Genomic DNA, 55742 nt, shown 5'->3' on the forward strand with positions numbered 1-55742 from the left:
AACTTTTTTTTGTTGTTGTATTAACAACAAAAACGAAATGAACAAGACATTGATAACTAGAAAGCAATTAAAAATAGAATTAAGTGAGAAGATTAAAAATAAAGTAAAGAGACGAATAATAATATCATGAGTCGGTATCACAGCATATTATTTGACATCAATTTATTTCAGTTGTTGAAAATTGAAATGTGATAATGATATAAGTCATTTTAAAATTTCTCTATGATTAAACGTCACAAATTTAAGAATTTTACTTAAGTATTTGCCTAATCAATAAAAAACGTATATTAGCCGACTATTCTGTTGAAGGATTTTGAGATTGAGTATTTTAGAGTAGCCGACTTTTGCCGTACAAATATAATTCACTATCAAGAAATTTTGTTTAATGAAAAGAAAAGAGTCTTGCAACGTGAAAATAATAAATAAATAAAATAATTAGTGAGCATGAAATTGAAATGAGGAGACATTGGTTGTTGTGCATCAGTAGAAATACTTCACCCTTACATAGAAATTTTAGGTTCGAACTGTCGGTATAGAGAAAATTCTATTGAGAGCGTTACTTTCAAATTGGCTCGCAGTATTCGATTCAAATTTCATCTGAGTTCCAACGTAAACTTCGAATATCAAATAAGAAATAATGAGTAAATAATAGTGAGCATGAAATTGATTGGAGGAAAATGAAGCAATTTAAGCTTGATGAAATTTAACAGAGACAAATTAGTTTAATCAAGCTCCAAGGATTTATTGAACATTATATTATTTTGGTGGCTCAATTAGTAGAGGTAATCCTGACCCTTGCAAGCAAGAAATATGTAATGTTTTTTGGAAAAACAGGTCTTGGGCCTTCAATACATCAGTAAGGGTGAATCAGCTTTTGGCGCTATTTACAAAGTTATTCAAATTATAATAATTTTGAATTTTTTAGAATTTGGAGATATAATATATTTTTATTCAAATACATAACAAACGATAAATGAGTTATACTATATAGCCTACATAACTATAGACCATATTCATATTGATTGGGGTTATATATCAATAATAATATTTTCACAAGATATATTGTACACAAACTAAGTTATAATGTATTTGATAAAAGTGTTGTAATGTAATTGTAAATTCAAAAAAAGAAAGAAGGAAAAAGAAGATATTTTTATAATTAATTCAAAGTATAATTTTTTTATTCTTAAATCGTATAATTACGTAATTTTCCTTAAAATTTGCCTTGGACCCTGATACTAGGGTCATAAGATGAATTGTGTTTAAAACAAGTAAAATACTCATTTGTCAAATACTCAACATTAGTTTCCTTTTTTCTTGGTTATCTAAACTTGAAAGTTTCCACATAAAGTCAATAGACATACTCAATCTATCGGTGTACACTAGTTGTAGACGGCTAGACTTTGAAGTTCAATTTCCATAATATTTCTTTTGTATATTGAATTATAAATATTTTGAAATCTCTATATCAACTACTTGAAATAACATAGTTTTTTGATAAAATAATGTTTTTATACTGCCCAAACTAACTATTCGGCATTACAAAGAATACTAAGATACAAAAACTTAATTATTCAATGAATTAATTAAAGATTTCAATTTCAGTTTATTTCAAATTATCATACGCCTCTTCAAATAAAAGTGATGTATCATACAATTATGATAAACACAATGAGTACATTACTTCTTTAATAGACGTTTTAAGATATTATATAGAGAAGAATAATTCAAAATGTGAAATCTTGATTTGCAAAATGTTACGAGGTCCACGAGGTACCCTCCTTCGTTGATTGCATAGCCCAACTCGCGATTGCAGTATCTCCAGCCATTTGATCTTCACGATCATGGACCACGAAGCCTCACCTTTTCGGCAGTGCCTGCTCACGACTATAGTTTGCTATAATTCACACATAACCACTTAAAAATAATTAATTACTCTCCATAGCTATAGTTTGATAATTACGATTTGTAGCTACATGTTATATGGAGGAGAGAGGAAAGCGAGATTGGGAGAGAGGGAGAGGCGAGAGAGAGGGAGAAAAGAGTGGGAGAAAGGTGAATTGTATATATTGGTTAGATAATTGTATATTATACATATGTATTTGTATATATGGCAAGAGAGATTGAAAAAGGGAGGAGAGAGGTGAGCGAGACTAGGAGAGGAAGGAGAGAGGCAAGAGAGATCGAGAGAGGGAAGGAGAGACGCGAGCAAGAGAGGGAAGAGAGTTGGAGAGAGGTGAATTGTATATGTATATAACTGTATAATATACATATACATTTGTATATAGGACAAACGAGATTGGGAGAGGGAGGAGAGAGGCGAGCGATAGAGGACAGAGAGTGGGAGAGAGGTGAATTATATGTGTATATAGGTTAAATAATTGTATATTATATGTATGTATTTGTATATTCTGGCGAATTATACATATACAAACATGATTAATTATACAACTTCGATGTCAGTCCACGTAATTAATGTATAATATTAGTCGCGAGTGGTAATTATAGCAAACTATAACTATGATGAGTAATTACATAGTATAAGTTTGCTTTGTTGCGTAATTTTACATATACAAAATTAATTTCGAACTCAATAAAATAATTAGACTAGAATTGAGTAAAACTAAAAAAACAAAAGGTTAAAAATCTCATCTCATTAGTATAAAACCACATAAATCATGTAAAATCAAATACATAAAAATTTGAACTTTACCACTCTAGATATGAGCAATGGTTCAATATCTATAGCACTTGAATCATCTTCTTCCCTTTTCACCAAAATACTCCATTACACTCAGTGCAAAAACCTTCCAAAAGGTCAATCTCTTCATTCTCATCTCATTAAAACTGGTTCTTCATCTTCTTGCATTTACATAGCCAACAGCATTGTCAACTTGTACGCCAAGTGCCACCGTTTATCGGACGCCCATCTCGCTTTCCAAGAAATACAGACCAAAGACGTTGTTTCATGGAACTCTCTCATCAATGGCTATTCTCAATTGGGTCGTCGAGATTCTTCTCTTTCTGCTCTCAATCTCTTCAAGTTAATGAGACAAGAAAACACCCTCCCAAATCCTCACACCTTTGCTGGCGTTTTTACCTCTCTTTCGACTTTGGGGGATTCCTTTACTGGGAAGCAAGCACATTGTCTTGCGTTTAAACTCGGTTATCTTTCCGATGTATTTGTGGGTAGTTCTTTGTTGAATGTGTATTGTAAGGCTGGTCATCATCTTGGTGATGCCCGCAAGATGTTTGATGAAATGCCTGAGAGAAATTCTGTTTCTTGTACTACGATGATATCTGGGTATGCGTTGCAGAGGATGGTTAAGGAGGCTGTGGGAGTGTTTAGTGTGATGCTATTGGAGAGAGGGGATGATGTGAATGAGTTTGTATTTACTAGTGTTCTTAGTGCTATTGCATTGCCTGAGTTTGTTTATGTAGGAAAGCAAATTCATTGTCTTTCTCTGAAGAATGGATTTTTATCGGCTGTTTCTGTTGCTAATGCTACTGTGACTATGTATGCCAAGTGTGGGAGTTTACATGATGCGTGTAGGGCGTTTGAGCTCTCTTCTGAAAAGAATTCTATAACGTGGTCTGCGTTAATTACTGGTTACGCACAGAATGGGGATTGTGAGAAGGCGTTGAAGTTGTTCTCTGAGATGCATTACCGTGGGATGATTCCCAGTGAGTACACTCTGGTTGGGGTGCTTAATGCTTGTAGTGATTTTGATGCGCTTAGAGAAGGAAAACAGGTTCATGGATATCTAGTGAAGTTAGGATTTGAGCCTCAAATGTATATTCTGACTGCATTAGTGGACATGTATGCTAAATGTGGTAATATAAGTGATGCAAGAAGAGGTTTTGATTATTTGAAAGAACCCGATATAGTCTTATGGACTTCCATGATTGCGGGATATGTAAAGAATGGGGATAATGAAAGTGCTAAGGGTATGTATTGTAGAATGCTGATGGAGGGTGTTATGCCCAATGAGTTGACAATGGCGAGCGTGTTAAAAGCCTGTTCTAGTCTTGCTGCATTGGAACAGGGGAAGCAGATTCATGCTCATATAGTCAAGCATGGTTTTAGTCTTGAAGTTCCAATTGGAAGTGCTCTATCAACTATGTACGCAAAATCCGGAAGCCTCCATGACGGTAATCTAGTCTTTAGGCGAATGCCTGCTAGAGACTTAGTGTCATGGAACTCAATGATGTCAGGTCTTTCTCAGAACGGCTGCGGGACTGAAGCCCTTGAACTTTTTCAGGAAATGCTTCATGAGGGAACAAGACCAGATTATGTTACTTTTGTAAACATTCTTTCAGCTTGTAGTCACATGGGTTTGGTAAAGAGAGGATGGAGTATTTTCAAAACGATGTCTGATGAGTTCGGGATAGAGCCAAGGCTAGAGCATTTCGCGTGTATGGTAGATATGCTCGGTCGTGCTGGAGAACTCTACGAAGCAAAAGAATTTATCGAGTCAGCAGCAAGTCATGTTGACCATGGTCTGTGTTTGTGGCGTATCTTGCTAAGTGCTTGCAGGAACTATAGAAACTATGAACTAGGCGCATACGCTGGAGAGAAGTTAATGGAATTAGGTTCGCAAGAGTCATCTGCTTATGTGCTACTCTCTAATATTTATTCATCTCTAGGAAGATTGAAGGACGTTGAACGCGTGAGAAGGTTGATGAATCTCCGCGGGGTAAGCAAGGAGCCTGGATGTAGCTGGATTGAGCTGAAGAGTCAGTTTCATGTATTTGTTGTTGGAGATCAGTTGCATCCACAAATCATACATATACGCGACGAGTTGTGGAAGTTAACTAAGCTCATGAAAGATGACGGATACAAACCAGATTTTGATCCTTGCTTAGAGTTAGAGGGAGTCATGGACTGACTCCATATGCTTTTATGGAAATTATGAAATTGGAGATTTGACTTTTATTAACCACATTTTACTTGTAGTCAAAATTTGACTCATTTCAGAATTTTTTGTCAACTTCTCCTCATAGATATATAGGATTTTTTTTAAAAATAAAATAAAATATATACATAGTAACTTTTCTCTTATTTATATAGAATGAGTATCATAAAAGGTTGATTTGCGTATTCTTCCAATCAGTAATTAAATAGGATTTATATTTTATAATTAGGTCTCATTTATTTGTAACTATATATATGACCAGATTCGAAAAAGAATTTTAATATCATTCAGACTCTTTTTGAAATCCTAATTTATTTTTTCTCTGTAAACCCTCACTCGTCTCTCTCTTTCTCCAAGTATCAGGCGGCTATCCTATTTTTTCATCTCGAATTGGTAAGATTTCAGAACTTTTTACAAGTACGTTAGTTAATTAAATTGTATATTCGCGATTTCAGGACTTTTTACAAGTACGTTGTTTATTAAATTGTATATTCGCGATATTCTTGCTATTACTATTCTTTGATTTATTTGAGACCTTACATCCAGTACTCAGTTTATAGTCCTAAGTTGATTAGTTTTGATAGTCAAAGCAATAAACTCGTTTTTATTTAGGTTTTGAATAGAAAAAAACGTGTATATATATAATATGGCTTTTTCTAACCTAAAAAAAGTAATAATTAGTTTTTTGAACAAATACTTATCCATCAAAATACCGTAAAAGTTTGACTGTTAATTTGATTTAGAATCACAGTAGAAGTCCACAGAATTGGAGTATGAACTGCTGACAGCCACAACATGAGTTTGTTCTGCCATGCTTCGAGAGGTATTTTTCAAATTTTATTCCAACACATTTGGTCATGATTATACGTGACAAATTTTATTCCAACACATCTTTATTCGTGAAAGTTATATGTTTTTTTGAATGCTTTTATTGTACATATATATATTAATATAATAATTGGCATCATGAATTATACATACGTAGAGCCGTTCATAGTATACTGAAGCCATCTAATTCCAAATAAATCATTGCAAAATATGGTATTTTGATATAAAGGTATTTGTTTGTAGTCTTGAACAAACTGCAATATCTTTAGGGTATATGTATTACATGTGAGTTCGGAGCGTAAAGGGTATAAAATATTAATAAAATTTTTAAAACGGTATATAAAATTTTATATTAACCAAAACGATAGCAATTTCTTCCGCCGGAAAAAGCGATTTTGCAAGATGTGATTTTTTTTTTTCATGAATTTTACTTTTTTTATTTTTTTCAAAGAAAATCGCGATTTTCATTTTTAAAAAAAATTCATGAAAATCGACGGCGCACATCTTTATTTGAATTTTTCTTTTAAAAAAATGAAAATCGCTGCTTAGAAATTATTTTTTTAAAAAAAAATCACATTACTGTAGTGATTTTGCTTTTTTCGGCGGAGGAAATTGCTATTGTTCCAATAATTTTGCCATTTTGAGTAATATAAAATTTTATATATCATTTTAGAATTTTTATTAATATTTTATACCTTTTAGACTCTGGACTCTATTACATTTACTATATGTCTCCTCTGTTAATGAGCAATAACAACAGATCAATAGCAACTCTTCATGAGCAACAAAAATAATGTTATATCTTATTTTTTTTAAAGCATTACTCAATTTTAAATCATTGTTGTACAAATACATAATCATCACACATAGTATTTAATTATCATATTACTATTTATTTATAAATCAATTAAAATTTATTCTATTAAATAATTAATTTTTTTATAAGCTGCATACCAATTTAGATACAAATTGCATGCCAATTTGTACAATAATTTGCTTTGCTAAAATGCATACCAATTTAGTTCCACTTTTAATTTCCGGTTCGATATCAACTAGACATAAGGTAAAATAAAAATTTTAACTTACAAAAAACCTGATAGTTTAGCATATGACTCAGCTGGATCTCCACTCATAAATTTTATTGCTTTTTTCTTTAGCTCCTACATGTATGTCAACAAAACACATGAAATTTCAACATATCATCGACTATACCTTTAGGAGTGTATACAATTGATGAATCTAACAAATTTATCTAATATCATAACATCTATAACGTCAGTAAGTCCTTGACTCTTTGCATAAACTCTAACTCTAACCGTAACATAACAAGCGTGATCCCCACAATATTTTCGAATTTTGAAAAGCCCCGACTGATTCAAACTTGATGAATTCATTAACCATGAACAATTTTATATACCAAATTGATATAAAAAAAACTACAAATACAAATTCACATTTATTAGTGGTCTACTAACATCACAATCTCTTCTATCAACAATAACTCCAAATTCTGGATTATACATAGCCATATTCTTGAAAGTTATGCACAACAATTATTTTATAAAGAAATCAACATTAACCTACTTTCAAAAAAAAAAAAAAACTTGCACACCCATATTATGATCGATACAAATCGATGACATCAATCACTAACAATATATTTAATCTCAATATCATTAATAGCAATATCTATTCTAAGTTGCGATGTTATCACATTTACTAGCCCACTATATAGACCGGAGGATTCATAAATAATTCCCTCTATATGAAAATCAACATATTTTTTTGTTTCATTAAAAAAAATCACGATCAATCTTACATAATACAAAAGAAAAATAAGTGTGTTATATTTATATTTAAATTTCATACCAACCTAATATTGAACTATTACTCATATCATAGGTTGTTTTCGTTAGAGGTAAAATTCAATTTTTTTTATATATTATATTTGAGTTTGCATGATTTATGTGATTTGACTCATCTATTAGACTCTAAGATTACGATGAGATTTTTTTTAGTTTTATTTAATCGCAGTCTATTTAATTTATTGAGTTCAAAATAAGTTATTTATATGTATTTAATTAATAGATTTTCACCACAAAAAATTTAAAGAAAAGTTGTTGGCTTTGGATATATTGTAACTTGTAAGTATTGTCTTACAAAAGATTTATTTGGTAAAATGAAGACATCATTTATTTTAGAAGACTATTTGTAATATCGAGATGGATAATGCGAATTAAATATTCACATTTTTTAAATGTTAGGTACATTTTTAACTGTTATACTCATTTGAAGGTGAAGGTTTTGTTTAAGTGGGGGAAGAAAAAAAAAGGTAGAGACTTTGAGGGGGAAAAAAAGCTAACCATAATAATATTTTGTATCAACCTCAACTAATTTTGTTTCATATTATTCTTGGAGTTGAACACCATATGAATAGAGAATTAATATTCATTGTAAATTATATTACCTAATTCAATTTGCATACCAAATACATACCATAATTAATTAACAAATTACTCAATATATATACTTGAAAAACAATGAATTACTGTCACAATCAAAACAAAACAATGAGTCTAAAAGAAAAAATAAAATAACAAATTATTTTGTCACAAACAAATAAAATATGATTTTTTTGACGCAATGTAATTTGAACATGTCATCCTCTTGTTGCCCGCTCGACGATATATACTCCAAGTAACTTTAGACCTTTTAAATTTAACATCATCAAAAATTCCTTTCAGCGTGAATTTTATTGCAATATTCTCAAGTTATAGCATTAGAGTTTGTCTTTTAGTATATAACATTTAATGTATCAAGTTATAACATATTATTATAAATTAAAAGTTGATTTTAAATAATTTAAAACATTTTTTTTAAAAAAAAATAAAGAAAAATAATGGATCAGTTTTTAAATGGAAAAAAAATATCATGTTTCATTATTTAAAATAATTACATTTAATAAATATAATAACTAATTAGAGCCTATTTAGGAATTTTAAAAAAAAATAACATTAATTAGTTACCTTAAAAAATTCAATTTAGTTGAAACCAAATTAAATTGTGATTTGATTCCTTAAAACACTCTAATAAAACGAAATTACATTAAAATATGTTATTTTTTTTCTAGATATCGTGTTTCTCTCTTGTTTGCATATTGCATTTTCGTTTTTTTAGTGATTGAAGATATTTTGTTGTTGAAAAAATGTGTTTTGTTGTGATGGACAACATTGTATCTATATTAATTAAACGTTTAACAGAATATATATTTTCATAGAAACATCATTCATACACTGCCATATGAATGGACAAACAAAGCAATTCATACAGAAAGCATAAAATGAAATTCTAAGGTAATTTCATACACAAATCATACAACAGTAATACATCAATTTATATATCAATTCAAACATCATTCAAGCACTGTCAAAAATGAGCAACCAAATCAATTCATACACAAAACATGAAATGAAATACTAAGGTACTTTCATACACAAATCATATAACAGTAATACATCAATATATATATCAATTCATACAACATTTATACACAAGTCATACAAAGTAATACATCAATCCACACATAATTCATACAATATTAATGCATATTACAATTGTTAAAAAACGTATCTATGACTTTCAAATTATAAAATAATACTCATACAGGACTAATACATCAATTCATACATCAAAATCATACATATATTATACAATGATAATACATATTATAATTGTAAAAATTCTTCAATGTGACTATGAAACTCATAAAGTGTTAACATACAAAACAAAAAAATCAATTCATACATAATTTATCCATAACTCATACAAAATTCATACAAAATATAATTGTCAAACAAGATAAAAAATTAAACTCATATACATCTGTTGACTTTTTTTATTTTTTATTTTTTATTTCATCAACAAAGTCAGAATCAGATTATGAAGATGTTTGAATAGCTTTTCCCTTCCTCTTCTTCCCTTTCTTTGGAGATCCTCTTTCCTTTGCCTCGTTCTTTTTGTTTTTCTGAAGCTTCAATTTAACAGAAAAACCCGTCTCTTTTTCAGTAGATTCGTGCGGTGGAGTTTTATTCAAAATATTAAACGAAGGAACGTGAAAATCATCAGATGATGACTCCTCAACCAATCTTTGACTTTTACGGGGTGTTCCACTGTCAAAATACTGAACGAAGGAACATGAAAATCATTAGATGATGACTCCTCAATCAATCTTCGACTTTTACGAGGTGTTGCACTAATTTTCTTCGACATTATATATGAACATAGCAGAAAATATTTCATGAAGGTTCTAAAAGCGTACAATATTGTTGAATCGTGTTGTGGAAGAGTAATTGTGGATCTTCGAGTTTTTGTATTTGGGAAAAAAAGTGATCTGTGAGGCGTGATGGATGATGAGTGAGGCATGTTGGTTAACAATTGTAATATGCATTAATATTGTATAAATTCTGTGTGGATTGATGTATTACTTTGTATGACTTGTGTATAAATGCCTTAACCCAATACTTTAATTTATTTCTGTCATTGCCATTCAAACATTTTAATAGCTACTTCACAAAAATTACTGGAGTACACATACTTAGTTATCATATTCTCAATATTTTCATACATTTTCAAAAAAATACAAAATTTTCTGCAAATTCATTTCAGTTATCACATTCTTCCCAATTTGATTATGAATATTTAAACTGAACAGAAAATAGGTCTAAAAGATTGCAAGATCCTCTAACAATAACAAATCAAAGTTCAAAAAAGACAAAAAGCTAAAAAGGAGAACATGCATCATCTAAAGCAAAACTTGGTGATTTTTTTTAATTTTTAACGGATAAATGCACAAGTACTTCATAAACCTATGTTCGAAATCACAAAGACACACTTATATTATATTAAAGTCCTATTACCCCTAAATTTATTTTCCATCTCTTTTCGTCCTACGTGGCACTATCTTGTGAGCCCAGCGTGTGTTGACATTTTTTTCAAACTAGTGTCACGTAGGCCTAAAAGGGATGAAAAATTATTTATAAAATAAATTTAGAAAATAATAGGAATTCAATAAAATATGTATATGGTTGAATGTAGAGAAAAGTCGTTTGAAATTAAAATTGGGAAGAATGTGATAATTGAAATGAATATGCGGAGTAGTTGGAGGAGTGCATTTTGAAGTGGAAAATGTGGATTGGGGGTTCTTGAACAATAATATATTTTGGTGTTTTGATTTTGTTGGAAAATTAGGAATTTTTGTATTTTTTATTAGAAATATTGAGAATATGGTAGCTAAGTGTGTATAATTAATGTGATCACAATTTTGTCTACACTACAATTTAATATTATCTAATATGATTTACACAATCTTTTGCACCACAGAATAATCAAACAATACTAATTAACAAGCTAACCAAAATAATACCAAATCATTTGTGTAAGATACCTAGTTACATAATGTTCATGTGTTGATTTAACAAGATCGTTCTAATATATATATATTATTTAAACTATTATATGCACCTTGTAATAACCATTAATTTATTATCAATACTTTTCATGCTTTAATCAAAATATTTTATAAAATTCGTTCTATATTTGTTGTTACTTTTTTTTTTTGTTATATGAACAATACCATCATATAAAGATTATACAACAATTAAACAAATAACACTACTACAGATGAACATACATGTTAAGATTCAAAATCAATTTTTAGATACAATATTTTTCAATATTGACGATATTGATTTACTTAAAAATTCAACAATTTTTTTAAAAATATTATTTTCAGACATCAAAACGATTCTTTTTATATAGGACTATATTTTTGTTGTTTCAATGATTGTAACTACATAATTTTTTTTTTTATAAAATTAATCCAAAAAAATTGGAACTCATATAAAAAATTAATACATACCAATTACATTCCATCTTTCGTGAATTGAAACGAGTTTAACAGGAGATAAATAAGTTGTTTTTGGTTACATTCTTTTAAGGTTACGGGAGATAAACATTAACTAGTGGTTATGATATTTGTGCAAGATAAATAAAATTTAAGAAATTAAATCTAATTAAATAACTAAATTGTGATTTATCAATTTTCCTTTTCCTTTTTATAAATTTTATTCCGTTTTGTAAAAATTTCCTTGCTATGTTGGTGAAAGATTAAATTAATATTATATAGGAGTAATTTGGGTGCTTAAATTGTATAGTGGAGAAATTTAAGAAATTAAATCTAATAAAAATAACTAAATTGTGATTTATCAATTTTTCTTTTCCTTTTTATAAATTTTATTTTTTTTTGCAAAAAATTCAGTGCTGTATTGGTGAAAGATTAAATTAATGTTATATAGGAGTATTTCGGGTGCTTAAATTATATGTTTAGGTAAAAAAAGTTTTAACTATACAATTTAGGCACCAAAATTACTCCTATATAATAGTGGTCTTAACATTTCACCAACATAGAAGTAGAATTTTTATAAAACTGAAAAAAAGAAAAAAAGAGAGAGAGAGAAAATTGATAAATATAAAATAAAATATAATGCATGATTGATTGTTGAATTGTATTTTAATTGCTTAATTTTCTCTCTTCTTCTATTTTATCTTTCAGAATCATTTCATTATTAGTTAATGTAACCTCAAAAACGTATTGTAATTTTAAAAAAAAAAAACAGGCTCCCTGAATTTAGTTAAATTTGTTTTAGTGCTTGAAAGTAACAAAGTGTTCGATTTTAATTGATGAATGATGGGAAGTGACAAGTATATATGCAGTTTTATTATTAGGATCAAATTTTTAATTTGTAGATTAATTTTACAAATTCTTGTATAGTTTTAGGCATGAAGAGACGAATATATAGTTTGATTAAAAAAAAATATCATTTGAATGTTTTTAAGTATTATTTAAAAGATTTTTGTTGAATTTTTATGTCAATCGTGTATTGTATAATTATTTTAAATCTAACTCGTATATTAATTAGGAAATTTTTTTTTAATAAGCATCAAAATACAACAAAAACATATTTAGTATTGTCTTATAAACTGAGTCGAAAGAGAGTATTATATACACACAACTTATAAGAACTAGAATTTGCGCATTTTACAGCAGGCCTGAAACATTTTGTACATTGGTCTTATAGTATATAAAATTATTATTGCAAAATTAAAACAGCAAGTCGTTGTAGTATAGTGGTAAGTATTCCCGCCTGTCACGCGGGTGACCCGGGTTCGATCCCCGGCAACGGCGTTTACATTTTTTTTAAAAAGCTTTTTTTATCACTCCGAGCTATCTAGTTTACAAAATATGTATTTAGTATTAAATTTACATATATTATACGTATTAAGTAACCTTTTCTTTCAAATGTGCTACTTGCACCATGCATTGTACTTCTCGCTATCCTACTAATGTAATTTCTTATATATTGGGAAAAATTGTATATAATAGCAAACTAATAACCTAAAATAAATGATGTAGCTACGGTTTGATTTAATTGTGCTCCATAGCAAACGTTTGCAAAAAATTGTCAGGCGCCTCTCTCCCAAATATCTCGCTCGCCACTCTCCTGCAATCTCTCGCTCGCTTCCTCACTTTTTATACAAACACAAGTGTATAAAAATTGTTTCTAATTATATAAAGCAGAGAAAATTGTATAAATACATATATTTTTGTTCCCCTCTCTCTCCTATTCCAGATCTCGCTCGCCAATCTCCCAAATCTCGCTCGCCACCCTCGCCTTTCTCACTTATACAAATAGAAGTGAAATGTATAAATTCCGTTTCTGTTTGTATAAAACGTGAGAAAATTGTATATACACATGCAAGTACATATATTTTCGTCCTATACACTTATAATTATACAATAAAAATACTCCCCTGCCCAGTTTCTTTTGCCTTTTTCTCTTTCTCGTTTTATACAATTTTCAAATTGTATCTAATTTCTCTCTTTCTCGTTTTATACAATTCGATTCAATTGTATATTCCTTGTCAAGTCTCTTTTGTCTTTCTTTCTTTCTCATTTTATACAAATTCAAATTGTATATAATCGTTTTATACACTTATAATAATACAATTCGTTTTGTACACTTCGTTTTTATACAGTTCTCTGCCCAAGTTTCTTTCTCTTTCTTGTTTTATATACTTCGTTTTATACAATTTGCTTCAACTGTATATGTATAGCGAATTATACAGTTTCTATGTTTGCTATGGAGCGCAATTATGCAAACTTTTCTATAGCATACAAATATGAATTTTTTATTTGCTATATGTGAAAGTTGCCCTACTTTAATTCTATCGTTTTCTATTGTTTCTTCTAGTTTAATTATCATTTTATCTTGTTAACATTATTATTCAATGTATTTTTACTTCCCTCACATTTTTTATTAGCGTCCACGAAAATAACTCTATCTCTCTGAAATAGGGATATAATCTGTGTACACTATACACTTTCCGACCCCCATTTGAATGCAAAAACGTGCTATCATCTCCAATATCTGACATTTACAATGACGAATCATGGGAGTCCTCTCTCTTGTCAGGGACCTCCACTAGGATTTGTGTTTTTGTTATCTATTTTTCCATATATACGTGTGTTTCTTGTCTATTACAACCCTTTTTTTTAGTCAAAGCCATAAAATTCTCAGAAATCTAACCTAAATTTACCTTTGCCAATTGGCATTTACTCCTTGTTCTCTGTTTTAATTACAAATAAATAAATATAGCCCTGAATTTTTATGGACCACCTAGAGTCAAGCCCTTAACTTTTCTTCACAAGCCCACTTTTAGTAGCCCGGTCCAAGTGTACTACGAAAACAACGATTTATTCAATGCATATATAAACTTTTATCTTCAAACTTGGTTATTTGATAATTTCGACCCCATAAAAAATAGCATGGGAAAATATCATCTTGTTAATTGTCACATAGTTATACAACATGATATACTTGTTTCGAAATAAAGTAGTATTATTTTTCGAGCAAATATATGAGAAACTTTGTTGGAACACTATTTTTTTTCCCCTTAAATAAATATATGTTTTGTTTTTTTATTTATTTTTAATGTGCGTGTTCTTTTTGTGTAGAATTTGTAGTCAAAGGCCGCCAATTATTGTCAGAATTCTACCCAAATTTGCCTTGGCAGCTAGTTAATGTTGGTCCTTAAAAATATAAAATACAAACTAGCCGTGAATGTTTATGGACCACTTAAAATATAAAAAATAATTAATTGAGACGAAGACCCAATTCTTTACTTTATAGTATTCTGTTAATTTCTAGGAGAATAAATATACAAATATTATAAAATGAAATTGCGAGTATTTGATAAGCTTAATAGTCCATTAATTAAGTGAGCCAACTTAGAACCCTAATTTTGGGAAACTCTTGTTACTCTTTGGATGTTTGTGGATCGGGTAAATAATATCTCTTGTGTGATATTTCTCTGTTTCAATTTCCGTATAGTATGGTTAGAGTTTTGATATTTAAGCTTCTGAATTTTAGTGATGAGTTCATTGAGTCTTTAGATTTTTGTTGAAATAGTATTTATAGTAAATTGTATTATAAATTACAATAATTAACAATTCAAAATACTTAAAACTTGTAATGAAATTTCAGCCAAAGAAAAATATGGTTGACAACTCTGGTTTTCTTAAATTAGGACAGAAAGAATAACAAATTACAAACCGCATAAGAGATGTAAATCACATTAAGCAAACTCTGTCAAACGAGCTCGACTGGAAAGGTATTTCCTGGTGAAATCGATCTCTGATCTCCCTTATGGATACCACATGTTTCACTAACAAACAGTAAAACACCCTTATAGACATGGGTAGATTTAGAGGCAGCCGAGAGCGTTCACCTCAATATAAGGTAATTATTCTTTTATGCATATATATATATAGAGAAAGAATTTTAATTTCCTAAACACAACATTAGAGATTGACCTAGGTATTCAGGAGTTTGAAAATTTATATTGATGTTCTAAGTTCCCTTCTTAAAAATACTATATTTTTATTTTTCGTACTCCATAATAAAAATCTTGTATTCGCCACTATTGTTGAGTTTATAAATGTGTACGCCTCTAACTAAAAGTTCACACTTTAAAATTATTGTGTCAGCCGTTTGAATTTATTTATTCTTGTTATTTCTACCTTAAAACTTGATCCTCACTCCTGGTTTGGTTAATGATGTTTGATTTGATTGGAGACATAACAAATCCCAAATTGATACTCATAGCTATATGATTAAGTGAACTTGGATAGTGTAATTACAAGTCCTAATATCACCATTATAAGTAATCATACTCAAATTCACTGGATTGTACATTTCCAATGCAAGCTGTCCATGATTAATAACAATTAATACAAAGATTTGTTTTTGTTGTTGCTTCATAATCTCATTTTGATTACTCCTAGGAAGATATGTATAACACATTATAATTAGGACTAAGGAGGAAGTTTCATGGGTCATAATATAAGAAAACAAATATGTCTTAATAATAGAAGATGGGTACCATGTCTGTCACGAGAACATCACGTGCCAACATGTCCTCTTTTATACAGTACAACTATGTCTTTTTATATAATATTATATATCTAAACACCTTCAAAATAATTAAACATATGAGTGTTATTTAATTTTCATTGTCTCCTCTTTCTCTAGGTTCTTTTTCTTCAGCCATATTATGTCAATGTGTTATGCTCCGTACTTTAAAATTATTACTACAAAATTGACCCCACACACACATAAAAAAAAAAAGGACCCCTCTAACCACTTACCCACCCACCCACTCAAACGTCAGGTTAAATTATATGTGTATATATTGATAATGTAAAAATCGTAAATTTACATTATTGAGAAGCGTGCGCGATAGAGATAAAATATTAAAGGGTACGTAAAACGATTGTCGTGTTCTCGCTAAACATGTTGTTAAATTAAGTTAAACTTTGTTGAATTAAATAGTAATTTAGGGACTATCTTGTCTACTGTTTGTCTCGTAATCTCAGTTTATCTTAATATTGGATTCTTAATTAATGATTGACAAGCTAATGTGAATAATTTTGACTCGTGACATATTGTTAGCTAACTAATAATAGATGGAGGGGAAAATTAAGCCATAATAGAGGGGGGGACTTGTCAGGTTAATATATATAGCATTTTATGAATTTAAGCCTAACATTCTATGTGTGTAATAATACAAAGTTAACGTACATCTATTTGTGCATTTAAAATGAGCAAAAACAAATTGAAACTTCAAGGAAATATCCTACTAAGCTTCTAGAAAAAGAAATTAAATTCCAGCAATTATTAAATTATATATAACTCAAAGCTTTTCCAAGAAAATAGTACTAATATATATGACTATATTATTGAAAGCCTGCTTACATGGCCGACCAAGTCATCACTTATCCCGGTGAATGATGCCCACAAAAAGACTCCTACCAATACCTTAAGCTTTTAGATGAGATAGTCGTTTACTTTAACATGGTATTAAAATAAGTAGAGATTGTGAGATCGAATCCGACTATCATTCATATCAAAATGAATTTTTATATGTTTGGCTCATGAAAAAGGAATCAAATTTGAGGGAGTTTTGAGAATATAATAAAAAAGTGATTGTCTCTCTAACGGCTTAAGCTTTTAGATGAGATGATCACGCTCAAACAAGTTGACAAGGTGGATGAAAATCATATAAGGAAAAATTATCGATGAATATTGAAACGGAATCTCATATTGGATTACAAGATTTCTATTCTCGTTATAAGACTTGATCATTCCTTCCTCTTTTGTATTAGCTTTTGAGATATAAGTTAGGCTGAACCTCTCTATCTACCAAAAGGTTAACTATGTTATCATTCAATTTTTTTTCCCACTAATTTGTGTTAAACTTTGCCAAATAGAAACACTTGCTACTTATACATGGAGAGATGACCAAAATTTATCTTTCTAAACTTTAAACAAAGTTATTGAATTTGGTCGAATCTAACCTAACAAAAACTACTTCAAACACTTTAGTCAGTACTATTGATATGAAATAAAAAAAATCATAAAAAAGGAGTGACGTGGCAGGTGATTGGGAAGGTAGAGACTAGAGATGGGCAGAGGTTAGATTCCAAGTGTATTGGGGTGTGTGGGGGGTGGGGTTGGGGGTAATTGGGGGGGACCTTGTTTCTTGGTAATGTCCTTTCTTTTTGTTAAATATTGCATGCTTTGGACCACACACACATTACTCATCCATCCTCTATATAAGAAAATACCTTCTCCTTTTCCCACTTCAAATCCAACTTCATCAATTCTTCTACTACTACTTTGCTCAGTCTCACACACACACAAAAAAAAAAAAAAACTTTCATCTTGATTTGAAAGAATTAAATTGGCAATAGAAATGAAGATGAACAATGTTGGTGGTTCAACTCATGATGAGAACTCAAAGAAGAAAATGTCAAGTAGAAGACTTGGAAAATTTCTTAAGGAGCAAAGAGGGAGGCTTTACATAATGAGAAGATGTGTAGTCATGCTTCTTTGTTGGCATGATTGATCATCCCAAGTGTAAGTTATTGAGCCACAATGATGAAAAATCTAGCAAAAGGCCCAGGCCCAGACTCCAATTCAATCCAATATTAAACAGAATGACAAAGAGTTCCAACAACAACTCGTGGCGTCTGGGAGGGTAGAAGGTATGCAAAACTCACCACTACTCTCTCGAGAAGATAGAGAAGATGTTTCCTAAATACCCTTGGCTCAAGTGCAATAAATCCAAGTACGAGACAATGAAGAAAATATAACAGATAACAAGGAAACATTGTGAGGTCTATCGGAAGCAAGACAAAGAGTTCTATCGATTCCAAATTCTATAGACCTTCAAGGCTGTTTAAACTTTATTTTTCCCAATTGTAAATAGAAAAGAGAAATATTTAATTACCTTAAATGTTATAATTAGTTCCAATATTTTCATATGGAGTTAATCATCTACGTACTACAATCGTTTTTCTTTGAATTGGTCTTACCACAACAAAATTCATGAGTGTGTTCATTCAATTTTGCTAAAGGGAAAATAGTTATTAATTGTCTTTTGCTTTCCCTTATCATCTTCTTTCGAATACATCAAAAATTAATTAATGAAAATAGTTTAATTACCGCAAAATACATTTTTAGAGACAATTAGTACTTTCTGTAAATGTCTCTAAAAATTATAGCGATATTGAATGAAATGACAATTAAAACTGTTGATAAAAGTTTTAATACTTTTTGTTAATGTGTATATTTATTACCTCTTAGAACTGTTTTATTATTGTTAGATATGTCCGGGAGAGACAAATTCTCAATCTAGAGTCAAACATGATAATCTTACAATTAGAATAATATTATTATATTAGAATAATTCAAACGATAACTAGCCATACTCTTTTGAGCTAACACTACAAGAAAACTATGAATTACATGGAGATTTTCCTGAGGATTCGTATGAAAATCCGCATGAAACTTATTTTCCTGCAAATTTTCATACTAATTCAAAGAAAATCTCTATATAATTCACATTTTTCTGATAGTGTAAACACTAATGATTTATAGAGAAAGTTACTATGTAAAATATTACAAATAGAGGCATATATATGGATCTTTTGTTGATGGTTTTAAGAATGAAAAGAAGTATAAAGAAAGAGGGGAGATAATAAGTTGTAATATATTATTGAATATTAGGTAATGATGGATATATTTTTGGTAGCTACAAATTATATTCTACACGGTATGGTTGGACTTGTGTGTGAAAAAAGGATAAGAATTATTGGAGGATGCATGTGCGTTTGTTCCCAAGTGAAATGACACCAAAATGTCCTGGCTAGCTACTATATATTTTTTGTCTTTCTTATTGGACTTCATATTTCCATTAAAATCAATTATCAAACTATGCTTATGGCAAAATACCTTCATGCTTGTCTAAGTTAAAAAAATATTATTGCCATTCCATCTAATTCTTTAACAAATAATATATAACATAGATTGCCTTAGGCTCCAACATATCTTATCTCATATCTATTTAATTAGTTTCTTGGTTTCTCAAATATATTAAGTACTAGTTAAATATAACACCAAGAGTGCTAATTAACTTTTATCCTATCAAGAGAATACTCAGTAATTAGTGTTCTCGTTAAGGTGTGGGAGTGGCCTAACTTCATGTGAAGAAGGCGACGTTGAAATGTGAAGAGAAAATGTATAGATATTTTAATGAAGAGGTTGACTACAGTGGTTATAAAAAACAATGTACGTAGATTGAAAAGACCTGAGGGAGAGGAGATTAGATAGACATAGCACAATATATTCATGCAACTTATCGAGAACATGCATGAGTTTAGATGGGAAGATATAAGATTCGATTCCTCTTCATTACACTTTCCCTCCATTTTCTCAAGTACATATATAGATGAGTGACACTTGTCTAATATAATTTTTAAATTCAAGATTAGATTAATTTAACAAGCATCCTAACTATGATTAAAATATTAAATTGATAATATGCAATATCAATCTCCACGCATATTTTGATACTCATTAATTACAATTTGTAAATTTTGGCATTGATAAAACAAATTCAAATTTTGTTAATATGTTCAAGAAATCTAATTATTAAATTGCATCAAATTTATATTACTACTATCACGGTACGTTTCCCCATTTTTATCTTAGCTAAATTAAATTAAATGGAAGAGAATGAATGTAAATACTATCAGAGATAATTTCAATACTCGAGTTTACTTTTGATATGTCAATTGAAAATTAGAACTATTATTTCACTCCCAAGTGTTACTTCCCTCATATGTTATTTAATTCAATTTTCAGACTAATTTTAAAATCAATTTGTTAAATTTATGATTACAAAAAGTTTTTCTTATTTATACGCATTTAGGGAATGATTTAGGGAAGGGAAAGGGGTACGGACGTTTACCAATGAAATTTATATAAATTGAAATAAGTGAGTATCAAAATATGTGAGAAGATTGCTATTGCATACTATAATTAAAAAATGGTTTCCAAATTTAATGTTTTAATTATAGTTAAGATGCTTGTTAATTTAATCTTGATTTTTAAAAATTATATTAGACAAATATCATTCATTTTAATGTGTATTTAAGAAAATAGAGAGAAAATATAATAGAGATAAGCCAAATTCGAAGATATGTATATCAAAAATATTAGTAGATAGTTCAGCATGATCTAACTTTCTTAATTTCTATAGTTGGTTTTGTGTTGTTTGTATAAATAAAATATTTAATTTTTTATGTTTTTTTTTTTTACTTTTTTGGTTAGTAATTTTTTGGTGTTTTGTTTGTATAAAAAATATTTCGTATTATATTAGTAAGGAGATTAATTTAAATAAAGTTCATTAAAAAAAATATCGAAGAAATTATAATATGTTTTTTGTTTTAGTTTTTAGAAAAAAATATAATAATATACATGAATTGTGTTTTAATTGTATTTTTTTTTAAAAAAAAAATATGTTTTACATTATTTTATTTATTTTTCCATTTTAAAAGTTGATATCGGTTATGAAAAATCCTGCCACTTATTTTAGCATTACTCATTATTTTCATTGTTGCCGTTACCATATTATTTGTTGATTACGTTGCTACTTGTTGTGTTTTCTGATTGTTTCAGGACATGGATTCTTTCCTATCATATTTACTTTACATATTTTGCTATTATAGATTTTACTTAAATCGAGAGTGTGTTAAAAATATTCTTTCTATTTTTATAAAATAGATATAAATAAACATATACACCACACTCTTCGAATTTTACAGGAAATTAAACCAAGTGTTCTGATGTTGTTATTCTTGAAGCAGTCTCCATAAACCTAAAAATCAAGTTGTTGATTCTGTGCTTAATTACTGAAAATATTACCGATTAAAACAACTTAAAACAAGTTGATTCTGTTCTTAGTTTACCGCACATTATTGCAAAAATAACTTTTAGCAGCAATAAGTATACTGCTAAAGTCTTCAATGACATCAGTTATTAGTCATTAAATCCAATGTCGCTTTGGAACATTTACAAATAGTGTTAATGATCGCTAAAAATGCATAGTATTATTCTACGACAATCAATATATATATATAAATGAGGATCTTCAATCAGCCTATGTGGCATGCCTCAATGGTGAGAAAAATATATATTTTTATTTTTAAAAAAAGGTCTTTTTAGATTATTTCTTTTTACACAATAATATTATGTGTATATATATATATATTGCTATTAATAAATTAGTTAATGAGCATTACACCTCCTAACTCCTAACCTTTCATATTCATAACCTTCAAAATATTTAATATAAAAATTATAACTCCTAAATATTACACCTATAAAAACCCACTTTGAGATATTCCATGATCGTTATTTTATTTTTATTTTCCTTATTCTTCATTTTTTATACCTTTGATTTGTTAATTTTTTTTTTGTCTTCTTTGATCTGATTTTTGCAGGAGAGGGATGTATAATGAAAAATGTTATATATTTTGCATATTTTGATTTTGTGAGGTAAAATGATTTAATATGTCTAATTATTATTATCACTTTGTTCTGTTGTAATTACATATATATTTGATATTATTAGGTTGAGTTGTTGATGATACAAATCATGATTCTTTTATAGAAAAAATAATTTGTTTTTTTTTTTTTTTTGCTTCTCTTTGTAGTTTTTTGAGATTTTTTTTCTTAATCTTGTAGTTTCTACCGACACTGATTGTCTTTATTCACTTTGTAAATTTGAAGAATCGTATATTTTAAATATTTTTGCTTGATTAGTTAATTAATTTTATGTATGTTTGTTGGTATTATTGTATGGATTGTTTATAGTTCTCCGGTTAAACCACTGATGTAACAAGAGTTAATTGGTTCCTTATCAGATTAATTAGTTAATTGAAAAAAACGCCAAGATATCTTATTTCTGATTTCGTCTAACAACATCATCCTCCTCACTAGCTATAAAAATGTTATACAAATATATAATAAATATAAGTAATAAAAAAAGTAATATATCATATCTCAATATAAAGTAAATAAAATACTAAATATTAAATTCAAATATTATATAGCTAAGAATCAAATAAATCGATTCCTGTTATAGTTTCGTATCTCACAATCACATAACAATGATATGGTAAAAATACATAATTTTAACGTTGCATTATTTTTTATATTATTCATATATAATTATTATTTATAGGCCAAAAATTTCACAATTTTGAGAATTTAATCAGCAAAAAATTAAATATTTTTTAATTTTATTTTAAAACATTCGTACGATTACTTTTTTTTTTTTGATAATTTCAAAAAATTTCTATTCCTTTTGACTAACCTTTTAATTCTGTGTCCCTTTTTAAATTTATTTTTAATTAATTTTTCTCTTAATAGATATCTCTCCTATAATATAAAATAAGAGAAAAAGTATATATTGTTCAAAATAATAGTAATTACTAAAAATAATGTTTATTATTAGAAGCATATTTGGATACTTTTAATAATTTGAAATTTCTAAAATGAGGTAAAAAGAAAATATGTCATATAATAAAATAAATCATAAAAATGGTGGAGGATTTACTTAAACATATTTTTGTTTACTAAAAAAATATATCTCATTTTCTTTTACCTTTTTCTCTTATTTTTATATATTTATTTTTAATTTAATTTATATCATAAACTCACACCTCTTCATCTTTCAAAACCTCTAGACTTAATTAATACTTATTAGTAATACCTATAACTTCCAACTTTATACCTTCATAACCCCAAATTACTTAATGTTTAAATTTGTGACATCTTAAAATCACATCAAAAAATATTTCTAACCAAATATATCTATGTTTAGCTTAATTGTCCTCTACTTTAATCTTGTAATGCAAAATCTATCGACAAAGACTTCTTTGTATAATTATTTTTACTTCTAATAAGAATGATACAAAATAAGATATATAAAAGAGAATAATTGATTATTTTTTTGCATGAAATTATAAGAGCAAGATCATTACTAAAAGTAAGACAAAAACAATTCTTGAAAACATTAAAATGTATTTGTAGATACGCTTAGCGGCGGGAGATAATCAAAATTATTATGAAATTATTTTTAAATTTTAAATATAATATGAATCATGAAAAATATAATAAAAATTAATTAAGAGAATTCATTTAAACATTTTGCTTAAATTAATAAAAAGCTTAAGACAAGCTAACTTGATTATGTTAAGATTTGATGCTAATTGTTACTGTTTTACAAAAATATATATAAATTAGTAAAAATACTAAAGACGAGCAAACTTCATTCTCTTAATTACGATGCTAATTGTTTGTGTTTTCTTAATAGAATTAAATAAGCAAAGACTAAAAAATAAAAAAATAAAAGAAAAAAGGGAGACTAAAAATAGCGTTGAAATAAATTTAAAATAAAACTTAGAATTATAGAAGAAAATTTATCAAGGAAAAAATTAATACAGATAATCATTTTAAATATACTTATTACTTAACCATTCATCCTCCATTATAATGATTCTAAAAATTTACTTAACTTTTTATCCTACACTTTAATTATAAGAAAATATTATTTATCGTTAATAATTATAAATATTCATATTATTTGTGAACAGTTTTTTTATGTTTACTTTATTCAGAAAAAATTCAAGAGTCTAATTATAAGTTTTTAGTAGATATATAAGTTTTTTTTAATCTTAACATAAAACCTTTTATCATTCATCTATAATTGTTCATTTATTACTTATTTTATTATGCATTTTAACAATAATATATTATTTTTATGTTAACTTTATATCACTAAAAATTATTTTACCGAACTAAAATCATGTATCACCCATTTTCTTTCAAAGAATCAATATACAGAGAACTTTATATCTTAATATATAATTATTGAATTACTTTTTTTAAGTCTTCAAATTATAGGTAGCTTATCTATTACGAATAATTTTTCATATTTCTAAGTCTGTTTTTGAATTTATTACTATTTTAATTCTTTTGATATTTTTAAAAAAATTTAAAAGACTAAAAATCTCACTTTAAATTTTTAACAAAACATCAAAGTTAACCATATTTAATTTTGAGAACTCATTCAAATGGATAATGAAGTCATAAATTCTTAATTATATATTATAACTAACATAAAATAATAGGTACTATTCAACCAAAAAAATACAGATATTTGACCGTACATGTATTTATTTTTTGATAAAATTAATTCATGTATTAATGAAATGATAAAATTTATTAACTAATCTATTTGAATTTAAAAATTAAATAAAAATGAAAACTTTTAGACACCGCGCATAGCGCGGCTAAGTTTACTAGTTAAACTATAAACGTAAATTAATTACCAGTTAAAATCATTTTTGACATAGTAATAGAGAAATAACACCATTCATACTCGTGTTAAAACTTATATTGAATGTATATTAATGTCCCTATATATCCTTTTTAAATTGTTGTATAGTACTTGTTCTTTTGTCCAAACCTACTCAATTTAAGCTGTAGAGGTGAGTAAATTAAATTTAATTTGTTATCAATTTTCACTTTATACTATCAAGAAATACATGCTTGAGAAAGATTAAATGCACACCAAAAGCATCTAGATTAATTTTTCTGTAGTAGACTAGTAGCCCTAGATATCCCTATGATTGTAAAATATGTTTTTCAAATGTAAAATTTGAAATTAATAAAATAATATCATATAAATTAAAATGAACTGTCGATAGCGTTGAATTAAGTCTGGTAAGTGGTAACTTAGAGTGGTACATAGTGCAGTAAAGGTATTTTGTATAGAGTGGATCATATATATATATAGTTAATACCTTAGATGGTCACTCAACTCTATGCACTCTTCTCTTAGAAAGTCACTCAACTTTCAATTTTTACTCAAAAGTCACTTAACTATGCACTTCTTTCTCAGAAAGTCACTCAACTTTGAATTTTAACTCAAAAATCACTCAAGTATCCACTCTTTCCTCAGAAAGTCACTCAATCTATTAAATTATTTTTTTAATTAAAATTTGTTGATATTAATTATTTATATAACAAACCAAAATTTTTAAAAAATAAAAATACTATTTAAACCATTTAGTGATCCACCCACATAACCCGACCCATTAAAAAAATACGATATGACCCATTTTATTTTGTCTTTAATCCTAATTCAAGTTTTAAAGAGAGGGAATAATTTAGGATTAAAGACAAAATAAAATGGGTCATATCATATTATTTAATGGGTCGGGTTAGGTGGGTGGATCACTAAATGGTTTAATTTATTTTTAAAAATTTTTGGTTTGTTATATAAATAATTAATATCAACAAATTTTAATTAAAAAATAGTTTAATAGATTGAGTGACTTTCTGAGGAAAGAATGGATAGTTGAGTGACTTTTGAGTTAAAATTCAAAGTTGAGTGACTTTTTGAGATAGAAGTGCACAATTGAGTGACTTTTGAGTAAAAATTGAAAAAATTAAGTAACTTTCTGAGAGAAGAGTGCATAGTTAAGTGACCATCTGAGGTATTAACTCTCTCTCTCTCTCTCTCTCTCTCTCTATATATATATATATATATATATATATATACACACACATATACACACACTGTATATGTCTGTGGTCATGGAATCTAAAGTGGGCTTTTGCACGTGTAATTTGTACTCTATTTTATCAGAGATTGGTCAAAATCAATGTGTCCTTATATGTCTTGGTCCCAAAAAGAAAAAAAGAAGAAAGAGAATACTAACTTGCTATAATTGTATAACTTGTAACAACAGAATTTAGTCACTTGTTGTTTAGAATTCTTTAACAGTAGTGAAAATCACTGATACATTAGTACAAGTGGCGGTGAATTGACGGAGTGGATTAAATTTGAAAAGTTTAAAAATGAGTTAAATAAAAAATAATTAAAATTTTATTCAATTATATTTCATGCGTTAAAAGTTAAGTTATTTTTGATAATTTTAAGATAAGATTCTTCAAAAATATGTTGTAAAGATTGAGATAGAAGTAATTTTTTCATGTTATTGTATTCATCGATATTTCTCTGTCCCAATACCATATTGTTCATAAACACGCGAATTTTTCGATCTTTTTTTTTCTAAAATTATTGATGAAATAAATATTATTTTGAAATGACTTTTTAATTATCTTGTGATAAAAATAACGTCTTTTCGGATTGAAAATACGTTTGATGCGCTCGATTGATTATTAACAATCTAACACAAATGCAATTTCAGTAAACTATTATTTATTGATCTCATCTTTTATCGAATTGATCATTCTCACTCGTTTTCGAGTTAATATCATGAAATGCTTAAAATGTATCATCACTTCAATGTCCTAATAATAATTTATCAATTACATTCATCGCTAAACGCGTTAACAATAAATAAAGCTTTGTCATTTCCAAATGTATCTATCTACACAATAATTTAGCCGTCCAGAAAGAACATCATCTTTCTCAGTCTTATTTTATGTAGCAACGTTTTTACTTAGACTGTTTAAAAAAAAGAATTTTATTTTAATATAATTAGAAATAATTTAAATAATAAAAAACTCTTTTATGTTTAATGAGTTGATTTACAGCCACTCATAAATCTAAGATTGTTTTAAATCACGAATTTTAAAAAACTTATTTTTTAAATATCAATATCAAGTCAAACGGTGCTACTTAAAATAAACGGTGAAGCATTAATCAACCATATAGTCATATTCCTTTCGAACTCTCTTTTCATAAAATTAATAATTTCATTCTTTACGTTTTCCTTTTGCGTGGGTCAATTTACTACTGTCGCCACTTACAAACAAAAAATTAAATTAAAGCATCTATATAAAAAGACCATTGTCAAGTCCTTGTCTTCCTTCTTTTCATTTTATTTAAGATGAACACTAGATTTAATTCTTTTCTTATATTCAAGAATTAGAATTTAATTCGAAATTTTATACGGTAATATAAGAGGTGAAGTCAATAAAAAATACATATAAAAACTAACTTAAAAAGTGAAAATTGTCCGTGTAAAAAGATAAATAATCACCTAATATTGAAATGTGTTGTAAGGGTGTACAAAATTGAACTGAAATCGAATTAAATTATAAATTAAGTCAAATCGGAAAAAAAATTTGACTATATTTTGGTTGGTTTGACTTGGTGTGGTATTGAAAAAAAAATCGACTATAATTGGGTTGGTTTGAAATTTCACTAAAATAGTCAACTTGAGACCAAAACAACCCAACATTATGTATATAATTTTTAAAGTTTATTTTATATATAAAAGTATTTACTTTGATGTAATTTCTAAACCTTACTTATATGTTTTCAAAATTTTTATTTTTTAATAAATCTTTTCAAGTTTTTTTGAGATTTAAAATTTTGAATAGTCCAATAAAGGTTATAGTCTATAAATATTAGTAATTATAATAAATCTCAAGTCAAAATCAAATATATACATATGCTAACAAAATAAATTGATTCAACACTAAGAATGACAGTAATATTGGATAATTGTTATTTAGTTTTACATTGATATAGACATTTAAAATACATAGCCTATTTAAATTTTTCTTTGATGTTTAATCATATAATTAATATTTATTCGACTTATTTGGCATGATTTGGTACTTCTAAATTATGATCACTTTCTTATGACTTATCAATTTGCAATATTTATTTTGTATGACTTCATTATTATTTTCTATTTGAATATTATAGTGTCATCACTCATCTCATATTTGTATATTTTTCTTAAGAAACAACTTAGATAGTTATATTTTGGTTGGACTAAAAAAATACTTGGAGCACAAATTAATTACAATGTTTGTATGTCGGGAAAATTAAAAAATTCGAGAAGTAGTTTGGTTTGATTGAAAAATTCAAAAATTTGACACAAATAATTTGATTTGGTATTTGAAAAATTCGAACTAATCAGAAAAAATCTGAATTTTATTAGCTTGACTTTATTTATAAATTTAAAAAATTCACAAAATTAATTGAATTTGATAGTTGAGAAATCCAAACCAATCAAGTCATGTATATCCGACCATATGCGAGACAACTAGTTATAAAAGTCAAACATTTCAATTTTCAAAAATTTAAGAGTTTTTTTTTTCTTCTAAAGATATATAATTGATTATGAGAGATATAAAAGGAAAAATTTGAAAGTTAGAAAAGTTTGTTCCATTTTGAGTATGAAAAATAGAAAACATATGATAGAAGATAATATCATAAATAACTGAAATTAGCAACCAAAAAGAGATTATTGAATTGCTTTTCTTTATTGTGAATAGTGAAATTGAATGGCAATTTGACTCAAAAACTTAGATCAAACTGCCACACATGCATGCAAGTGAGAATTTTGACAAAAAAATGTCGCACATGTGTGGTGTTTGGCGTGAAATGGTAGGGATCGACGCAAATTTAAAATAATCAAAATTTAATTTGAATATTAAATAATGAATAAGAAATAAATAAATTAAAAAAGTGAATCAATCCTAAGTTTTGAGTATACCTCTTGAAAAAGTTTCAATTCTTTGAATTTGTCATAATTCAGCATTATTTAATCACAATTAAATATTTAATAAACTCAACTTGTTGAATTTAATGAGAATGGGGACAAAATGAAATGCAATAGAAACTCACACTTACACTATATTTGTATCATTATTATCCATTGTATTGTATTGTATTATTACTACGCCTACAATGTTTATTTTGATTGTTACTTAAAATGTATTATACTGTATTATTAAATTTCGTTGTTATGTAACAATGAAAACCCATATATTATGGAACAACCAATTTGGTGTGTTCCCATTGAAACTTAATTTCTTTTTTCAATTATATATTTACATAATATTTCAAAATACTATTTTACCCTTTATCATAATTATATAAATCTAGTCAAACCTCCCAACACTAGAATAGTTAAGGATATTTAAGTAAATTTGTAAATTACAATACAGTGTGATACAATCTAACCAAACAATTAAAATGTTATTAAGCAACAACAAACAATACAATCTAACCAAACATTGTATCTCCATACAATAGAGTACAATACAATATAATACATTATGAAACAATGCGTAATAATGATCCAAACAAAGTGTTAGAGGTGCAATATTTGATGATATTTTCTTTTATATACAATGCAATTATAGAATTATAGAATTTATCTCTAGTTTCTACTATTTCTAGTCTATTTTTAGTGTGTGAAGCAAATTTTGATTGAAATTATTTTCCACATATTGCGCCAAGTTTTATAAGCAGAGTTTGTTAAATATATGATTAAAATCAGACAAATTTAAAGAATTAAGATTATTTAAGAATAACTTAAGGGGCTATTTTGACTCAATCTTTAACATACATGATCGTTTTTGTTATACTCCAAAAAATGTATGTGTGAGAAAATGACAAATATTGTTAAAAGATCTTGACTATCATGTATTATCAAATAGAAACACTTATGTTGATCGCCAAGATTTCGATTAAAACTTTTTATGAATGCCATAAGTTATCCATATATTTTTAGGAGCGTTCTTACAATTTCTAATACGATATTTATTTTTTCAAGCTTGTTATAACAAAATCGAAATTAAAACGATAGACATATAAAATTCTATTTGAAAAATTATCTAAGCCTTGTTACCTTTGGGCCACTCAAGGGCCCGTAACTACAAAGGGTTGAAGGCCCCCACATATCCTACCTACAATCATGCACACTTCATATGAATAGTTTTCGATTAGAAATTCTAACAAATCATCATAAATTATCCTAACAATTTCAAGAAACATGGTTACGATTTCTAGCGTGAGTCTATTTTTTTAAAAACTATTTTTAATGAAATTATATTCAAACCATAATATAAAAAATAAAGGGTAACTTTCACATATAGCAAACATAAAATTCATATTTGCATATTCTAGCAAAGTTTGCATAATTACACTTCATAGCAAACATATAGATGTATAATTCGCTATACATATACAATTAAAGCGAATTGTATAAAATGAAGTGTATAAAATGAGAAAGAGAAAGAGACTTGGCCAGAGAATTATATAAAACGAATTGTATAATTATAAGTGTATAGAACGATTATATACAATTTGAATTTGTATAAAATGAGAAAGAGAGAAAGACAAAAGTGACTTGGGCAGGGAATATACAATTGAATCGAATTGTATAAAACGAGAAAGAAAGAGAGAAACTATAACTATTTAAATTTGTATAAAACGAGAAAGAGAGAAAGTTCAAAAGCTGACAAAAAATATATGTATTTATACAATTTCTCTAACTTTATACAAACACAAACACATTCTATATATTTGTGTTTGTATAATGATATATAATTATTTAAAAAAAATCGGATTTGGGGAGAGATTTTAGGAAAAATTGAAAGAAATTGGGAGAATAAAGATAGCTAACAAATTTGTATAAAAATAAAGGGTGGGCCACAGTCAATTAAAAATATTTGATTTGGGAAGAAATTTTATGGATAACCGAAAGAAAATGGAAGAGAAAAGATAGGGAATGAATTTAGATAAAAACGAATCTTCCGCAGTGGGTCCATACCAAATGACAAAATTTGTGCAAATTTACTACGAAATACAAATATTTTAAACAATAGCTATATAATTTGTTTTTATTTAAATATTTGCTATTATGTACAATTTTCTCAAAAATAAACTTATTTGCGTTAATCATCTAAACCTCGTTAGTTTTAGGGCCGGGCCATAGTTGTACGGGCCGAATGACCCGTATCGCTTTTTAATCATATTACACATAAATAGTGGAAAATTTTGGAATAATACCCTTTTCTTCTTAAATATCGTTGCCCTTTTTGCTTCTCTTTTTCTTCTTTCACTCAAATACTATAAACAAATTCTTAAAAACATTTAAAATAAGTCAATTTAAACTGACTCACTCGGAGTAATTTGAGAAATAAGAGAAGCAATTTATCATAGTAACATATTTTAAATGATAATTGGTAAAGTTATCAGTGTTTATTAGTTAAAAAATCCAATACAAAATGCTGAGCAGATTTGAGAAATTATTGGAGCTAAGAGAAATTGATTCTATTTTGCCAGCGGACAGTAGGGTTTGCACCTTACAATGGATTAATGACAACTGGCAGTGATCAAATAAATTAAATAATTTTTCTATCTCAATTTATAAGATATTGTTTAACTTAGCATAAAGTTTGGAATAATAATAATATATATTTAAAATTTATAGTCTAAAATAAATTTTAGACATTTATATGAACAAATCTTTTTATTAGCGGTTAAAAAAAAGAATTTTAACTATTTAAAAATGACATTTTTTAAAACGAATTAAAAAGAAAAACGTGTCGCAGTTGCACTTGGATTGGACAGCTTTCATCAATTAGGCTGGGGACAACAATCAACATTGGCGTATCACAGAAAAATCTTATCTGTACAAACCTGACTTTCAATTTCATTTTGAGAGAAATATAAAATTGTACGAATAGACGCACGTATTTTACGTGGTATCATACATAATAATTTATATTTTATGTAGTGTTCTACGTATTTTATGTCATAAACTTTATGTGTGTACTTATTTAATTTTATACAAATTTAAATGTTTACTCGTGTATATTCAAAGTTGGATGAGATAAATGTGAAATGATGCAAAATTAATAGGCATATTTATATATTATGCAAAAATTTTAAATTTTTAATCGAACTTACTATTCATGATGAACATGGTGTTAAAAGATGCTGAAAATTATTCAATTGTATACTACATAGTTTTTTTGATAGTGATTGTGTACTAATTGAATAATTTTGTATCCTCAATATGCTAACTAGCTGGCAAGCTGTATCAAAGGAAGATGTTTCATCGGTTTGAGGATTACAATTCAATTATTACAATTATGAGATTCATTAGAGAATTTTGAAAAGTTTATAATGTCACTTTACACCTCTCAGTTTCTTACATACATTTTGTAATATAATTTCAATTTATTATGGTTTTGTAAGGTTTTAGGATTTCTATTATTAATAATTATGTTGCCATGAGAGTGCAAATTTGAGGCTTCTCAGGGTAGTTTCTGAAATCTATCTCTCAAAGGTAACTAATCAATCATATTGTTATTTTAACAAAAAATCATATGAAATCAACAAAATAATGTTCAACGCTCGATGAAATTGTAAATATGACATGCATCTATTGATTTGGTATAAACAGATCATGGATACATGTTTTTACAGCCTCAGTTTTTTCACAAATCCCCACTTTGATGTGTAGAAGAATTGTCATATATGATATGAGTTAGAGAATAAATATTCATCAACTTGAGAAAATGCACTACTCCATAATGTTACCTGATCATATATCTTGAGTTTAATAAACATTTTCTTAAACCCTTCCATACATGAAGTTTGATATAACCTCTTATCTCAAAATTGAAGTTTCAAATACACATCGAGTACTAGTGTTTATTCTGCTGGTCCTCTTATAATGTCACTTCTTCCATTCATAGGAGAGACGACAGCGAGAATAACCAATCCACCCAAAACAACAGTCAGGACACCCAAACAGTTCACTAGCAATGCCTCGGTGGAGTAGCGTGAGATTATGTGGCTTGCTTGAAGGAATGTAGCTTTCTCTAAGAAGCCAGTAGCACAGGTAGCAATAGCAAGGGCGTATATATAGATGCCAAAAAAGACATGCCATGGTAGAAGAGTCGCTCTGCTGTTCCTTGAACCACCTGGATACCAGAAAGTTGCAAAACCGACAGCCCACTGTCCACAAGTTATTGAAAACCAAATTATGCACTATGACATATAGTAATAAGGACACGGCAAAAGAACAGGAAAAACGATACAACAAGAGAGTAGCATAGGAGCATTAAAGAGAAGTACCTGGACGCCAAATAGAAAAAGGCAAAATAAGCCCAACCATGAGTGAAGACTGTAAAAGTTGTCGATTCCTTTGTCATTATGAAACTTCCAAGCAGCCCATAGACCAATTAGACTCAAAAAGAAAGCCAAGAACTGCAGGACAAGATGAACTGATTTCCGGAAGCTCTTTGTTCCTGAGACTGTCTTGTACGCCAGCATCGCTGGAGCAATCCACACCAAATTTGGAGATTAACATAATCCATGACACAAGAGATACAGAAGCTATGCTGAATTATTCTGATTAGGATGCAAGAACTGAAAATGTAACTCAACTTTATGTGAACACCTTATTTTTGACGCTTTTAATTACTCCCAAAAAGGTATAATTTTTCTCCTATATTGTGCATATTTTAGTTTACCCTTTTATTTTATTTTAGTTTTGCTTTTCTTATTTATGCATTTTTGAATATTTTTATATATATTAAATTTAAAAAGTGCCAAAAGGACTCAATTATAGTTTAATTGGGCCAATTTGGATCCAATTCCGCCAACCCAATCAAACGCAACCCGATCTAGTAAATTGTCGCTCAAAACTACGTAGCTTTGGTTAAATGGGTAGAAATCAATATCATCCCTCTATCCTCTTTTGACCAATGACCCTCGTTTGACATCTCTGTCAAGTAGAAAACATCTCAAAAATCATATTTTTGACCTCCATTATTCTCCGTCTTCTTCCTTCTCCTCCTCTTCTTCTCCCCACCACCAGCCACCTTACAAAAACCCTTCAAGCTTCAATGTGTGCAAAAAAAGGTGTGACAACTCTGACGACTTCGCTAGGATACCTAACTAGGATTCGAGCTTTGTTTATTGATTTTTGACTTTACTAGTTACTTGGATACATATTGTGTTCATTCCCTAATGTGGTCTTTGTTGCCTTTTACAGCATTGATAATGTGTGATTGTATATATCCACTATCTCTCTCGCAAACCATCCTGAGCCTCTTAACACATTCACCACCGTTCATTGTGTGCGCAGATAATGGAGACCACATTCCTCAACCCTTCCTTTGCGACTAGGTACAAAGTTGAACCAGTCAACACCGAACTTTGGTGCAAGTCTAATGATAGAATTGTTCCAAGAAAAACATTTGTAATATATATATTACACCCTTCAAAGTAGGTAGCTCTCTTTTACACTGTGTCAATGCACAAAACATTGTGTCAATGCACAAAACATGTCTCCTAGAATCATGGGTATAAGGGTGGGGTTATCCATTGTTGTTAACGCCCTTACTACACCCAGACGAATGTCAATATGTCCATCCTGTTCTGGAAAAACAATAAGCTTAAAAAATGCAACCATGAAAGCAAAGCACCTATGGACTCTCCATTTTTCTGGATCCCCAATATTGCTAAGTTGACCATGATACTTTCTAATCCTTTCATTTGTGACCATACCTCTAAACAGAAAATTCAGAGAAATCCATCTGTTTCTCAAACTCTATTTCTTCATTTGATTAACTTTCAAATAGTCCCGAAACTTATTCCCGTTAATCTTTTAAGAGATAATAGGTCTTTTCTTATGGAGATCAGAGTCCCGAAGACTAGATCCCATCCCCATAAAGCCTGCAATTTCTTCCAGAGTTGGGGCCAGTTCATAATCCGAGAAGCGAAACACATTATTCTTATAATCCCACAGATGAATCAATGCCTCAAACACATCTCTTCTAGGGTTGATTTCCAACATGTGCACTAGATTCCCCAAATGACCTATCTTTTTTTCAGCCATAGTCCCCATGTTTCTCCATCATTGCCACAGAGGAGTTAAGTTGGTGAACAATATTCTCCAGGAAGTCGATGTAATGAAATACCGATAGTAACAATAAAAAGACTACAAATAATAAAGAGCAAGCTGGTGATGATATTTCTATCGTATTGTTTATTTATTGGGTGTCTACTTACTTTTAAGTGTGTGTGTGTGTGTGTGTATATATATATATATATATTATTTTTTATTTTTTCTGCTAAAGAAGAGAAGTGCTCAGTAGTTAAGAATGGATAGAGAGAGTTTCCTCAGTTATTATCAGATTAACACGGGAATGTAAATAGAAAACATCCCCTGGGAGATTATTTAATAACCTCATCATTGCACCTCTTTCTTAATCAAATTAGGCAACACTTATAAGTATATATATAAATTATCAAAGAAACAAGTATAGATAATTTTCCATGGTGTGAGATGGTGTAGTTGAAAGGAAGTAATGGATATATTCTCTTTTCTTTTGTCATTTTCATCTAAAGGGTGAAAGTTTATTTAACAATTACAATTACATTTCTCACTTTTAAATTCTTTTTTCGTGGCCTTTCTTGCTCACAAAGCTAAGGAGAAAACAGAAAATCATTTACATTCATCTAGCAATATATGGATGAAACAATAATACATGAGATTTCTATCAATGACTTGTGACAAAGTAGCTCTCTGAAATGAGTCATTATGCATAAGTTTTTTTTTAGCTATATAGCGAAAAAAGTGGCATGGTAGAGAGCCATTTAGTCTCTATTTATATCCTCTCCTTATATATAGCATATAGCTTTTAAGAACACTCAACAACAATGATTAAAATTAGTGTGACTGATAGTCTTAATCTGTTTTTTAATAAGGTAGTTTGACTTATAGTCTTAATATTTACCTTCACCATTTAGAAGGACAAGGCCGATAACCATTAAAACAGGATGAACCTGCATGAGACAACATGGAAAGCACAAATAAGATAGAGTTTGTTTCAGTCTCCGAAAGGCTCTGAAACTTGAATCACAGTAAAAATCAAGAAATAGATCTCGACTTTTGTTAGTAGGCAGATGTGTTATTTGTGGTAGAAAATGCAAAAATTAGAAGTGACGAGATTGATTTTTCTTGTTAGGCATATCCTACATGAAACGAGTCACCTAAGTCTCTTCCTCAAACATGACGCACATCAAGTTCACCAACTGGGAGAAGCAGCAATAGGTACAACTACAACTGTACAAGAGCTATGACTAAAGCATCATTTGCTGCCCAGTACCTTTTAAGGAAAAATGTTCTGCAATATCGGTAAAGATAAGAGAACCAAGTATATAAAGGAACCTTGATCCCAATATGGAAATTCAAATGACCGTCATCACAATAATCACTTTGTAGCCATAATCCAATACTTTTGAGCAGTGTGATAACTGATCAAATCCATCAAATACACCCTCAATCCCAAACAAGACGGGATCAACCATATGAATCCACACTATCAACAGTCTGTTCTATTCAGGCCAATTCATCCAATACCCAATAATTTGTCGTACGGACAGGAAAACATAAAAGGGCAATCCGATATCCATGCTAAACCATAGAGGGATCCGGGCTCTTGAAGTCCATGGGTGTTCCATACCACTACAATACACTTATCTATAATATTTCTAGTTTCGACTATATCTGGAGAGAGCACTGCACTAGGACAGAAACCTCACCTTTGCACCAAAACAATAAGTGCATGATATGTGTTTTTTTTTTACTGCTAATCAATATCTTAAGTCGTCCATTATTGCTCATTTTATAGTGCTAACACAGTCACAGAGCGGGTAAACAAAATTAGTCGAAACAGGAAAATTGAAGGAAGCTTACGTTAAAGATGAGAGCTTTGTTGTCAGAGATGAGTGCTAACCCTCCTCTGTAATGGACATTCCAAATCAACACCAACGCTGCCACCGCAATTCCGATTACTCTCACCAATAAGAAAATCGGAAACCTTACCACTGGCACTGCCATTGATAAATCCTCAGAATTAGTAGCCTCCTCAATAATGCGAAATCTGCAGGTTGTTCAATAATGTGATGATCGTCGAATTGGCAGAGCTAGGGTTTTAGGTTTTAGATCTCTTCTTGATTAGAATTCACAATTACGATCTTTTGACTTTCACAGGGAAGATAGGTGGTCCCCACGTCAAGCTCCACAAAATCTTTTTTATTTTTTTTTGTACAAATTGAATAATATTTGGGGAAATGCTGAATAATCTATTGGATTATTGCTTTATGGCAAGGGTGTGTATTAATCTTATTTATTTTTTAAATATTTTTGATCTTGTTTTCTTTTTCTTTTTTGGTCATTGTTTGAAAATGGGTTAAAATTATCTTCTAACTAATTGAAATAACTTATATATACCCTAAAATTATGTTTGAAATCAAAACGATCCTTGTTGTTTATATTTTGGATCACAAATAACTTTAAAACGTTATTTTTGCCATAGAAGCTGACATGGTAGTCCACCTAGCCATTTCAACATGGCAAAATATATTTATCTCAATAATGATGTTTTTCCTTATTCGTCGCCTATCACAAAAAGAAATCAAATATAATTCTTTCATTGTTCAGTTTGAGTTTGTTATTTGGACTTTGAAACTCCAATTTTTAAGTGTGCTGAAATTTATTTGAAGTTGTGATTGCATATTGAAGAATTGAGTTCATTATTTGAATTTTCGGATCCTAATTCACAAAATTAATTTTAGATTTTCAACCTTGAGAATTAAATTTTCAACCTCAAATTCGATGACTACAAAACTCAAACAATGAACTCGATAACACACAATTACTATATAAACAAAATTCAGTGCACTTCAAAATTGGAATTTCAAAGTTCAAACAATAACTCTAACAAGAATAATGAAAGAACTATTTTTGACTAAAAAAATTTAAAAAAAAATATTGTGTAGGAGATGAACAAGGAAGAGTAACATCATTGAGAGGAGAAAATTTTTGTCATGTTGGACTACCTAAGTGGACTGTCATGTCAGCACCTATGACAAAGATAACATTTTAACAGTATTTATGGTCCAAAACATAGACGACTCTAGCAGAGCTAGAATTTTGTCTAAGGGGTGTTTAAAATATAAGAATTAGAATCATGTAGAAGTCAAGGAGTGTTCATATTTAATATATATACATAAAAAATATTTGTATTTCTAACTACACAATGTATTTTCAAACGAAGGGGTATTGATCGACACGCCTTAACTACATGTGGCTCCACCACTGATAGACGACATTTGATCCCAAACATAAATAAAAAAAAATATATGAACTATTTCAAATATTTCAAGTGTAATTTTGACCCTTTTTCTGTTAATAGTTTGTCTTTCTAACTTTGATTATAGTTTGCTCACATAAAATTCCAAAAGAACTCCAAAACATATAGTCTTAACTAGAGTAAGGATAAGGGTATAGAAAACCACTTTTGTAAGGATGGTTACCCTCCTCTCCTTATCCTATTAGATATCCAGAAACTCAACTACCCATATGTTGGGATGCACTCAGACCAAAGTTTTCATTTATGCCTGGCCAGGTAAAACTTCTACAGTAACTTTTAATTGACTTCATCATCTTTGCTGAGTTAATGAACATTTGTATTCAATAGGATTAGATTTCAAATATCACTGATTTAATCAATTGTATTGTGCTAGCATGAGATACCTTTTTGTTAGTAGTGGTTCTCACTCCACTATTTTCAGTTTCTTGAGGTTGATCTTCAAAATGTTACAAGTGAACACAAAATAATTTAAAACTGAGAGATGAGTCGATCGATTATTTGTACAATGTCATGCAATTTGAATATATACAATGTCACATTAAGACATTATTATGAAACACAAGAGGATGGATATCAACAGATTTCAGGGTACAATAATTGAAGATTAGGAACAGCTTCTTTTCACCATCATGTATAACCTAGAATGAACTGGGAGGATAAAACAATATGCTGCAGACTTAGAAAGGGCTGATCCTGCGAGCTAACTTTATCAAGATTTCTGGAGCAAGCCGCTTTCTAGGAGGCGCCATAGCATCCTTAGCGAGAGCTTCTTTGTCGTTAGCATGTATATATGCTACTATATAGTCAAAAAGGTCATCTTTACCACCTCTTAGAGGATCCTGCAGTTCAAGATCAGTTAATTTTACAGCAAGACACTCAAATTTCATCTTTTCCCTAATGATTTCAGAAAAATACTACCACGATAAGTAGACTACATAAAAATGAACAAAGAGTGCATACATGAAGGAATAAATCCAGGTGAGTTCTTCCATCATACAAAACTGATTCAGCTTGAACTCCCACTCTGTGAAGTGTTTCTACAAATGCTTTGCTGCAGAGTACGAGCAAGTTCAACATGTTATTGTACAAGTTAGCACTTAAACATGATAGCCATTCTTTATGTAATCCATTAAAGTAAACGTGGTGGGTCATCATGGCCCTTCAGAAGGAGTTCAGACCTTGAATCCGATGGAATGGAGCTATCTGAAGAACCGTGAAATAGGATAATGTGAGGCAGCAAATGGACAGCAGCTTTAGAGCTCCGATCCTGTACCATAATTTCAGGCGAGAATTTTTGCAATGACTCCTCCCCTTCCATTATACTGTAGATGACAAGTTAAAATCTCAACTTCACAGTAGGTGTGGTAACATAAGCTAATTAAGGCTTTGTTTCGCATGAAGGAAAATATTTTCTTGGAAAATGTTCTTTTGGGAAATAAGTGAGTTTCTTATTTGTTTTCTTATTCGTTACATAAGCAAAAGATATCTAACTTAAAGGCATTCGTATGTAATCTTAGATAATACTATGGGAGGGTGGGTAGGGTAGGGGTGTGGGTGTGAGGTGGTTGGTATGGTGGTGAAGATGGAGTATGGTGGAGGGTTGGGAAGACACAATCGATGTGGAATATCACTCGTGAAGCTTGGTTTTTCTACTTACCATAGGGAAGTCATTTTGCTCATTTATAAGGAACTTGTTTTCCTAGAGGAAGTGTTTATCCAAAAATTTTGGCCAATCGAACATGAGAAAACTTAAATTGTTCCTCCACACCGGACACACCCTAAACTTTTGCCTGTTACGTGAGATAACGCTGTTAGCCGATATTTACCTCAAGAAAATTGAGCGATATAACCCTCTGTTATTGAAATGATCAACTAAATTGGGCAAATTATACCTGTCAAATCAAACAGTGGAACACCAATTAGCAAGAAATCTAACATAAATAAAATAAAAGAAGAGCATACCAACTGAAGGAAAATAAGACATAAAACGCACACAATTCTTTGGTGAAGCATTTGCAGCACCAAAAGAATGCTGCAGGGAAAAAGAAGGATACAGCAACATGGTATAATGAAAGCAGCAGAAGTTTAGGGAAAGAAAAAGAAGAAAATCTAATTCCTTTTATTTGATTTTGATCATGTGAATTGCAACTGTCCAGATCGAAGACAATAACCGATAATAACTTTGCTATGAAACTGGCCACTTACGCGCCTGACAAACCAAAAAAAGCTTTTATTTGGGAGGTGCTCCAAGAAACAGTTTCTCCTCTAGATTCTTTGATCGCCTGCTTCACAAGAACACAAGAAGAGATATGTGCACCAGCAGATTGACCCATGAGATAAATCCTGGAAAATACAGACAGCATGACAGAGTTGAAAATATCAAAACTTCGGTAAGTACAGAAAGGCTTCTTAGGAACTGTCAAGTTTTTCTATTACATATTTTTCTGCTCTAGTTTGTATAGTGAATAACTAGACTGTCCGTCAAGTCATCTGAGTCCAGAAGGATTGCTATCCAATGTCCTTCACATCCATAAATAAGAATTACGAAGTGTCGTACAATCTAGAGCTGAAAATAATCTCAATTATCCTTTTTAGTGATTTCATGCTTATTCAATTCTGCTCAAAATGCAAATCAGGGGAACGATGTTAAACCTATTTGGGTCACCACCATGATCAGCAATGCTGCTGCAAATAAATGAGATTCCCTGAGACACATCTTCCACCATATCTCCTATTGTTCCCTGTGGAAAGTTTCTGCAACCAAAGAGTCCATAAGCATCTTGAATGTGGACAAGAAAAGTGTGATAGTGTGATGGCACTGCTGACCAAGGAAAATGGGAGGGCAGGGAAATTAGTAACTGATGCAGTGTGTATCATACTATATCATGATGTTTTTACCCCGTCAATATATTTTTGGAAAAAAAAAGTTATTTTTTCACGTAGTGATACTAAAGGTTAACGCAAAGCCTTAAAGATAAAAAGTGGGGCCTGTCCCATATATCAATGCGTAACAGATCAACTAAGATTGCCTTATGGAGAGTGAATATGTTAAACAGAATTGTGTTCTATTGATTCGCTATAAAAATCATGTCTTGGTTCCCCTCTATCTAACGAATCATCCAGGAGAACCAGTAATATAAACACATTACATGCAGCATGAAAGTGGACGACAACCTGTAGTTAAAGAATTCAATCAGTTACCTGTAATCAATGCATGCCACTATAATGTCATGTTCTGATAATTGCTTTCCCAACAGAGAACCCCAGGCCTTGTACCTGCATGAGTATGTGGACTTCAGATCAATGTTATATTCAGATAAGCACATCATCCATCCAATCCAGGATTGAACATGCCATGAATAAAGTAGAACTTATTAGGGATATATAAGTGCTAGAATCTATTCAGAAGGACCTGAACATAACCAATTTTGCATTTAGTTCCAGTTATTGATCTCATGTGTGCTATTATGGAGATGTGCCTGTGAGGCTAATAAATCACTGTTCGGAGGTAACTCAGTCATGCAACATGTTTGAATCTTTGTCAAGGCAGAAAATCTGAGGAGAAGGAAGTTCTTATTGCTGACGTTTGTTTGTGCAACGAGAGAGGAGAAAGACCACTGTGTATAAGCATCTTAATGTTGCTCTACTCTAAACCTCATATTTGATGTTTCTGGAAGTCATGCAGAACATGCCGCCATACAGTAAAGGAGCTCTTTAATGCTTCTATACATTTCATGAGTAATGTCAGATTTGTAAACGGATGAAACTTAATGAGTTCTTGATGGGTTGAAATTTCAGCGTCAAATACCCAAAACCTTTATTTGATTGGGTAATATCTGACTCCGACAGGAATTTTATTGGGTATTTCTTTCATCTAACCCAAGAAAGGGGAAGTTGAAAAAAAGGTGTTTATCTACCAGAGCCCAGGTTTTATTCCAGTTTAGGATACAATCTATCCTTCAAAAAAAAATCCTTGAAGGCTTCCAGCACTTCACAGATTTATTCTATCTTGTTGATGCCATCCTAAAATGCATCCACCTAACTTGCTACTGAAAACATGATTGAGATATCTTGCCAAACACATACATTAGATTCTCCATATTTTTTTTCTTCAGAAATCATCACTAGTAGCTTCATGTGAACTGCAATAGCTTGAGAAGCCAAAAGACTGCTAAAATCTATTTATAAAATTGATAATTCTGGAATTTGGAAACCATAATCAACTGCCTGCTTATCCCAGGTTGTAGATAGTAGTAGAAGAGATCTGTGATCATTATACACAATTGAAGACTTGTAATTTGATGCTATTATCATTGTTCTGTAATTAGTTGATAGGGTCACTCAGATACACACAATTTACAAAGCTGATATGACTGCATCACCGAGAATAATTTCCCCTAGAGGAAATAATATAGGAAAACATTCTCTTATATTGTTCAAGTGCAGGATTGCCTACAGCAGTCTTAGTAAGTTAGAAATACTTTTTATCAATTTCATGAATAGAGCAGAAACCTAATATCCTATAAACAAAGTTAATAATAGTTCATAGCACCAGAGAGGTAATTAATTATACAAAAAAGATTACATACTAGCTCTCTTGTATCTTACATACTAGAGGAATTTATGGTGTAGAATGATAGAAGAAGTAACTAGATTTCTTACTCACCCAATAATCCATGCTCCACCTGTTACAAATACCACAACTGGCTTTGGGCTGTCTATCTTTGCTGGTAGATATAAGTCCAACCTGAAACATAATGTCAGTTTGAGTCGACCTAAGAAACTAGGTCAAGGAGAAAAGGAGGACAAATGACATACCTATTCCTCGGCTGATCACCATAGACAACACTTAGCCGGACCAGTGGTGAAACGAAATAATAAAATGCAACTGTCACAATTGACAGAACAAGTTAAATTTGATCGCGTTGTGACAGTTATAGACATATATAGTTGCCGAATAAAAGAATAAAAAATGCACATGTCTCTGACAGAGGTGGTCCTAGGTAAATGTGACACATAAAAATGACTACAAAGACATCCCTCTCCATGGTAACCTTCCTCCAACACCCCAGCCCCAACCTAATGAGAAAATATGCCACAACAAAAATATTGTCACATGAAATGTTACAACCATTAAACAGGCTTTTTCACGACTGCTTTGCAGTAGCAATTTGCTTCTAGTGGAAAATGGTCACAATATAATCCCAACAAGAATGCATCATCCAATTTCCTGGTTTTAGTTTTGTTGTTTGAAGAACTAGACTAGAAAAGTGACTTTGCCAGACATGTGAATGAGAAATATTAGGGATTTCAGGCATTACTATTTATACCCAGCTCTCTAACTCTTTAAGAAGATAGGCATGACACTATTCCATAACAAAGAATGCATTAGCTGTTTTACTGATTCTGGTTCTTCTAATGGAAGAATTAAATTAGAAGCAAACCTTGGACATATGAATGGTTTATTAAAGGACATATTGCTTAGCTTTAATTAGACTGTTTTACACCAGAGAAGGTATCATCAATTCGTCATTCTTTCAATATGAATGGATTGGAAAAGAGCATCTCTTTTATACTCACCTTGGATAAAACCAGGCATAAGTAGCACTGCATATAATGCAAGACCCAAAAATCTTGTAATCCATTGATAACCTACCCTGAATAAAGGAAGTAATAAGAAACCACATCTTATTGACAATTCCTCTATATCTTGTTCAATCGCAACTAAATAGTATCTCAAAGCAAATGAAGCAAGTAATAGTAATACAAAATGAAGAATTATACTACTAAGGCTAGTCCCCTCCCTCTCCAACATGACATATGGCACTACTCACCTCTACTCCTAATCATCTACCTCTGCAGCCTCCTATCTAAGATCATGCATGGTATAATCGGATATCTCGTAGAAGGCTCTGGAAATTCTACTAGTATAATTTCATAAACTTGAAATCCAAACTAATGCTCATTCATTCATATACCGGTAAATATAAAGGATTCAAATCAAAGCAAAAAAGTAAATGTTTACGAAAAAGCAACATTTATATCATCGTAATTCCAATTTCTTCTCCGATAAAACCTAGGAAAATGAATGAATCCTCTGTATCCATTTGAGCAAAGTTGACAAGAGTAAAATCCGAAATCAGAGCTAGTTACCCGAGATAACTAAGAAGGTTGAAACTTAATCGAGTAATCAAATAGGTCTCAGCAGCAGCGTGTCCAATTTCACGACTAAAGGATCCTTGATGATTCATCATTGGAGGCCTGGACTTAGTTTTGGTCAATGGTTTTCTCCTCCGCTGGTAATTATATGGAATTGAAGGCAAATTTGGTAAAGTAGAAGCCCTAGCTAGTAACTGACCAGTATCCCCTTGATTCTCCTTATCGGCGGCGAAAGCATGCAAAATTCCGATGAGATCTCAAATTTTACCAAAAAGGTAAAACAAGTGAGAAGATGATTGTAGCCTGGTGAGCCGGAGATGGTGAAGTTTGGCGGGATATATATAACCCTTTAATTATATAAAAATTCAGGTGACACATCATATTCACTTGCTAACGGTTCTATGACTGCAGGCCTACCTCGCGTTTATTTGTTCATTATATTAAAAAATTAAAGAATAAAAACATGTGGTTAATTTTTTATTAAATTAATTGTATTACTTTGTTAAATTTTAAAATTTATTTTCTTAAAGCTTATACATATCATTATTCTTTTCGTCACATATTAGATTATTAGTTGTTCATTTTTCTTTTTACGAAAATATGATATAAATGAGTTTTTTTCAATTTGAAATTGCATACAAGATCCAAATTTTTATTATGGCACAAATGAAAATTTTCTCAAACTGAAAGTTTAATGACATATTTAAGTCTTTCCAAATAACTTTTAAAAACAACAAACATTTGATCTTTAATACGATTCTATAGCTATAGTTTATTTAGTTACAAATAACAACAAAACATCTGGGGAGGAGGAAGGAGAGAGACGAGCGAAATTGAGATAGGGAGGAGAGGAGAACGAGATTAGGAGAGGGAGAAGAGATGCGAGCGAGATCGAGAGAGGGTGGAAAGAGGCAAGGGGATCGAGAGAGGGAAGAGAAAGCGAAAGAGAAAGAGGAGAGAGAGGATAGTATTTTGTATTGTATTTTATATTTATTTTATCAATTGTATTCTATATTTATTTTACATTGTATTCTTCTATTCCTTATTCTTTAATGAGTATTTTCACGACTCTTGCTTATGTATATATTCTTTGTTAACTTTCCGTGAATTCTTGCACGTAATCTACGTTTTCTTGCGTATTTGTTTTAGGTTTATATCAGACTTCACCTCAATCTTTTTCTCTTTAAATAGATTTCTATATTAAGTAACAATTTAACTATAAAATATCTAATTTACGTTTAATGAAATGATTTACAGTCTCACAAATTTCTATCATTCATTTTGAACCGCAAGTTTTAAAAGTCTTCATTTCTTTCTTTAACATTATGCCGAGTCAAATTACCTACATAAAATGGGACGGATAGAGTAAATAATTTAACTTTAGAATGTTTATTTTACCCTTAATGAAATGATTTACAGCCACATAAATTTATATCATTTATTTTGATCTACAAGTTTTAAAAGTCTTCCTTTCAAATAATATATGTTTCGCTATATTTCTTATTTGCGTGACACTGACACTGGTGAGCCTCAACAATTCTTTTATTTAGTTTTTACACATTTTAAGTTGTTAATAGATGTATACGTAATTTTTAAATAATATATGTTACTTTTTTAATCTCAATTTATATGACGGTATTAAAATTTAGTGATTTAAGTACTTTTAAAACCATTTCAAAATAATATATGTTATATCTAGTTCCTATATATGTTATATCTAGTTCCTATGTCCAATTTATGTGACGTTGGCAGATTTTTGGGATCTTCTTTTAGTTAATTGAAATATTTTAAGTTGTTCCAATTTATTATGTGACGATAAAATATTTGTAGATTTTTTATTTGATAAAATATTTTAAATTGTTAATCGTCATAATATAACAAATAAATTAAGATGAAAAACATATTTATTAAATGTGCAAGAATACTCTCAAGTAAATAATTACTTATACATGGATTTCATGGTCCACAAAATAAAAAAGTAGATACACATAATAATTAAGTATAATAAAACTATATCAAAATAATCGTTAAATATCATAAGTCACATTGGTTAGCAAGCTGGCAAAGACAACCCCCTTGTCAAGCCACTTCTATATATAGAAAAATATATAGAGAGAAAATAAATAATATATATTACGTAAAAGATAATATTTTTAAAATAATTTTGATATATATATAGTTCAAAATCTCAGCTGTATAACTTGGACTTAGATGCATATATTAACGTTATTTCTTGTTATTATTATACATTGTTCAAGCAATAAAAGGTGTCATTGGAAATTTGTAGTACAATTTTCCAAATATTACATCTGTCCCAGCTGACGATGATAAAATTAATAATTATAGAGGAAAAAGAAAACTCATCCCCAAAAAGAAAAGCTGCAGTAATGACTTGTATACCACCAAGTAATTAGAATTATTGTAATAATACTAGATGCAAACAAGTATTAGTATAGGTCCAATAAATCATTTTAAAAGTGGTCTCATGTATCTTTTCCTCTTTTAATTAATTAATGTGATGTTTTTTTTTTTTAAAAAAAGAAATTTACCTGCTTCCGGGTACATCAAGCTAATGTAAATTTTATTATTATGTAATTTAATAAAATAAAATATATGTTAATTAATTATGGTTAAGTAAAGTGAATTATAAATTTAAACACATGAACATGCATATATTGATTTGGCATAAAAATTCGATATGAATAAGTTTTACTCATTTTTTAATCAGTTTTAAACAATAATTTTTTTTCTATTGAATAATTATGTATGTGGATGAAGTAATTTGATATTTCAAAAATATTTTCGATATAAAATAGACACATCAATAAAAATATTGAAAATTTCAAGAATATTTTTTATATGAATTAAATACGTTGACAAAGATGTATCTACTTCTAAGTTCTACCGTCTCAATGGTATTGATGATTGATTGATGTTGGGGTTTTGTGGAGGGTCTGTTTTGTGGTTGCAATTGGTGGATGTTTGTCCTAGATGAACCATACGTGATTTTCAACACCAACATCATATTGAAGAATAAAATTTAATTTTGATCGCTGTCACTTTTTAGTAGAGGTGTCAAAATGGGTTGGCCTAATACAAACCCAATTTTAATGGGCTAGGGAGTTAAATAGATTGGGGCAGACTGAGTCATTTAATTGAAGGGCCAATAAAATAGCGGTTCAATCCAATCCTAAGTGGGCCACGGGTTGGGACGGGTTGACCCTACAACCTAAAAATGAACAATATTACTCTCTTAGAAAGAATATTGAATGTTGACGCCTATGAACACGACATCAATTCATAAAGAATTCATTTATAAATCACACACTTCAATGAATACTTACAAAAATACATTTATGAATCACATATTTTGGTGAATACTTACAAAAATACATAATAGTCAACGTAAGATTTAGCGGATAAATGTTGATTATTCCATCATTTCTCCCACAAAAAATTAGATGGTTTAAAAGATATTCAGCAACACAAGGCAGCCTAAATGCTTAATAAATCTAAATTTCTAAATATTACATGACTCATTAATTAATGTTTTATAACTCCGCTTCTATTTCCACTATCGATTACATTTGAATCAACATGTGATATTATTTTCTTAATAAGTTCATCTTCATCTACAGTTCACCATGCAAGATGATATTTCAAAATACTTGATTTTTTATTTTTCAAAATATTTATTCATAAAATCTTTACAAATAAAAATTATTAAAAATATATATAAAAATATTTTAAAATATTAATAGCCCACGGGCTGGCCTCTAAGGCTTGCGGGTTGGGCCTAAGAGGCCAACGGGGGGCGGGCTAAAAAGCCTCGTTCGTAAATGGGCCAAAAATATTAAGTCCATCCCCACTTATTTCAAGGGTTGGGTTGGGTCGGCCTCGCGAGCCAAGCCCATTTTGACGGCTCTACTTTCTAGCAGTGGCGAAGCCAGAAATTTCTTAAATGGTGTCCAGAAAAAGCAACTTATAATGTTAAAGGTGTCCAAAATAAGTTATTTAATCATTTTGTATATATTTTACTTATATATATGCTAATTTTTTTCGACGAAGGATGTCCAATTGAACACCCTTGACTACGCTACTGCTTTCTAGCTAGAACATACGTATACAAAATTACAAACTTTGTTTGTTGATTTGTTAAAACTCAATTTCTTGGAGTTCTTAAATTTTAGAATGATGCGAACAGTCTTTATCCTCCAATGATGTCCAGAAACGTCTAATGTCCATATTCATATTCAAAAAAATCACAAACACGTAAATTCAGAATTTAAACTTATAAAATATGCTCTTTATATATAAATATATATATGTGGAACTCAATTTTTTTGTTCTCTTTAGATTGGAACTATGTGAATTAATGACAGTCTCTCTCTCGATTTTCATTTTTAGTATATCATCTTTCGTCATCCGAATAAATACTATAATTGAGCACACTTAAACTCCTTTTCCAATCTCCAATACAGAAAGAATTATTTACTCTAAAAATGGTATAGTTGAATATGCATAGTTCAAAAGTATGTGTCTTAATTAGCACATTTTAGGTCCTTTATTAGTGGTTGGAATCAAAATAAGTCGATATATCGAAATAAAATGTTGCAAAGAGAAAAGGAGGCGAATTCAACTATGTTTGTGTATAGGTAAAAATAAATTATGTTTAAGAAAGTGATAAATTATTGTTGTATGCTCTGTCAAAATATGTCTTAGGTCTAACTCACCCTTCAAAGTTAGCTAAAAAAAAGAAGATAAGTGTAAGTTTTATAAAACGTATATTCATCTTATTAATCATCAATATGAAATTTTTATCATTCTCTATCTTGATCAAATATATGATATTTTCTTTTATCATTTTTTAATAATGTCAGATATAGAATACTTTTACAAGTAAATTGAGTTAACTATTTATATGTTACAAAGGTGGGGAACAAATCAAAAAATTTCATTAGTGCCTAAAGGTACTAAGGCCAATTGCAGTGTCCCATGTGTTATTAGTGCCAACTAATATTCTTTTGACATGCAAATTCGTACAAGCTTGTCCAAGCACCTGTATTTTCTAACACATTTGTCTCTTTATCCATGTCACCACTAGCATATGCACCATTTCTCAAGAATACATTTATTTATGTTGGAAAAATAATTCTGATATCTTCAAAAAAAATATTCAATGTTATTATCTAAGATTGATTCCTTAATTTCTTTGCTAATGACTCTTTATTGTATGCCAATAATATTTTAATGGTACTATAAATAGTAACATCTTACTTTTTCATTCTTATTCAATCTTTAATACATAATGACAATTCCTTAATTCCCATATATATATCATCATATTCATGGGCTATTTTCATTCTCTTATAGCTGTTGGATATTATAGAAGAGATTGATTTTTAATTTTTTTTTGGAGTGATTCCCTTATATATATATATATATATATATATTCTCAGTGTTACTACTTTGAGAGTAGAGAAGAACACAGTATCACTAGTGAGAAATAATATTATTCTTCTTCAATTCCTAAGTGTCGAGTTTTCTTATAAATAAAATTTTGTTAGTTTCTGACTCCAAATTATATAAATGAAGAGTTTGTTGAATCTTGAGAGATACATATATACAGATACTTCACCTATACCAATTGAAATATCCATGAGGATAGTATTCTTTGACGCGTCTTTCTAGAAGAGTTCGTGAAAAGGTATTTTGTGTAAAATTTCCAACAATCCAAAGGGTCAATCTTCCGAGGCTTCACATATTCAACAAGTTTCTTTTGGTGTATATTTATTCTTAATTACCACTGTCACGTGGCCTACAAAAGTTTTGCCTCAATACATGTTTATGATTCGATTTGAATCGATATTTTATTATGAAACAAAACACTTAAAATATAACCGTCGAAATGAAACTTGGAAAATTACTATATCCATATCAAACAACACTATTGATCTTCTTTAAATAAAATCAAATCAACAATTAAATATATAAAAAAAAAAAACTAAAACAAAAAAATGAAGGTACAATTAATTTATTTTTTTGCACCTTATTATAATTGAATATTTTCTTCAAGAGCTCTCCTTCCCTCTAACTTCAACATATGAAGCAAGAAATCACTCCAAGTATCAATAGGTCCAGGCAAACACCAATGCACACAATCATTATACAAAACCACATTAGCATTTGGCCAATGTCCATATTTACTAGGATGACCATCTGGTCTCAACAACATTGCTTGTGTCATATCCAATAATCTAAACCTTTTGCCTTTTTCCTTCCCTTCCTTAGCTGCAACCTTAAATTCTTCAACTTGTGTCCTATAAAATTCCATACTTATACCATCCAATGCTGTCTCATTACTTCTAAATGGACCTTGTCTCACACAATTTCCACCTTTATTCCATTCACCACCTTCAAAATGAGAAGGTGCAATTGTCCTAACAAAAGTAACACCTTTAAAATTCTCCAAACTATTTATGGCTTTTAGGGTTGTTTTAAGCGCTTTTTGATAGCCATAATTTATCGAGAGATCAGTAATATTTGGTAGTCCACAGTAATGACATCCAATTATTTGATTTTTTTCGTAGTAGACACTACACCTTGTGTACCAATGAGCTGAATTGAGGATCAAATAATTGAATTGTTCAATTTGAGTTGTCCATTTTGGATCAGGTTCATCTAGATAAAGATTGAATAGTCCTGTATGGCTAGGACCATCAGGGTCTGATTCTTTAACCGTGACCAAAAATGGTGACCAATATGCCGCTAGGGTGAAATTATACGTCATGTATTTCCACCTCCTGAAATTTTGATCTGTGTCATTAGAAATATCAATCGGATATTCCACCTGTAAAAAATAGAAAAAAAAAAGTTTTAGTATTTTAAGTATGTCATTGAATTAGCATGTACTTACTAAGTTTACTAATTAAAGAGATATAGAAAGGGACAATTATATTAATTTCTTGATTAAGAATTAGGAACCGACGCTCTTGAGGATAGGATTCTCTAACAAGTCATAATAATGTGACATTACATTATTTAAGTAGTATAGCTTTTTTAAGGGATAAAGTTAAATTAAATACGACTATATATTATAAAAAAGATAGGATACGACAAGTTATATATGCTGGCATTCTATATGCTTCCAATTAAAGTGGTTCATTTTGTTGTTTAAAAGTTGTAAAATGATTGCAAAAGTATAAATTATGGTGGCCTTTGCTTCATATGGAAAAAGAGAAGTTTGATTGAATCATATGCCTAAACAGTATCATGTCACAAGCACACAGCTAATATACATATAGAAAATATCAAATTCCTCTAGCTTCTAATTAAGAGTAAAAAAAATATATATAAAAAGATTATTTTGATTTTTAAAATTGAATCACAAATACTCTGAAATGAAATATCTTTTCTTTCTCTATAAGGCTAAGTAATATGAGACGATATGAGACGGATGGAGTAGTATCTGTGCTATTTTTATCATTCACATTATATTAAAAATATATATTTTTTTCTTTTCCTACATTACACTTAACATAAATTACTCATTTTTCAAATTATTTGCTAATATTTTATGTTAAACATTAATTAATATGAGTATTACGATAAGATTAGAACATTTTTTTCATTTTAATGAACCTATCCGACATGGATTGGATTGATAAAACAAACCCGACGTGACTAAAAGCAGACATAAAAAAAGTCTTGTTGCTTTTATGAGGCTTTAATATAATTTCACCTAAACCATCGTCAACTACAAGCCAAGTGAAACTAAAAAGAAAAAAATATATTGGAACTTTAATTTTAATTTTTGTAATATAAAATTTTATTTTAATTAAAATAATTAATTTTGATATCCTTCGTGTAGAAAATATTTCACATTTAGTTTACTTTTAGAATTATACTATCGATTAATATAGAGTAAACTTAACATAACACGTAGATAATTGAGTGATGGAACAATGAATAGTGATAGTAAATTTGTGACTAAGAAGTACTAACGTGTATATTTCAATCAAGTAAAAATTAAAATACTTGTTAATTAATATCACAAAAACTAAAATTATAGTTTATCAATAATTGAAGCATCAAAATACTGTTACCAGAAAGAAAAAGTAAGAGGTGAAATTGATCAATGGTCCTGTCCTGTCCAATGATCATTAGTTCATGTAAATCAATAAAAGAAATTTATGAACATCAAAACAAGCAGCAATTAATTAGCAAATATTTTAAAACCTACATCGAAACAAAAGAAAATTAAAGACATTAAGAATAATTTAATAATTAAACAGAGGAAAATTAGATTGATTTCACCCAAAAAAAAAAAAAACTTAATAATATAACTATTAATTAATTGATCATCTGAAAAATTTAAATAATCTTACCCGAGATAAGAGGCAAATTAAAGACTGCATTTGATTTCTTCCAACTGAATCTCCAATAAATGCCATAGACTTATTTCTCATCATATCCAAAAATTGATACGGGTTAAAAATTGGTAGATCGCACCCTTTAGGCTTCCATCTCCATTTCAAGAAATCAGTACCCGGCCTTCCATATTTCATACAATTTTGATGTTCGTGGATCGCCCAACATGTCATATTCGTATAATATGGAGCATCCGGATTACGAACCCATTCTCCAATAAATACATCACATGTGTCTTCATCGTCCTGTTTTATTATTTTTTGGTAGTTAGTAGTATTAGTACCATGTGATGTAATTTTAGAAGAATGATCTACGATTAAATTCGCAGGGTACCTATAAAAAGGATGGTAAAGAGGAATAAGACCAAGAATAATTAATGTTAAGGAAACAAGAATTAATATTCTTGGAGTTCTCTGAGCTGTACTGAAATTTTTCCAAAAAGGAAGAAGCTCCATAGTTTTTTTTTTCAAAAAAAAATAATTCAGAAATGGGATTATGAGAGAGGAAGGAGAAAATTTTACAATTGTTGGAACTTATATATGTGATAATATACAATATAAACGTGCTAATCACTAATTATAAGGTTTTAGTTAGACTAACTCCAAAAATCTTTGCAATTATGCAACTTTTAGATGCTATGTCTTTTTCATTCAATTCAATAATGAGTTATGTTAAGTTTTTCAAGAGTCAAGATTATATTAATTAGATAATTTAAAATTAAATTTTAGATATTAAAAAATAATGTATAAAATTTTTTATAAATTACAATTTTTTATATTAATATTATAAAAAAATATCATCAAAATTCATATTGTTTGACTCTCAAAAAGAAACTACGACAGCTAAAAAGGAAATTATGATAAAGCTAAAAGTTAGTGACCCAATCCTTAATTCACTTTAATTGGTGATTCTGATTTTATCAATTTCTGTACACGTCTAATCCGTAACCACCCTTTATATGTAATTAATTATAATTATTATGGGGAGGAAAAAATAATGGAACTGCAATAATTGAATGTTAACTCTTGTAAATTATATTCAATATTCTTAATTGAATCAGTCAAATCACCGGATTTACTTAATTAATATATGCCATTATGCTAATCATATTGATATTATTTCACTACACAAAAGAAAATACAATTTGTATAATCTAGCTATAGATTGTAACCAGACCATATATATACTTAATTAGCCTAAACTTAAAAATGGATCAAGCTTAATTAACGTATTCATATTTTGTAAACGCACTCGATTTTAAAATTAAAATGATTTGTATTGTTCAATGGATGATTTAGTAATAATTTTTATCTCTTTTTTTTTTCTTTGAAAATGCAAATTGAACTTAGTGCTTCTATGCATACTAGGCAGTGATGGCCCGTGTAAGCACGGGCCCAATAAAAAATTTTGCGAGTTAATTTGCGCACGTACGTATCTATGGACTATGAATGACTTTTATGGGCTAAATTTTTACGAGTTGATTACGCAAACAAACTTTATATAAATGGTTGCCAATCATTTGTTTGTAGTTGTGGCTACATTTACATAGGATGTTTACATCCTATACTATTTACANCGAATTCTATTCTCGAGCATTTCGATACCTTCATAATTCGGTATCGAGGTGGTTTTTGATTTTTTCAAAATCACGCGGTAAATCAAGCTTATCGAACTACAAGTGGCCTGAATTCTCATATAGCCCGAGATATGTAGGAAACCCGTTTCAAAGGGTTCGGCCATAATTCCTAAACCCTTCGTCGACTCCTTTCTTTAAAAAATGAATGGGGTTGGTCAAAATNAGAAGAGGAAAAATAATTTTAGATTTAAAGTGGAATATTTATTTATGCAACTAAGTGCGTGCATTTATTCTCCACTCTTTATGAACTGTAGTACTACCTAAACAATTCAGTGGATCTTTCAGCGATGGGAGCAGCAGCAAGAAAAGAAGCAACTCAAAATGTGTACAAGTTGTTTTAAAAAAAAGTCTATCTTTTTACAGTCAACACCAATAGGACCCTTAAGTAAAGTAGTAAGTGTTGACACCCAATTTTGACCCGCGTCGGTACAAATTAATTATCGAGCTTCGCAAGTTTTCCAAATTATTTAAATTAACTAGTTTTATAAATTTTGCGAATATAATAATATAGTGAACTTTATGTTACGTCAGGATGCTTTTACCATAACTTTAGATAATATATATATTAACATAGTTATGTATATAATTAGTATATTTTATGATTATTCAAGAACCCTCTAAGAAATACACCTAAGTACTTTATTAAACTAGTTCAATCTAAATTATAATTATACTTTAATCACTCTTTACGATTTTAATAATTATTTTACTAAAAATGGGAGCTCGTTGATTAATTAATACAAGTTCATTTTTTCATTTTTTAAGGATTAGCCATTTTTTATTAAG

The 55742-nt window shown here is 29.5% G+C and overlaps 5 protein-coding genes, 1 long non-coding RNA gene and 1 other non-coding gene across 9 annotated transcripts; 4 read left to right on the forward strand and 3 right to left on the reverse strand.

The window, feature by feature from the left end:
* The first annotated feature begins 2712 nt into the window (after window positions 1-2712).
* LOC107009546 (pentatricopeptide repeat-containing protein At2g33680-like) lies at window positions 2713-4940 on the forward strand. The gene has a single exon (XM_015208889.2). The coding sequence runs from the start codon at window positions 2724-2726 to the stop codon at window positions 4887-4889; it is 2166 nt and encodes a 721-aa protein (XP_015064375.1). The 5' UTR covers window positions 2713-2723; the 3' UTR covers window positions 4890-4940.
* A 7975-nt stretch (window positions 4941-12915) lies between these two features.
* On the forward strand, window positions 12916-12987 carry TRNAD-GUC. The gene has a single exon. It is a non-coding gene; the product is annotated as a tRNA-Asp (tRNA).
* Window positions 12988-17985: 4998 nt separating this feature from the next.
* LOC107010372 lies at window positions 17986-18728 on the forward strand. Its single transcript, XM_015209651.2, has one exon. It carries the CDS (start codon window positions 18117-18119, stop codon window positions 18267-18269), a length of 153 nt encoding a protein of 50 aa, XP_015065137.1. The 5' UTR covers window positions 17986-18116; the 3' UTR covers window positions 18270-18728.
* A 14293-nt stretch (window positions 18729-33021) lies between these two features.
* LOC107008946 (probable transmembrane ascorbate ferrireductase 2) lies at window positions 33022-37617 on the reverse strand. The gene is made up of 4 exons (XM_015208171.2): window positions 37273-37617; window positions 36311-36359; window positions 33642-33841; window positions 33022-33521 (listed from the first exon to the last, which is right to left on the reverse strand). The coding sequence occupies exons 1-4, from the start codon at window positions 37414-37416 to the stop codon at window positions 33216-33218; spliced, it is 699 nt and encodes a 232-aa protein (XP_015063657.1). The 5' UTR covers window positions 37417-37617; the 3' UTR covers window positions 33022-33215.
* Window positions 37618-38811: 1194 nt separating this feature from the next.
* Window positions 38812-41507, forward strand: LOC114076003. Its single transcript, XR_003576267.1, has 3 exons — window positions 38812-38986; window positions 40888-41121; window positions 41368-41507. It is a non-coding gene; the product is annotated as an uncharacterized LOC114076003 (long non-coding RNA).
* Window positions 39178-45302, reverse strand: LOC107008997 (probable isoprenylcysteine alpha-carbonyl methylesterase ICMEL2). Of its 3 annotated transcripts, XM_015208239.2 has the most exons (12): window positions 45090-45271; window positions 44885-44992; window positions 44312-44388; window positions 43550-43619; window positions 43398-43478; window positions 41933-42007; window positions 41384-41485; window positions 40937-41074; window positions 40558-40623; window positions 39910-40053; window positions 39692-39782; window positions 39178-39570 (listed from the first exon to the last, which is right to left on the reverse strand). In XM_015208239.2, exons 2-12 carry the CDS (start codon window positions 44983-44985, stop codon window positions 39409-39411), a joined length of 1107 nt encoding a protein of 368 aa, XP_015063725.1. In that variant the 5' UTR covers window positions 44986-44992; window positions 45090-45271; the 3' UTR covers window positions 39178-39408. The 3 variants fall into 3 exon arrangements, with proteins under 3 accessions (XP_015063725.1, XP_015063724.1, XP_015063726.1); XM_015208238.2 differs by having other exon boundaries at window positions 44885-45302; XM_015208240.2 differs by having other exon boundaries at window positions 44312-44383; window positions 44885-45268.
* Window positions 45303-50787: 5485 nt separating this feature from the next.
* On the reverse strand, window positions 50788-53800 carry LOC107009491 (protein trichome birefringence-like 19). The gene is made up of 2 exons (XM_015208831.2): window positions 53278-53800; window positions 50788-51740 (listed from the first exon to the last, which is right to left on the reverse strand). Exons 1-2 carry the CDS (start codon window positions 53773-53775, stop codon window positions 50943-50945), a joined length of 1296 nt encoding a protein of 431 aa, XP_015064317.1. The 5' UTR covers window positions 53776-53800; the 3' UTR covers window positions 50788-50942.
* Window positions 53801-55742: the final 1942 nt, after the last annotated feature.

Source organism: Solanum pennellii, chromosome 2 (genome assembly GCF_001406875.1).
Source record: "Solanum pennellii chromosome 2, SPENNV200".
In the NCBI taxonomy this organism is placed as follows: Eukaryota; Viridiplantae; Streptophyta; class Magnoliopsida; order Solanales; family Solanaceae; genus Solanum; species Solanum pennellii.

Bases quoted from the DNA above. Each gene is read 5' to 3' on its own strand.
- LOC107009491 (XM_015208831.2), bottom strand. From the start codon at position 53,775: ATGGAGCTTCTTCCTTTTTGGAAAAATTTCAGTACAGCTCAGAGAACT. The intron at 51,741-53,277 runs GTAAGATTATTT...TATTTTTTACAG, and splicing joins TAATTTGCCTCTTATCTCGG to GTGGAATATCCGATTGATAT.
- LOC107010372 (XM_015209651.2), top strand. From the start codon at position 18,117: ATGAAGATGAACAATGTTGGTGGTTCAACTCATGATGAGAACTCAAAG.
- LOC107009546 (XM_015208889.2), top strand. From the start codon at position 2,724: ATGAGCAATGGTTCAATATCTATAGCACTTGAATCATCTTCTTCCCTT.
- LOC107008997 (XM_015208238.2), bottom strand. From the start codon at position 44,985: ATGATGAATCATCAAGGATCCTTTAGTCGTGAAATTGGACACGCTGCT. The intron at 41,075-41,383 runs GTTTAACATCGT...TGTATTTTCCAG, and splicing joins CATGGTGGTGACCCAAATAG to GATTTATCTCATGGGTCAAT. The intron at 40,624-40,936 runs GTAAGTGGCCAG...TTGATTTGACAG, and splicing joins TTTTTTGGTTTGTCAGGCGC to GTATAATTTGCCCAATTTAG.
- LOC107008946 (XM_015208171.2), bottom strand. From the start codon at position 37,416: ATGGCAGTGCCAGTGGTAAGGTTTCCGATTTTCTTATTGGTGAGAGTA. The intron at 33,842-36,310 runs GTAAATATTAAG...GGATTGCTCCAG, and splicing joins TGTCCTTCTAAATGGTGAAG to CGATGCTGGCGTACAAGACA. The intron at 33,522-33,641 runs GTACTTCTCTTT...ACTTGTGGACAG, and splicing joins TTTTTCTATTTGGCGTCCAG to TGGGCTGTCGGTTTTGCAAC.